Source organism: Dromiciops gliroides, chromosome 3 (genome assembly GCF_019393635.1).
Source record: "Dromiciops gliroides isolate mDroGli1 chromosome 3, mDroGli1.pri, whole genome shotgun sequence".
Classification (NCBI taxonomy): domain Eukaryota; kingdom Metazoa; phylum Chordata; class Mammalia; order Microbiotheria; family Microbiotheriidae; genus Dromiciops; species Dromiciops gliroides.
This window is the reverse complement of record NC_057863.1, coordinates 512,142,150-512,214,238: the sequence shown is the minus strand read 5'-3', so window position 1 is coordinate 512,214,238 and position 72,089 is coordinate 512,142,150. Positions and strand designations below refer to the sequence as shown.

Below are 72,089 nucleotides of genomic sequence, written 5' to 3'. Positions count from 1 at the left end.
ATTTGGAATTCAAAACTTTAAATAAAAATGTTCATTATTATTTTTCAATAGTGCCATTGGCTCAGAGCCCTGCCTTGGTTTTTCTTGCAGATTGGATGATTATAATCTCCACACCTAAAAGGAATTTACCCACTCAGGACTCATCATTGCATTGTTGCACCTGTGAAATAGCCAAAATAAAGAAAATTTCTAAGAGTCTCTTTTAGGTTTCTTATAAAATGATCAATGATTGAGTGACATGGATTATTTTGTTGGAACCCAGTAACAGCAGCTGAACAGGAGGGAAAATGCCATCCTCAAGGTGTTTTTCAGATACCATCTTAACCTTAGCCCTTATAGGTATTTATCCACCATCATCAATCTCCAGCCATAAGGGCAGAGTTGAGATCTGGGTGTCCCTTACTGCCTTTCATCTGTTGATTCCCTTAACTTGTAGCTTGCCTGACTCAGTATTGTCTTTGCAATGTCCACATTAGCTAGAAGCTTGAGTTGTACAGGACATTTTGCCTGCCTATCATGTACCCAGATGAATTATAGTAACGAGAAAAATGTTCACTGAAGTAGCTTGATTGATTTTTCCTGTGAAAAAGAGATGGGACAGTTAAATTTTAGGTCAGTATAATGCCCAAGTCTCCCTCATCCTTGAGTTTACACTTGACCCTGCCATCCCCTCAATCTATTAATAGTTATATCCTATTATAATTATATAATAGCTACGCCACTCTTCCCTTTCAGAGGAAAAATCTTTTTAGAAGCTAATACTGTACTCACTTCTCAGCCCCTTAAAGTATAGCTTTTGATCCTGGCACTCAAGTAAAATTACTCTCTCCAAGATTACTAATGATCTCATTAGTTGTTAAATCCAATAACTTTTTTTTTTGAGGCAATTGGGGTTAAGTGAGTTGCCCAGGGTCACACAGCTAGTACAGGTCAAGTGTCTGAGACCAGATTTGAACTCAGGTCTTCCTGATTCCAGGGCTAGTGCCTTATCCACTGTGCCACCTAGCTGCTCCAATCCAATAACCTTTTTCCTCAATCTTAATCTCTCTTTTACCTTCTGTGCAGTATTTGCCACTACTAATTACTACTCTTTTCTTGGATCCTTTCTCCAGTTTTTGTGACACCATCCTTTTTCTGTTCATCTATCAGACACTTCTGTATCTGGTAGATCATATATGTCCAATTCCCTAACCATAATGTTATCTAATACTTTATTCTTAGTTTTCTTCCCTAGTCCAGCTTCCCTTGTTTTCCTGTTTGGTGATCTCATCAGCTCCCAATGGTTTTATTATCTCCATGCAAAAACCTCTCTATCTGTATACAGAAGTATATACATGTTAGTTTGAGGAGGGAAGGAGTACCAACAAATAGAGGGATTAAATAAGAATTCCCACAGTAGATAACTCATAAGATGATCCTTGAATCTATTAGGTGAGGAGGGAACACATACCAGGCCTAGTTTATAGCCTGTGCAAGGGTAGGAGATGGAATATCAAGAGAAAAGCAAAGAGGCTCTTTTTACTGGAACAGAGTGCATGAATGGGGAATTACATGAAATAAAATGAGCTACATTGTGAAGGGCTTTAAATGCTTGTTTGTTTCAAGAAAGGTATATCAAAAGATTTAATAACACATTGGTTAATAACACAATTTAATAATAATTTACATAGATTGCTAAAATGACTTCAACAAACCACAGGTCAGGTGTACCACAAAGTATAGAGGAGGTGAGGCTGGGTGGATGCCACATATTTCACATGCACACACCCTTGAGCAGGCCTTTATTTCCTTTGTAATCACAGGTCTCCCTTTAAACAAATAAAATGGGAGGCAATGTGATATAGTGGCTGATAGCTGGATGGAAAGCCTAAAAGTTTTGGAGTTAAAGAACGTGCTTTTGAATTCTAGCTCTGTCACTTACTATATGACCCTGTCTTCTTCATCTCTCTGGCCCTTAAGTTTTCTCCATTGTAAAATGAAGGAGGGTTATGCCCGTGTATGTGTGTGCATGTCATTGTGTGTGTGTGTGTGTGTTGGGTAACAGGAAAGCTGGATTAAATTACTTTACATGATTTCTGATTTGCCTTCTAGTTCTGGAACTATGAGCTATGTATAGTTGCCAAACCACGAGAATATAAATACTAGGGTATTCCGTGCAAGGAAAACCAATTTTACTTTAAAAAATTTGTTATATATTCAGTCATATTGTATATATTCAGGAAAAGACCAGCTTGTGGAAACCTGCTAGCATTAATAGGAATTTGGCATTCTTGACAGTTGAATCTGGGCATAATAATGTCCCTATAAGGTATGCTGTGGAGCAGGGCAGTAGACAACCTGAACACTCACATGGTGACCCTATCACCTATGCCCTGTAGTTTTTGTTTGTTTGTTTTTGTTTTTGTTTTTGTGGGGCAATGAGGGTTAAGTGACTTGCCCAGGGTCCCACAGCTAGTAACTGTCAAGTGTTTGAGGCTGAATTTGAACTCCTGAACTAGGGCTGATGCTTTATCCACTGCACCTTTGTAGTTTTCATTTTAAGAATTTTTATTTAAGGACATGTTCAGTGATTCATTTTCATCTATTTCTTAAAAAGAAACCTAGTGCCTTTATCTGTATTTCAGTGAACAATTTGGAATTCAGATTAATAACAGTCCTTTGGAAAATCTTATGGAGATTTAAAAGACTAGTCTAGAGTACAGATGATATTCACTCTTAGTTTTTGTCACAAGGTGGTGCTGCCTACCATTGAATATAGTGGAATATGTCAACTTTCGTTTCAGATTGTGCCATTTATTTCCTAATACATTTGAAATCTCCCCATTCTGTAGTAGTGCATATTACTGTAAGGGGGAACAGCTAGGTGGCACAGTGGATAGAGCACTGGCCCTGAAGTTGGGAGGGCCTGAGTTCAAATCTCACCTCAGACACTAGTTCTGTGACCCTGGGCAAATCGCTTAACCCCAATTGCCTTAAACATGGGGGGGGCTATCTCCAGTAGTTTATGTGTGTGTGTGTGTGTGTGTGTGTGTGTGTGTGTGTGTGTATACACATATATACATATATATATATATATATATATATATATATATATATATATATATATATATATATATATATTTGTTTGCGGGGCAATGAGGGTTAAGTGGGTTAAGTGACTTGCCCAGCCAGGGTCACACAACTAGTAAGTTTCAAGGGTCTGAGGTCAAATTTGAACTCAGGTCCTCCTGAATCCAGGGTGGGTGCTTTATCCATTGCGACACCTAGCTGAGCACCCCCCCCCCCGCCCCCGCCATGTATATCATGCCACTGGACCCAGATTACTAGCTATGTGACCATGGGCAAGTCACTTAACCCCAATTGCCTCACTAAAAATTTTAAAAAACCATATAATTTATCATATGGAATGGTTCTCTGCGAGGAGGAGGAAGAAGGATACATGGGATACTATAGGGATATAAGAAAAAAAGATATGAATAAAATCTTGTTAAGATAAAATAAATTTTCACTGCTATCTTGTTTAAACCTCACCCACATTTCCCAATGTAAATTTCCTTCCCTTTCAGAGAGCCCTCCTTTATAATACAAATTAAAAAGAATAAGCAAACAATTTGTTAAAAACTAACATATTAAACAAGTTTGATATTACATGCAGAATCCTCTGGGATGTGCTGGAGCCATGCCAATTGTTAAATTTTCATTTGCTGTAACTGATGGTTCCATGTATGAATGGTGTAGTGCTAGCTTGTGGAGCACCTGCGTTTTCTTGGTGTTAATTGTTAGACCAAAGTTAGCACAAGCAGCAGAGAACTGATCCATGTTTTGTTGTATCTCAGCTTCAGAGGCTGCATTGAGTGCACGACCTGTGAACAAAAAATCATGCACCAACATTCTACTTCCTCCACTTGAGTCTTGGCTTCAGCTGATCTTGATGCTATATTTGTTCTCATTGAAGGCATCTGACAACATTACTGAAAACATCATGCTAAAGAGCATAGAAGGGGGAGACAGAGAGGCAAGAAAGTGGATGGCAGGGGCAGCTAGGTGGCTCAGTAGATAAAGCATCGGTCCTGGATTCAGGAGGACCTGAGTTCAAATCTGGCCTCAGACACTTGACACTTACTACCTGTGCGACCCTGGGCAAGTCATTTAACACTCATTGCCCCATAAAACAAACAAATGAGTGAACAAATAAACAAACAAATGAATGAATGAATGAATAAAAAGCATGGAAGCAAGCACACAGCCCTGCCTCACTTCATTGGTGACTGGAAAAGTATGACAGCATTGTCCATTATTCAGAACCATGGCAAGCATGCCATCAGGAAATTGATATACAATACTGATGAACTTCTCTGGGCAACCAAATTTTGACATACTTTTCCATAAGTCCTCATGACTGACAGTATCAAAGGCCTTGGCCAGATTGACAATGTGTATAGACCTCTGTTTTGCTCCTGGCATTTCTCCGTGTTCCATGTTGGAATCATGGGGAGGGGATTGGCATAGTGGAGAGAACAGTTGTTTTAGAAGCTGGTGACTGAGAACCAGATTCAGACTTCCATAAATTTAGATATAGGAGTCATGGGATCTTCTCTAGGGATAGAGGAAACAAACAAGGACTAATAAAAAATATGTTTGTCTAGAGACTTGTGATTTGGAATAGGAGGCCATTAGACTGAAAATGGAGGGGCAGCTAGGTGGCACATTGGTTAGAGCACCGGCCCTGGAGTCAGGAGTACCTGAGTTCAAATCCGGCCTCAGACACTTAACACTTACTAGCTGTGTGACCCTGGGCAAGTCACTTAACCCCAATTGCCTCACTTACAAAAAAAAAAAAAAGAAAATGGAAAAGGAAGGAAAAACAATACACACCTATACACCAATCCATATGCCACTGGGAATAGCTAGCACTATACAAAAAGAAGAATCTCAAAGGAGAAAGGCTTATTGACAGGAGATAAAATCTAAGAAGAATATAATGAAAATGGTGGTCTTAGGGCTATACATATACACATATACACCTGTATATACATTTGTATATACACACATACAAATATGTATATACTGACACACATATGTGTATATATATGCGTATAGCCCTAAGACCATGGTTTTCATTGCCATATATATATATATATACATATACATATATATATATAATATATGTGTGTGTGTGTGTGTGTGTGTGTGTATAAACATACAGACACAAGCACAAAGTATGGATAATAAAGTGAACTTGAGATTTTAAAATGAGGAGGCACATTTAGCTTCATCAAGGTTACTAAGGCTTGGTGAGAAATGCCTCAGAGCTGAAACTGTGGCTGGGAAGATGACTAAGTCCTAAAAAAGATAGAGAAAATGATGAAGGAAACTTTGTTCTGGGCCTGATTCTGACCAACAAGAAGGAAATACTTGATAAATTTCTGTTTAAATCATGGGAACTATCTCAGACTTAAATTTCAGACAAGGCTTCATGGAAAAACTGGGCCAGTAAGGCATAAAAATGATAGGCATCTTTTTATGGAGAATTTTGTTTTGTTTTTGTTTTTGGTTGGGCAATGAGGGCTAAGTGACTTGCCCAAGGTCACACAGTCAGCAAGTGTCAAGTGTCCAAGGCTGGACCCGAACTCAGGTCCTCTCGACTCCAGGGCTGGTGCTTCATCCACTGCAACACCTAGCTGCCTCTTTATGGAGCATTTTAATCCACACAAGGGTTGGCTCAAGACCCAAAATGAAATACCCAGAAGTCAAGAGAGTAGGAAAAGGGACCGTGAAGGCACCCTATAAACAGCTAAAGTGCAAAGCCCTCAGTTGTCCTGGATTTCAGGCCACAGAAGGCAGAGGAAGGACTCAGAGATAATCCTTAGCAGAAACCACCCTCTGAGACTTGACAAACTGCTGAACTCTCTGACAATTAAAAAAAAAAAGACTAGATTTCCCTCCATTATCCAGTTTGGAAGTGTGCAAAACTATTCATTCCCCCTAACCTACTCTGATTGGCATGGGAGATTTGACTTGCTTCACTTCTGATTTGGGGTTTCCTCTCCTGTTGGCTTTTCATTCCTGGGAGCTCACCATATTAATGGCTGACTGGTACTCAACTGGCTTAGGCCCTTGCAACGAGGAACTTCTAAGCTCAAAAGAGCCACCAGACTCAGCCTCCATACCTGGATCAGTTAATTCTTCCTAATCAATAATAATAATAGCTTTTATGTAATGCTTTATGGTTTGCAAAGCACTTTACATATATCAACTCATTTGGTCAACATTTAAAACGTTTAGGGTTATAATCCCATTTATAACCAGGTAGTTCAACAGGCTGTCAAAGGTCAGAAGATTTTTTAGGGAGAGGATGGCGATTACTTAGGCTTATTCGATTGGTCTGATGTGACAAGCAGAGAAACGCTAGGTGGTGTTATGGGAAGCCTGATGGAACTGAATAGAGGGTAACATTATGGGTCATTAAATGGCTGAGTGGGAATTTTAGAGAGAAAAGTTGCCATGTTTAGTGTTCAGAACAGACCAACTCACAAATGAGCCTTAAGGGTTCCAGAGAGAAATGTAGATTACAGGGTTTTGGGACTATCACAGGAACCTTTGGCAGAAGTGAGGATTCTTTTCTTTTCTTTTCTTTTTTTTTGGTGAGGCAATGGGGGTTAAGTGACTTGCCCAGGGTCACACAGCTAGTAAGTGTCAAGTGTCTGAGGCCGGATTGGAACTCAGGTATTCCTGAATCCAGGGCCAGTGCTCTATCCACTGTACCACCTAGCTGCCCCTAAAACAGGAATTCTTAATCATTGGTGTCATGGATTCCTTTGGCCAGCAGGTGAAGTCTATGAACCCCTTACTCAGAATGTTTTTAAACGCTTAAAATAAAATACAGAATATTACAATGGAATCTAATTTTATTGAATTACAAATATCAAAATATTTAAAAAAAATTCATGAACCCCCAGGTGAAGGACCCTGGGAAGAGACTGATGTGGATACATGGAACTTATTGGATCATCTTAGATTTGAAAAAGGCATGCTTGGAACATGGAACAAAACCCCCAAGAAGGACCTGGTCCTGTAAGAATATTTAAAGTTTAGAACAAAAGATCTGCGATTGACAAGGACAACAACAAAATGGCCTCTTGTAGATATTGGATCATAAATTTAGAGATGAACCTTAATGTCATCTAGTCCAACTTCCTTATTATACAGAGGAGGAAACCGAGGGCCTGCCCTGACAAAGCTGGGGTTGAATCCAGTTGCCCCTAATCCAACAAGTATTCTCTGAGGAGTCTAAGCCTCAGAATTAAGGGCTCTCTCTAGTATGTCACAGCTAACAAGTGTTAAAGGCAGGATTCAGACTCAGGTTTTCCTGACTCTATGTCTAGGGTTCATTCCAGGACACTGCTGGTGGGTTAGACTAGGTGGCCTCCGAATTCTCTTCCGACATGAGAATTTGACTCTTCTAAGTCAATTTGCCTCCATGGACCTTGGTTTCATCATCTGGAAAATGATGGGATTGGACTGGGTGATATCTAGGGTCCTCTCCAGGTTTAAATCTTATTAAGATATAATCCTGTGATTTTCACCAACAGGGGACGAATTCTAATTACATTTCACTGTCAGAAATTTCCCACTGATAGAAATAATGTAGGAAGCAGAGAGATGTGTTTCTGGACCTGAGTTTTCTTTCCTCAGTCATGTAGATGCTCTCCTTGTGTAGCGACTACAATTCTTCTTTTCAGCCGATCCCTCTGAAATCTAGCTTGTATAAATTTTAAATGTTTCTCAGTCTTTGTCTTTATGTTGCTGTCATTGCCTCGGTCTCCTTATTTCTCTCCCACCTTCTTCCTCTCCCTCTCCTTCCTCTTCCCTTTGTGCCTCCTCCCATTCTCACTCCCTCCTTCCCTTCTCCCTTCCCCTCTCTTCTTCTCCTTCTCCCACTTCCCCTTCCCTTATTATTCTCCCTCTTTTTCTTTCTTCTTCCCTTCTCCCCTCCTCCTCGCCCTCTTTTCTTCTTCTTCTCCTCCCCCTTTTTCTTTCCCCTCTTTCTCTTCTCCCCCTCTTACTCCCCATCTCTTTCTCCTTCTCTTCTCCCCTCCCTTCTGTCCCTCTCTCCTTCTTCCTTTACTCCCCTTTTCTTCCTCTCCCTCTTCTTCACTCCTTTCCCTCTCCCCTCCCTTTTCTCCTTCTCCCTCTTCTTTTTCCTCTTCCTCTGCCCATTTTACTCCTCTTCTTTATCCCTTCTCTCCTCCTCTCCTGGCTCTTCATTCTTCCTCTCTTTTCCAGCTTTCAACTTTATAAAGCTTTATAAGTTTAAAAGACTTTATAGAAAAGAGCTTTGGTACCAGGTGATACATTAATTGACATAGATCTTATCTCTGTAGCTAAATTATGAAGAATGAAACACATTTGCATTGTCAAACATTTATTAGGTATTTACTCTGTGCTCAAACATATACATATCCTGAAACTAGTCTCAAAGAACATTTAAAAATTCAATATGTGTTAATTTTATATTTCTTTCATTATGTTTCCTTTCACATTATGATTAATTCTTTACTGCTAATTTGCTCATTTACTTAGAATGTAAGCTACCTGAGGGTAAGGGACTTCTTCATTTTTGTTTCTGCTCCTGTTTCTAGTACAGTTCCTAGGACATAAATGCTGATTGATAACTGATATTTATATTGCTTCGAAGTTTGCAAAGTACTTTAACATGCATTATCTCCCATGACCTTTCCCATGACCTTCACAACAACCATCTGAATTAAGTATGCAGGTATTCCCCCCTCCCCCATTTTATAAACAAGGAAAATGAGACTGACTCATTGAAATGTAATGAACTTGTTGAGGAAGGGGAAGGACCTCAAGTCTGTAGACAACAGCTGCCAGGATTTTATTAGGTGGTAGATAGCATATTCTTTCTGCTCTGTGCTGCAATCGTTCTCTGTATCTTCTTGAGTGCTTTTGGGGTTTTATTTTACTTCCAAGTTGAAGAGCTCATTTATTCTGATGTAATCTATTGTCTACCCTAATCTGTGCAAGTTCTCTGATTTTTGTTACTACTTATTTTGGTAAAGGGTTGTATTAGCTGTTCATGTAGTTTTTGTTTTGTTTTGGTAGAAGGGAGCTAACCTGTCAAGTGTAAGTTACCTTCCCCTTGAGAACAATCAAGGAAAGTAGCATTGATTCTGATCTCCCCCAAAATATTATATACTACCAACATTTGAGGTGTGACAGATAAATAAAATGTAGCTCAATACTCCTCTTTGAGATAGAAAAGAGAAGGAAATATGGTAATGTTTTACATAATTGCACATGTACAATTCACATCTGATTGCTTATCACCTCAGGGAGGCGGGGAGGGGAAGGAAGGATAGAATTTGGACCTCAAAACTTTAAATAAAAATGTTTATTATTATTAAAAAATAAATATAGGTCAAGCTCAAAAAAAAAAAAAGGAAAAGGAAAGGAAAGGAAAGAAAAGAGAAAGAGCAAAATCTCAGCCACAGCCCTCTTCCTGCTTTCCACAAGGGCAGAAATCAGTCTTTTTTAGAGAGGGATGAGCCAGGGATGCACAGTGGATAAAGCACCGACCTTGGATTTAGGAGGACCTGAGTTCAAATTCGGCCTCAGACACTTGACACTAGTTGTGTGACCTTGGGCAAGTTACTTAACCCTCATTGCTAGGCCAAAAGAGAGAGAGAGAGAGAGAGAGAGAGAGAGAAAGGGGGATGAGCCAGATGCCACACTAGAGGTGAGCTGTTTTTATATTTCTGTATCCCAACCACATCTGTTGCTTACAAAACTTTATTTTCTGGATCTCTACTTTTTTGTAAGGATACTGACTGTTTGAAAGAGATGGTTTTTTTCTCTTTCCATTTTAAGCACCCTTAATGTTGTAGAAATCTAAAAAGTAGTTGGCCTTCTAGGACTGGCATCAGATTTTCATACCACAGTTTCAGATAAAATATTTTCTGTTTGGCTTTGTGTTCTGCTATTCTCTTCTACCTTGTTTGCTACTCTAGTTTACCATCTTACAAATGACCTTTCTCTCTTGCTAGGTCTTTGTCTCACTCAACTGATATTCATGGAGAACTAATTCTTATCTTTTCCTGGCTCTAATTTCTTTTTTTTTTAAAATCATAAAAGTATTTTATTATTTTCCAGTTACACGTAAAGATAGTTTTCAACATTTGTTTTCATAAGATTTTTAGTTCCAATTTTTTCTCCCTCTCTCCCTTCCCTCCCCTTTCCCCAAGACAGAAAGCAATCTGATATAGATTATATATGCACAATCACATTAAACATATTTCTGCATTAGTCATGTGAAAGAAGAATCAGAACAAAAGGGAAAAATCTCAAAAAAGAAAAAACAAAAGTAGAAACAGTATGGTTCAATCTTCATTCAGAATCCACAGTTCTTTTTTTCTGGATGTGGAGAACATTTTCCATTATGAATTCTTTGGAATTGTCTTGTATCATTGCACTGCTTAGATGAACCAAGTTTATCACAGTTGATCATCACACAATGTTGCTGTTACTGTGTTCAGTGTTCTCCTGGTTCTGCTCACCTCACTCAATATCAGTCAACTTAAGTCTTTCCAGGTTTTTCTGAAATCTGCTTGCTCATCACTTCTTACAGCACAATAGTATTCCATCACATTCATATACCACAACTTGTTTAGGCATTCCCCAATTGATGGGCGTTCCCTCAATTTCCAATTTTTTCTTTTCCAGGAACATTTCTTTTCTTTTCTTTCTTTTTTTTTTTTTTGCTGAGGCAATTGGGGTTAAGTGACTTGCCCAGGATCACACAGCTAGTAAGTGTCAAGGGTCTGAGGCCAGATTTGAACTCAGGTCTTCCTGAATTCAGGGCTGGTACTCTATCCACTGCGCCACCTAGTTGCCCCCAGGAACATTTCTTTACTTCTCTGAGTCTCAGTTTCTCCATCTACAAAATGGGGATGATACATATTTTCCCTACCTACCTTGGATCATAGAATTATAAATTTAGAGTTGGAAGGAACCTCAAAGGGCATTTAATCCAACCCAAACCTCTTCCTACAGATTGAAAACTTTGGCTCAGGGAGGTTTAATATCTTACCTAAACTCTCATGGCTATTGTTAAGGGCTAAAATTCTAGCTAGTCTGTCTAAAATATCTAATGAGTGGTCGCCAATAAATTATAAGCTTTAGCAAGAGTTAGACTTTTAAGCATTTATTAAGGAGAATAAGAATTTGGTAAAGAGAGAGAGAGAAAAGCCTAGATTCCTATCTATTAAAGGGAGAGCACATTTCTAGCTGCCTTCTCCACCAGCGTCCAAAGGAAAGAGAGCGAGTCAGAGTGCCTGGCTCTTCCTTCTTCCTCCCACTAGCAAATGTCACTTCCTGACACCAAAGAAAAGATGCATGTTCTTGCCCTCAAAGACCTTTCTTTCATGGCAGAACTTTTCAACAGTAAGTCTCCAGCAGGTGGCGTCATTCCAATCATTACACCATTAAGTGCTATAGAGTAAGATTTGAACCAAGAGCCTCTGTTTTCAGAACAAATTGCCTTTCCATCATACTATGATACCTCACAGGGCTGTTATGAAGAAAGTACTTTGCATGTTTTTAGGGCTTATGGAAATGTGATTTCTTATAATTTTTTGGGGGTGGGAGAGATAGGAATCTATGATTTCATTAGTAAAAGGATGCATCAGTGTAGAAACTCCCTCCACCAATACAGACTGGCCACTTATCTGAAACTTACAGGCTTAAAGAGCGTTCTAGGACACTAAGAAGTCGTGAGGAAGGACTTGAAATCAGGTCTTCCTAACCGTCTATCCATTATGTCACACTGGCTCTCTTGATTATTATCATTATGCATTTTATCCCCTAAATAAATATTTCTATTAAGTTAAATTATAACCTGATTCAAGGTAGTTACCAATTTCACTTAGCTCCATACTCGACGTGTTTCTTCTTCTGTCTAGGAATTTCTCTAGAGTATCAGTAACAATCTTCCTTGAACCTGTCGTCTCAGAGCCGAACTTTCAGTTGTAATTGCCAGAATCCATTTCCTACAGCTTGACCTTTTCAAAAGAAGAAGTAGTGGAGAAAACAGTCTTTGTTCTGTAGGGAGTAACTGAATCAGACTAAAAAATTAATGGCCTCAAGTGGTTTTTTGAAAACAGATCATGTATGAATTTGAAAAAAAAATAATACCAGATGGTAAGTGGATGAAGATTGTGGCCAGAATTGCTGGGATGCTTTGTAGAAATGATTTTTAATGCAATATTAGCCTCATTTTAAAGAATCTTTTCATCACTAAACAGTTACCAACACTCCACCCCCTAAATGAATGATAAACCGCTTTCCCTTCAGTTTTCCTCCTCTACAGGAATCTGATTTTAGATGAAACACTCAAAAGAATAAAAAGGAAATAAAGAAAAAATTAGCCTGGTAGCAATTAAGGGTATAGATTTAGAACAAGTGCCTGAGAAATATGACTCAATACATGGAATTTACAAGAAATAACTCTCTGGTAATGTTCATTTTAGGACAGTGAACATTAGAATGACTGATTGCAATGTCTTGCATGTAGTAGGTCCTTAATATATTTTGTGGGAATAATTACTTATTGATACTAACAAAAATAACTCATATTTGTATAACGTGTTGAAGTTTACGAAGTATCTTACTCACAACAACCTTGTAAGGTAGGTGGAGATAATAGCTCACATTTATGTAGCACTTTGGGCTTTAATGATAATAGCTGTCATTGCTTTTGTATCACAGTACCTAGCACAGTGCCTGACCCTGTTGTTTGTTGTTGTTCAGTCATTTCAGTCATGTACGAATCTTTGTGCCCCCATTTTTGAGGTTTTCTTGGCAAAAATATGGGAGTAGTTTGCCATTTCCTTCTCCAGTTCATTTTGCAGACGAGGAAACTGAGGCAAACAGGGTCAAGTGACTTGCCCAGAGTGAGACAGTTAGTAAGTCTCTGAGGCCAGATTTGAACTCAGAAAGAGGAGTCTTCTTCTTTTTTTAATCATAAAAGTATTTTATTATTTCCAGGTACATGTAGAGATAGTTTTCAACATTTGTTTTTATAAGATTTCTAGTTCCAAAATTTTCTCTCTCCCTCCCCTCCCTCCCTCCCCCTCCCCAAGACAGCCAGCAATCTGATATAGGTTATATATGTACAATCACATTAAACATATTTCTGCATTAGTCATGCTGTGAAAGAAGAATCAGAACAAAAGGGAAAAATCTCAAAAAAGAAAAACAAAAAAGTAGAAATATTGTGGTTCAATCTGCATCTAGATTCCACAGTTCTTTTTCTGGATTTGGAGAGCATTTTCCATCATGAGTTCTTTGGAACTATCTTGGACCATTGCATTGCTAAGAAGAGTCAAGTCTATCAGCAGTTGATCAACACACAATGTTGTTGATACTGTGTACAATGTTCTCCTGGTTCTGCTCATTTCACTCAGCATCAGTTCATGTAAGTGAGAGGCGTCTTCTTGACCCCAAACCCAGCACTCTATCCACTGGGCCACCTAGCTGCCTTTATATAGGTATACAAAACACACAAAGAAGTGCAAGGTAACCTAGGAGAAGAAGACACTGGCCTCTCCAGGATCAGGAAGGGCTGTATGCAGAGAATGGTATTTGAGCTAAATTATGAAGGAAATAAGGAATTCCAAAAGGTGAGGGTCAGTAGGGAGAGCATTTCGAGTATTTAAGTTAGGTAATGCCTAAGTGTGTCAATGGAACATGGAATTTTGTGTATGAGGAACAGCAAGAAAGTCATTTTGGTTGGATTGTAGAATATGCAGAGAGAACTAACAAGGATAGAAAGGTAAGATGAGGCCAGATTGTAAAAATCTTTGTTACGAACAGAGAAATATGTATGATTGCTGTCATCAGGGGAACCCCTTTGATCTGTTGGACTGAGGTAATTCTAGTGCAGCCTGGAGCTGAGACTATGACCTGGACCCTTCAGTGAGCTCTATGTTTGGACCCCTTGCTAAGGAATATGAACCACTAGAAGCTGTGCATTAAGGGAGACCAACCAGGCATCTCTGGTTCTGTAAGAGCAAGGGGCCAAAACAATGGTGCCAAGTGGGAGACTCAGTTCTAGGGGAGCTCTTCAGACTATATTAATTCCATTTATATTTGATCCTGAAGTTAATAGGCAGCCACTGGATTTCTATTGATTAGGTATTAGGTGGTGTGTGTGTGTGTGTGTGTGTGTGTGATAGAGAGAGAGAGAGAGTTGATCAGATCTTCATTTAAAAAATAACTTTGAAGGTGAGGTAGATGGATGCATTAATGTGAGGGTCAACTTGAAGCAAGAATTACAATAGTCTAAATGACAGGTGATGAAGGCTTGAACAAGAATGTGGCTGTGGGAGTAGAGGGAAGGGGATGGATGCGAGAGATCCTGTGGATAAAGAGATGACAAGATTTGTCAACTGAATATATGGGGGAAGAGAGAGTGAGATGACATCAAAATTGCAAACCTGGGTGTTTGGAAAAATAGTGATATCTCCATAAGAATAAGATGTGGAGGGTAGCTAGGTGGTGTAGTGGATAAAACACTGGCCCTGGATTCAGGAGGACCTGAGTTCAAATCCCACTTCAGATACTTGACAGTAGCTGTGTGACCCTGGGTGAGTCACTTAACTCTCATTGCCCTGCAAAAAAAAAAAAAGTCCCACCAGAATAAGGAGATGTGAAAGAGGGATGGGTTGTGGTGGAGGTAGTGGGGAGGGAAATAATAAGTTCTCTTTTGGATATGTACAGACCCTTGTCCATAACACGACACCGTGCTACTTTCCTTCACAAAACTCTTTTCTTACAACAACCCTGTAAGTTGGGTAGTACAATATTATTATGTTATCCATATTATATCATTGAGGAAACTGGGTTTCAAGTAGTAAGATTACTTTAATAGAATAGCTAGTTTACTTCTGGAGTCAAGCCCCAAGCCCAAATCTTTTCATTCTGAGTCTGAAGCACTTTTCGCCATAACATGAACAGGGAACAAATAGACTCTCCTTTCCAACTGGGAGCCAATAATCAGGTATAAAAATGTTTTCTATATTCTCCCACAAAAGTCTTACTCCTGGATTCCTAAAGACTATTTGTTGTTGTTCAGTCGTTTTCAGTCATCTCTGACTCTCCATGACCCCATTTGGGTTTGTTGTTGTTTTTGGCTAAGATACTGGAATGGTTTGCCATTTTCTTCTTCAGCCCATTTCATAGATGAGGAAACTGAGTCAAACAGGATGAAATGCCTTGCTCAGGGTCCCACAGCTACTAAGTATCTGAGGCCAGATTTGAACTCAGGAAGATGAGTCTTCCTGACTCCAGGCCCAGTATTCTGTCCACCGCACCACCTAGCTTCCTTCAGTAGAATATAAACTCTGGCAAGGTCCTACCAACCTGAAACCTTTTTCATAGAGAGAGACTGCTTATTGCCAGGAAGTAGATGACTAGGTAATGAATGTAGGCACAATACGGTTATGATCAAGGAGTGAATGGTGGCAAATGTTTAAAAACTGACTGTATAAAAAATGCATGCATGGCACATTTTTAGGTTTAACCTGCATTATTAACATTTTCTCCATCTTTTTCCTTAAGTCTATACCAGTGGTGTCAAACTCAAATAGAAACAGGACCAGTAAACAACAAATAAGGATGACTGTAGGTTACACATTGACTTAGAAAACGATGTCAGTATTACTTATATTTCATTGTATTTTTATTATTTTAAAAAATATTTCCTAATTATATTATAATCTGGTTTCTCTGTACTAGGGAGTGTTGTGGGCAGTGGCCCTATAGCATGTTTGAAACCTTTAGTCAAGTTAACAAACAAAATAATAAATCAAGCTTTGATTTGTTGCATTTGCTGATTTCTGAGGTGTGTTTATACTCCCAGCACACAGTGCTTAGCATGTAGTAGGTGTTTAATAAATGTTTATTGACTGACACTGAAAATTTAACAATAGGCTCTCACAAGCTGGTATAGACTGGCTTCAGTTCACTACTGTTAAGTGGAGAAAGAACCCATTCCAAGGATCTTTGGAGTATCATCCTCTTTCCTGATTATACAAGATAAGGTTTTAAGAACAAGGTAGGCTATTAAGTTAGTAATTATAATGATGAGAATCCTTGTCATGCTTTATGATTTGCAAATGTTTGCACAGTCAGTATCTCATTGGATTACCATAAAAAGCAAGGGAAGCCCCAGGATCTTAATAATGCTAATGGGCAGGTAAAGAACTACTGGGAAATTTAATTAAAAAAGAAATATAGTGAAATCTGGGCAAGAAACTGAGAAATTGAGGGAATTATTGGAATACTGCTGAAGAGACATGCATCCTGTGCATCTCAGGGCCTTGGTTTTCTTATTAGTAAAAGGAATTGGCTAAAGGAAATGATTTCTTTAGCTCCCTTTCAGCTCTAACATTTTGTGGCTAGTTAAGAAGCCTTAGGAACTCTTCTAAGGCAAGGGACTACAATGCCTATGTTTTTTTTTAGCCACAATGCCCACACAGCTCTGGTCTGGGGAACATTATTTCAGCAGTTCTCAAAGTATGGTCTGGGACCCCAAGGGGCCTGGGGACCCTTTCAGGCAGTCCAAGCATCAAAACTATCTTGATAATAATATTAAGACAATTTATTTCCTAATATGGAAAATATTGATAGATATCAAAAGCTCATTGCACGGGTCCTCCATAATTTTTAAGTGTTAAAGGGATCCTGCTATCAATAGCTTTCAGAACTGCTGCATGATTTGAAGAATATAGATTTCAGTTATTTCATAGAACCACAAAAATCTCAGAGTTGGAAGAGATCTGGGGTTGGCAAACTCAGGACCAAATCTGCCCACCACCTGTTAATGTGCAGCCCCTGAGCTAAGAATGTTTTTATATTTTTAAACAAAGTATTAACTTTAGTTAGTTTAGTTTAGTTTAGTTTTGATCTAGGTTGTTGACCCTTGATCTAGTACCACCCATGACCTGCACAGGAATCCTCTCTACAATATACCTGAAAAGTATATTGTAGCCTCTTTTTTTCTTTTTTCTTTTTTTTTCTTTTCTTCCTTTCTTTCTTCTTTCCTTCCTTCTTTTCTTTCTTTTTTTGAGGGGCAATGAGGGTTAAGTGACTTGCCCAGGGTCACCCCGCTAGTAAGTGTCAAGTGTTTGAGGCCAGATTTGAACTCAGGTCCTCCTGAATCCAGGGCCAGTGCTTTATCCATTGTGCCACCTAGCTGTCCCCCACCCCATTCAGCCTCTTCTTGAAGACCTCCTAGGGGAGCCCCCTACCTACTGAAGCAGCTCGTTCCATTTTTGAGTGTTGTTGTTCAGTTGTTTCAGTGATGTCTGACTCTTTGTGACCCTATTTGGGGTTTTCTTGGCAGAGATGTTGGAGTGGTTTGCCATTTCCTTTTGCAGCTCATTTTACAGATGAGGAAACTGAGGCAAACAGGGTGAAGTGACTTGCTCAGGATCACCCAGCTAGTAAGTGTCTGAGGACAGATTTGAACACTCAGGAATGGGAGTCTTCCTGACTCCAGGCTCTGCACTCAATCCACTGTGCCACTTATCTGCCCTTCATTTTTGAGTATCTTGAATTATTTGGAAGTTTTCCCTTAACTAACAATTAGTTTAAAACAGCAATTTCCACTCATTTTTCCTAATTTTTGTTTTGCTCTCTGGGGACAAAAAAATAAGTCTAATTGCTCTTCTAGGTAAAGGCCTTTTAAATGCTGGAAGATAGTGACCACATCTCATCTAAGTAATTTCTTCTCAAGGCTCTATGTCTCTGTTTCTTTGACTTGTCCTCATAGTGCATGATATGGAGACTTTTCACTGTTCTGTTTGCTATCTTTGGATGCTCTTCAGCCTACTGGTATCCTTCTATAATTGTGATGCCCAGTATTGAAAAGATGCGGCTTAGGGGCCCTAGTGAGAGGACAGAAAAACTCATTTCTTTAGCCCCAGACATTACTGTTCTTTTTATTAATCCTACAATTTCATCAATACTTTTTTGGTGTCTATATCATACTGTTGACTCATGTTGAGCTTTCAATTCGCTGAAGCCCCAAATCTCTTCCAGGTGAAATTGTTTAGCTCTGTCTGTACCTCTTGTGTTTTGTGAAGTTGATTTATTAAACCCAAATATGACCTTTATACTTATTACATTTTATCTTATGAGATTTGACCTAATATCCCAGCATGTAATGATCTTTTTCTGAGCTTTGTCATCCTGATTCTTATCCAGTGTGTTAGCTATCCTTTAGTTTTATCTGCAAATTGGATAAAAATGCTACATAGGCCTTTTATTTTGGTTTTGGTTTTTGTTTTTGGCGGGGCAATGAGGGTTAAGTGACTTGCGTAGGGTCACCCAGCTAGTAAGTGTCAAGTGTTTGAGGCCGGATTTGAACTCAGGTCCTCCTGAATCCAGGGCCAGTGATTTATCCACTGTGACACCTAGCTGCCCCCTACATATGCCTTTATAGAAGTTGCTGATCAAAACTTTAAACAGCACACGGACCGGTATGGTCCTCCATTACCTACTCAGTATATATCTTTTGGGTTTTTTGTCGCTTAGTTGTTTTCAGTTGTGTCCAACAATCCGTGACCCCATTTGGGGTTTTCTTGGCAAAGATACTGGAGTGGTTGGCCATTTCCTTCTCCATCCCATTTTACAGATGAGGAAACTGAAGCAAACAGAATTAAGTGACTTGTGCGAGGTCACACAGCTAGGAAGTGTCTGAAGCCAGTTGTGAACTCGTGAAGATGAGCCTTCCTGACTCCAGGCCTAGCACTCTATCCATTAAGCCACCTAACTGCCCATTTTTTGTTTGCAGAACATTTTACTGATGCTTTTTTTGGGAGGGGAGGCAGGGCAATGAGGGTTAAGTGACTTACCCAAGGTCACACAGCTAGTAAGTGTCAAGTGTCTGAGGTCGGATTTGAATTCAGGTCCCCCTGAATCCAGGGCCAGTGCTTTATCCACTGTGTCACCTAGTTGCCCCTGTTTTTTTTTTTTAAAGTCACAGTTATTTCCAGCTAAACACATTTTCCTTCCTACCTTCATGATCCTGTCTTTTTAACCTTTTTCTTGCCATTGGGCTACGATGACTCTGGAGGAGTTCTGTCTCACTCAAATCTAATTCATGGACAAATCAAGACATCACACTAGTGATGTCATTGGTCTTCTCTGAGAATGAAGGAGAAGCAACAGTAACAATAACACTATGATGAACAACTTTAACAATATCCACTTTTAATCTGGTCTCAGTGATCCTCATTTCAGGTATGGGGCACTATGGAAAATAATCACGATATGATTGGACTTCCACAACCAACTTGTCAGAGGGACCCCACATTTTTCTATTTCCTCATAGGTCTGACCATGATGTCCCCATCAACCCTCCTGGGAACATGTGAAGGTGACTTTTGGCAGAAGCACATGACAGTGGTGGACAGGTGTTTGCTTATGGGCTGAGAGGGGAGTTAGTGGGAGTGGTGTTTCCCACCTTAACAAGCAATAGCAACCAGGGCATTGAAAGGTTTCCTGCCAATGCACACGGCAGAAGTAAACATGTGAGTATCCAGTCAGTCTGAAAGGAGAGTCTCAGGTTTGACAGTTGCCTTATGGATAACCCCAAGTTCAATAATTCCAGAGTTTCAGAGCATGGACTCTGGTCCTTTTAGACTGAGATTTTGTGAATGCAGCATATTCTGTGTGGCAAGTTTTCTTTTCCCCATTTAAAAAATACTGAACTTAGGGGCAGCTAGATGGTGCAGTGGGTAGAGTACTGGCCCTGAAGTCAGGAGAACCTGAGTTCAAATCCGGCCTCAGACACTTAACACTTACTAGCTGTGTGACCCTGGGCAAGTCACTTAACCCCCATTGCCCAGCAAAAAAAAAAAAATACTGAACTTAACCAACATCGACAAAAAATTAGTCATTTCATGTACATAGTAGGACAGAGAAGGTTAATAATAATAATAATGGTAATAGCTAATATTTCTAAATGTGCCAGGCACTGTGCTAAGTGCTTTACAAGTATTATCTCATGTGATCCTCCCAATAACCCTGGGAAGGAGGTGCTATTATCATCCTCATTTAATAGATGAGAAAACTGAGGCAAACAGGGGTTAAGTAACTTGCCCAGAGGTACACAGCTCAAAAGTGTCTGCGGTAGAATTTGAATTCAGTTCTTCTTGACTCTAGACCAGGGGCTCCATATACTATATCATCTAGCTGCCTCTATAACTGCAAATCTTTATTATGTATAACTTGTTTTTCTTTTAAAGTATGTAATAAATTTAACATTACTTTCAAGGCTGTTCTGTTTATTTGATTTCTTCTGTTATTTCTTCAGTTCTGTGCTTTTCAAAAATATGTTTAAGTGACTTTCTTTTCTTTCTTTTTGGCAATTATCCCTCTCTTCTACTTCCCTATTTCCCTCTCCTCCTCAATTAAGGAAAAAAAGAAAAGCAAAAATTTTGTAATAATGTAATGTATCGAGCAAAACAAACGCCCACATTGGGTATGTCCAAAAATATATGTCTCATTCTGGGGCTCAAATCCATCACCTCTCTGTCACGAGGTAAGTGGATAACATGCTTCATCACTGATACCCTGGATTTGTCATTGAGTAGAATTCTTAAATCTGTCAAAATTGCGTATCTTTTATAATATTATTGTTATTGTATACATTAGTTCTTTTGGTTCTTTTCACTCCTTTCTGTTGTGTGGGAAATATAGTGAAATACTCAGAAAGCACACGTTTGATAGTAAGAGGATTGCTTACTCAGTTTTCCCTAAATTATATTTAGCTTTTGAGGGAAACTGAAACCATGGTGTGGCATTATGAATCTGGAAGGGATTGTCTATAACTCTAGAGGAAAGGTATTACACTGGGATATATTATCCCAATACCAATGCCAACTGAATTTTTCTTTCAAGAGGTAAAGAGTTGGTGAGGGCATTTTCTGTGGATTGAAAAAAGGAGCTGTCCCATACCTGATGTGCAGTTAGTACCTTAAATTCCTGTATGGGAGCTGAGGACCTTCTTGGAGTTAGTTCCAAGAACTGGACCCATCAATATCATCCCAGAGTTTTGAGGGGGACTCTGGCCTATAGATTACATGTAGAAGTATGTTGCTATTCATTTAGGGGTTTGTGGACTAGCCAGAAAAGGATCTAGAAAACAAGCCTGATGGTATTTGTAGGTGCTGAATTTTGTGGCTAAAGGCAGTATTTTGTCCAAACCTGCCCTCCAACTTTTTTGTGTGTGAGGCAATTGGGGTTAAGTGACTTGCCTAGGGTCACACAGCTAGTAAGTGTTTAGTGTCTGAGGCTGGATTTGAACTCAGGTTGTCCTGAATCCAAGGCTAGTGCTTTATCCACTGCACCACCTAGCTGCCCCTGCCCTGCAACTTTTAAACCCTATCGTTGCTTTTTCCTCTTTGTCTTGTAGCTATATTCCAAGTCTATCTTGGGCTATTTCCATTTATTTATTTATTTATCCATTTATCCATTTATTTATTTATTTATCCATTCATTCATTCATTCATTCATTCATTTATTTATTTATCCATTTATTCATTCATTTATCTATCTATTTATTTATGTATTTATTTATTTGTCCATTTATTTATTCATCCATCCATCCATTTATTTATTTACCTATCTATCTATTTATTTATTTTTGCAGGGCAATGAGGGTTAAGTGACTTGCCCAGGGTCACACAGCTAGTAAGTGTCAAATGTTTGAGGCTGGATTTGAACTCAGGTCCTCCTGAATCCAGGGCCAGTGCTTTATCCACTGTACCACCTACCTGCCCCATTCTTGGGTTTTCTCCCTTATGCTCTTTACCTGATTGTCAGCTCCTTGAGTCTAGAGATTTTTTTCATTGTCTCACATATAATTGACTTTGGATAAGTGTCTGTTGGATTGGATTGGATTGTGTAGGCTGTCTCTCACTCTAGGAACATATTTCCTCTTCATTTTTGCCTTTGAAACTTTTCTCTTCAAGGCCCAGGTCAAGGGTAGCTCCCTCAATGAAGCCTTTCCCAGAATCTTCTGGCTGAAAGTGATTCACCCTATCTCAGATTTTGTACTGTGCTTGGTCTAGGTCTCCCTCTCCCTCTCTCCACCCTCTCTCTTTTGCCTCTTCATAGTCTTCTTATTTCCTGTGATTTATATCAGGTATTGCAGCTTTCCTATTCAACTGCAGAAGTCCTTGAGGGCAAAGATTATGTCATCTTTCAGAACTGTATTGCCAGCTTCTGGTACAGACAGAGTGGTCCTCATATATTGAATCTGTAAGTTGGATACAGCATCTTTCCTTTTCTTTGGACAGATAGCATAGTATATGATAAGATCTTCATTATGAATCATAAGAGCTGAGCTCTAGGCCCAGATCCACCATTTTCAACAAATATTTATTACACATTTACTATTTGTAGCATTCCTTACATCCATTTCCCATGCCCAATCACATGCCCAAGCAACGGGTCCAGTCAATCAATAACCTCCCTGTTTCAGAACCTGATCACATCTCACCTATACTATTTCAATTACCTCTTCCTTGGTCTTCAGATTTCACCTTTTCTACTCTTCCTCTCTTACACATAGCTACCAAATTAATATTCTGGCCATGTCACTCCCCTGTTCAAACACTTTCACTGACTTCTATTAACTCTAGGATAAATATAAACTTTGTAGTCTGGCATTTAGTCGCCTCCATCTCAAATCCCATTTTCTGTGAAAAGCCTTGCCTGAGGCCCCTCAGTGCTGGGGCCTTCCCATTGTTTATTATTTCCAATTTCTCCTGTGCAGAGCTTGTTTGTCCATAGTTGTTTGCATGTTGTCTCTCCTATTAGACTCCAAACTCCTTGAGAGCTGAGACAGTCTTTTGCCTTTCTTTGTATTCCCAGGGCTTGGCACAGGGCTTGGCATAGAAGAGACACTAAATAAATGGATATTGATTCACTGACTCTAATTTCCCCCCACTTATTTTTCCACATATTTTGTAGATTATTTCCCTTCATATAATCTACAATCCAACCAAACTGGTTTATTAGCCTTGTAAGGGGTTGAAATTCTAGCTATACTATCTAAAATCTAATGAGTGGTCGCCAATAAATTATAAGCTTTAGCAAGAATATTTAACTGCTTGAGTATTTATTAAAGAGCATTAGGATCAGAGAGAAAGGTAAAAATCTAACTATTTCTAAGAGACCCTATCATCCAACCCACCATGGTGAGGTCAGGAACCAAAAAGAGACAGAACCACTCCGCCAGCGTCCGCTTCCTACTTTGTGTCCTCCTCCCAGAAATGGGAGGCTCCTCAAGTTGATTGGCTGGTAGCCTTGATAGACAGTACCCACGAGCAAGCATCACTTCCTGACGCCAAGGACCTTGACCGCATGGCTTGCCCTCAGAGGCCTTCTCCTCATGGCGGAGCTTTTCTACAGTGAGTCTCCAGCAGGTGGCGCCATTCCAATTGTTACAGCCTCTCCTTGAACTTGCTATTCTGTCTCTCAACTCCATGTCCTGGCATGGGCTATATCCCCCATGCCTAGAATGCACTCCCTCTTTAACTCTTGCCTTTTAGAAACACTGGCTTCCTTCCGGGCTCATTTCCGGTGCCACCTCCAAGCGGAAGCCCTTCTGGATTCCTCCAGTTGTTAATACTCTGTACTCCTGGAATTCTCTTGCTTTCACTTATTTATTTGCAAATGATAAATTAAGACTTTACAAATAATTCTACCATTAGGATTTAAACTCCTAGAGGTCAGAGATTATTGCATTTTCTTGTGTATATTCTTGCCACCCACTGCCTTTCACATAAAAAATGCTTAATATGTTTATTGAATTGAGTTTGATTAAAGGACAAGTCTCTTCATCTCTCCAGGCCTCGTCAATCTGTCATCAGTGAAACAGAGATAATAATCTTTATGTAGCAGAAAAGAGGCAGGGAGGTTGTGTAGTGAGTGGTTAGAGAACTAGCCTTGGAATCAGGAAGATTCCTTCCTCTTCATAAGTTCAAATCTGGCCTCAGACCTTTACTAGCTGTATGATCCTGGGCGAGTCACTTAACCCTGTTTGTGTCAGTTGGTCATTTGTAGAAAACCTCAAAATGGGTTCACAAAGAGTCAAATGTGACTGAACAACAACAAAATGTAGCAGACAGACAAAGTGGGCCTCAAAACGAACAGAAAGAGGTGAGCAGGCAGGGTCATCTTCAGGAAATTGCAAAGCTCTTTTAATGATCTGAGAAAAAAGCCCATCTTTTTAAGGCCAGTATTCTATCAATGTTGTTAGGCTTTGAGCTAAGGAACACTAAAGTCTTGGAAGAAATGAGGGAGAGAAGGAGCCAGAAGACAACAAACAGAAAGGGATATGACAGACAGAGCAGGCTGTACCATGTTATAACCAAGAACAGAGGTGTGGAGTGAAGGAGATTTCATTTAGGAAATCATTTCAGAAATGTTTGAACAGAAAAAAAGATGAGCTGATCATGTTGAGAACATGATGAATAGCCGGGGCACCAGAGTGTGTGTGTGTTCTGTTGGCAGTTGTGCTTTGTCAAAGGAAGGCAAGGACAGCCCCAGCATGTTGGAGAGACCCCTGTAGTGTACTTATGGGAAGACTCAGATGATAATCCCACAGAACAGGCAGGTGAGGAAGGATTTAAATTCGAACAACTGGAGACAACACCCACATCCAGGAGACCATCAATCCACTGGAATGTCTCTCTCTATAATACCAACATTACCCATCCCACAGGGTTATTTTGAGGATCAAATAAGGTAACGTTGAAAGAAAAATTGTGTGGGCTTTCGTTAATACAAACTTAGGACAAAGAGAATTAAAAGGAGTTTATTGTAAGTATGTTAAGGTAGCAACTTGTTGATGGGTTGATCACTGGAGATCAGCAAATTGGCTTCAAGATAGGCTTGTATTTATTGATAAATTTCATGATGAGGTAAAGACAATCTGCATAGGTTCATGTCAGTAAAAAGGGTGAGCTCTTGCATTTTATGTCCTCCCCAAGGGAGCTGGCACCTGACAAATTACAGGTAGGGGTACAAATATCACAGGTAGGGGGTATGTGACAAAAAGCAGGTAATGCAAAAAGCTTCAGTGTTGGTGTCACCTTTCTCAATAGAGCTTCTCCCAACATTGCTTCATAAACAGGCTTGGGAACAATGGGTCACTGAGTCAACAACTTTTAATAGCAATATACATCAAAGTCCTTTGAAAGTATGAATACAGTACTTACTGAACACTGTTAATTGCTGAGGGCATAGACACAAAAAGAGAAAGTCTCTACTCTCAAGGAGTTTTCATTCTAATGAAGGGAGGCAACACATATAGGAGAATGGGGGCTAGGGAGGGATATTTTGATTTGGAAAATTACAGGCGCAGGGGAGTACATTGAGACACCCTTTCAAGGATCAATGACAGTACTGATTTGGTTATGGTTCAAGAACTGGGAAGAATAAGCATGTGGGAGTGAGGTAAAGCATGACTGGGGCTGGGCCTTGATGTAGTGGGTGACTGAGGCAACCCCAAATCAGTACAGCAGGGCCTTAGAGTGGGAGTTTCCAGCAGTGAAAGAGTCAAGCCCTCTAGAACATGATTTCTGTTCCAGACAGAAAGTGAGAGGTAAAATATGGCTAGAGATGGGCCTATAAAACAATAAAGCACTAGACAAATAGCAAATACAATAATCAGCTCTAAATAGACATTTCCTCACCTTCAAGGGATGCCCCTTTAGTTTTACTTTATGTGCACTTGGTGAACAAGGACAGACTACCTCCACGCATGACTTTTATGGTGTTTTTTTTTGTCCTTTGAACATTTTACTTTCAATCTTGATTTTCCCAGGCCTAACTGATTGATGTATTTTTCATTTATAGTGCAATTCATCTTGTTCCCTTTGATCTCTGTTTTTTTCTAGGTTTCTATACTTTCAGTAAGTTGTGGTTTCCTGAATTTAAAGAAAACAAAGTACAATGAGTAGAAATAATAACAGCTGGCATTTATGTAGCACTTGAGGGCAGCTAGGGATCACAGTGGATAGTGTGCTTGGCCTGGAGTCAGGAAGACCTGGGTTCAAATGTGGCCTCAGACACTTACTAGCTGTGTGACCCTGAGCAAGTCACTTCACCCTCTTTGCCTCAGTTTCTTCACCTGTAAAATGAGCTGAAGAAGGAAGTGACAAACCACTCCAGTATCTCTGCCAAGGAAACCCCAAATGGCTCAGAAAGAGTTGGACATGGCTGAAGAAACACTGAAGGAAAATAATGACATACAACACTTCAAGGCTTGCAAAGCACATTTAGCACAACAACCCTGGGAAGTAGATGCTATTGTTATCCTCATTTAACAGATAAGGAAAATGAGGTAAATTGAGGTCAAGTGACTTGCCCAGGGTCATACAATTTTTAAGTATCTGGAAGTTGGATTGGAACTCAAATCTTCCTGACTATAGGACCTATATTTTATCCACTTTGCCATCTAGCGTTCTATTATTATTATTTTTTTATAAACATGGCTTAGAAAAGAACTGGGTTTGGAATAAGAAGACAAGCCACTTAATGTTTCCTAACCATTTGATTCCTCATGTACAGAATGGGGATAATAATAATAAACCATGAGTTCTTTGAAAGCAGGTTTGGTGGGTTTTTTCCTTCTCTTTCTTTGTATCCCTAAAACTTAGCACAGGGCTTGGTATACAGGTGGCAAATAATAAATGCTTGTTGACCGAAATTTGTATGGTGCTTCCAGGTTTTCCTAGAACCTTCTTCATAGCAACTCATTTTTTTTTTTTTTTAGTGAGGCAATTGGGGTTAAGTGACTTGCCCAGGGTCACACAGCCAGTAAGTGTTAAGTATCTGAGGCCAGATTTGAACTCAGGTACTCCTGACTCCAGGGCCAGTGCTCTATCCACTGTGCCATCTAGCTGCCACATAGCAACTCATTTTTACCAATGATGGAAGTGAGTTTTTTATGATTGTGGACGTCTGAGGCAGGATTCAAATCCAGCTCTCCTGACTCCAAGTACAGCACTCTGTCCACTCTGCTCCAATTCTTTGTGCATGATGTTCATCACAGTTACTGTGAAGGTGAAATCAGATTTGCTCATTATTCAACCACTATTAAGTAACTACTGCATGTAGCACATGTTGACCAAGAAATAAGGAAACCCAAGTTTTCATCTCAGGTCTATTACTTCCTGGATATATGACTTTGGAGCAAATCTATCCTAATGTGTAAATTAAGAGGACTGGACAAGGTGATTTCTAAGGCTTCTTGCCCTTCAGATAGTCTAAGAAGTTAACTGATGATGAAAGTTCTATGCTAAAGTTCTAATCAGTGGATTCAGGACAAAGGATCTCCTCTGCACACTGTTTGTGTGACCTTGAGAAAGTCATTTCCCCCCTCTCAGGGTCTCTGTTTTCTCATTTCTGGAATAAAGGGGTTGTGCTAAATGGCTTCTCTAAGACCTTTAAAGCAATAGTTTTTGAGGTCACAAATAATAATAGGGTTTAGACTTGTGATTTCAGTGGTCTAGGGAACAACTAGGGAACCTCTGGACCAATGTAGGTCTGCACTTTCTCTGCAATTTATAATTTGAGAAAGTCATTTTGAGCTCTAAGTCAAGTGATGTGCAGAGGCTCACATGGGCAGTACGTGTCTTCCTGACTCTGAGTCTGACTCTGCCTGCCAAGCCAGGCTGCTTCTCAAATGTAAAGGAAAATATTTGTATGTCAAAAGTATAAGATTGGAGTTGTATCAAAAATATGGATGAAATGAAATTGAAAACTACAGTGAAATAAAATTCCTGATTATGAGGGAGGAGGGGAAGAAGAGTACAAAAGGGAAGGGAAGGGAAGGGAAAGGGAAGGGAATTAAAATTACAGCAAAGAGAAGTGCAATATCCTGCCCAGAGTCACATAGGTAGAAAAGTGTCAGGCCAAATTTGAACTCAAGTCTTTCTGATTTAAAGGCCCAGTACTCTAGCTACTTCATCACCTAGCTGACATTGTTCAGTCATTTCAGTAGAGTTCAGCTCTTTATAATCCCATTTGACATTTTCTTGGCAAAGGTACTGGAGTGGTTTGCCATTTCCTTCTCCACCTCATTCTACATATGTGGAACTGAGGCAAACAGGGTTAAATGATTTGCTAAGGGTCACACATGTAGTAAGTGTCTGAGACCAGATTTGAACTCAAGAAAATGTCTTCCTGACTCTAGGCCGGGCACTCCATCCACTGCACCACTTACAGTTCCTCATTTCGTTATTATTTGGTAATTTTACAGCTAAGTTTTTGTCATCAAATGATTTAGAGTTCTTCATTTTTTTTATCAGGCTTCTTATAAGTAATGAAACACTCATATTTGATTCCCAGATAATGTTTCTCACATCTGTCACTATCATTCTTATTTAGAAATTATTGAATAGCCACAGGATCCTTGGCAACACTGAAGGCACAAAAATAAATTGTTTATTCACATTTTAGAAAGGATATAGACAAGCTAGAATGTGTATAAACAATAGCAACCAGGAGAGTGAGCGCTTGGGAAACCATGTCATTGTTGGGTTGGTTGATGGAGATGGGGATATTCAGCCCAGAGAAGGTGGGGAGATGTGAAAACTCTCTTTAAATATTTGAAGAGATTTCATGTGGAAAAGTGATTTTAATATTTTTCCTGTTTGGTCCAGAAGGACACAACTAGGAACATTGGGTAGAGGTTACAAGTAGGAAGGTTTCAACTCCTACATAAGCAGAAATTTCCCAACAATTAAAATTGCCAAGACTGTGGATTCCCTCTCACTGGAGGTCTTTGAGAACAGGTTGGATGACGGCTTGTTAGCGATGGATGTGGAAGTGGAGGTAATGCAGGCTTCAAGGGAGCCTAGACTAGTACTATTAGTCTATAAGCTCCATTAGGGCAGAGACCACATTTTTTTTTTTTACCAAACTTTTCTCCCATTAGGTGCTTAATAAATATTTGCTGAATTGAAGTTCTTTCATTCTTCTTCCATCCCTCACTCATTCCTCCCCACCAAATATTGAAAGGCACAAGCAAGCTGGAACAATCTACTGTCCCTTGTTTTGTGAGAGGAATAATGTGTTCTCCTCAGTAGGCAGGATACATTATTCAAGTCCCAGGGGCTTCTTCTCCCCCATCTCCACCATTCCTTCCTTTTCCTTTTGAGTTAACAGTTAACCAGTAGAGGATGCTCCTCTCAGATAAGAGCAGACTACATTATTCAAACCCTAGGGGCTTATCTCCCCTTCTCCAAAATTTTCCTTCCTTTCCCTGCTGAGTTAGCAGAGGTTTTCTGAAGTTAGATAACTAAGAATAGTAAAAATCTCAGGGTTTGGTTGTTCCATGGGGTGGGGGCGGCAGTGGCGCCACATTTGGAAGAAGGGCTGGTCTACATGTTTAGAGGGTAGGAGAGGGAGGGAAGTGGCAATAATGTTGTACCCTATCCCTTTCCTACCCCCCCAAAGAAAAAAAATCTAAAAGAAAGAAGATGGTTATTGAAAAATTTTTAAAGGCACAGAAAGGAACAAATGGAAGGTTAGAAAGAAATACAGACAAGCAGGAAAACTTGGGAGTTACACCTGGAATTTACAGTATACTTAAAAAGAGAATTATGCTGTACAAGATAGGGATTTGCAATTTTATGCACTAGTTCCTTTCCCCCGATCTATTTATGTAGAAATGTTCATCTTATTTTGTGTTCTTTACTAAGTTCCAAATATAAACATTATTTTATTTTAAAAAATTTATTTATTTATTTATTTATTTATTTATTTATTTGCAGGGCAATGGGGGTTAAGTGACTTGCTCAGGGTCACACAGCTAGTAAGTGACAAATGTCTGAGGCTGAATTTGAACTCAGGTCTTCCTGAATCCAGGGCCGGTGCTTTATCCACTGCGCCACCTAACTGTCCCTATAAACATTATTTTAAAAGAAGAAATGCTTGTTGAATAAATGAGGGATTAAATAGTTGTAATTGTTAGACACTAGAAATCATTTGAAGGAAAAAAACAGGGAAGTGCAGGTGGATTTAGACCAAGGACAGACAATTCCTTTCGAAGATAACATAATCTTGAAAGCACCACAGGATTATTTTGCAAGATATCTTAGGAAAGGGAAGATACTGAAAGATTGGTGAAAACAATCACAGACGATATTATTACCCTGAAAAAAGGCAATCAAAAGGACACAAATGACTACCTACCCATAGGCCTACTTTTTTTTTTTTTTTAGTGAGGCAATTGGGGTTAAGTGACTTGTCCAGGGTCACACAGCTAGTAAGTGTTAAGTGTCTGAGGCCAGATTTCAACTCAGGTACTCCTGACTCCAGGGCCGGTGCTCTATCCACTGCGCCACCTAGCTGCTCCATAAGCCTGCTTTTTAATAAAATGTTTATGCAGATGGTCTAGATACACATTGAGGGGATTTCTGGTGAAAGCATAAGATGACAACCCACAGGTTTTCACAAGTGACTTTCTACAGCAGACCACATCGTTATAGTCACACAATTGACTGAACTGTACAGAGTGAAGCATCCTTCTGTGCTTATTGTTTTTTGATTAGAAAAAAAGTTTATGACAGAGTAGAACAAAACACAGTCCTAAGTGCTTTCCTCAATAAGGAGTCTCTCATGAATATGTTAGGCTCATGCAATATTCCTTGATAAATGAAGCTACAGAGATAATTTAGTTCAGTGACCCCCCCTCATATTGTTAAGCAAGGCATAAACCAGGGAGGATGTGTGCTTGCTAAAAATGTTTACCATTATTTTGGAGGGAATCCTATTCAGGGTTCAAGTGGAAGAGGGATTCCTTACAGGGGATGAATTTGCAGATGATATTGGGTTGACTGCATCAAACCCCAGAGTGTTGCAAGTCATCCTCAATGAAATCCAGGATTCCTCAAAAGAGTCTGGCTTACTAAGCAATGCAGAAAAAGCCAAATGAATGAGGAATGCCCCTTTTTCAGACTGTGACATGTAACTGGATTGCCAGTCCCTTGAGCTGGTATATCAGCACACAGATCTAGGACAGGCTTTATTGTTTTGTTGTTTAATCATTTCAGTTGTGTCTGACTCTTCGGGACCCTATTTGGGGTTTTCTTGGCCAAGATACTAGAGTGGTTTGCCATTTTCTTCTCCAGCTCATTTTACAGATGAAGAAACTGAGACAAACAGGGTTAAGTGACCTACTCAGCATCAAACAGCTTGTAAGTGTCTGAGGCAAGATTTGAACTCAGATCTTCCTGAGTCTAGGCCTAGTGTTCTATCCACTTTGCCACCTAGCTGCCCCAGGACAGCTTTTTTTCTAGGGCCACATCTAGTACTGGAAGGGTCATCAGAAATCACCTATTCCAAGTCACATCAAATCAACAAGTGTTTATTAAGTGCCTTCTATGTGCTAAGCACTGGCTAAGTCCAGGCCCCTTATTTTAGAGGATGAAGCAGAGGCCCAGGGAGGTTAGGATCTGACTAATGTCACATAGATAATAAACATCAGAGGCAAAACTTGAACCTAGGACTCTGAGGACTCCAGATCCAGGAAACATTTGAGTGTGCTCCAGTAACTCTCGGTGGCCTGTCCTTGGAAACAAGTATTCTGTTATGTACTGGACACATTATCCATATCCAGTTAGTAGTAACAAAGGTGGAATTAGAATATAGCTGGCTTTCATTTATCCTTATTGGAATGGCAGCCTTGTGCTGGACTTGGTCTGGATTTGAACTTTACCCCTGAGACTTACTTCTTGGGTCACTTTATTTCCCTGGGCCTCAGGTGTTTTCATCTGTAAAATGGGAACAAGCACTGTCATCCCTGTTATGAGGGGCAAATGATCTTTTCAAACCTTAAAGCACTATACCAGTATCAGTTCTTGTTTTTATTATTACTGGAAGTGAGTAGACTCATGGAAAAGCCAGAACCACTAGTGATCCCTTGACTAATGTTGAACTGAATTGAAGAGTTCCTCTTTTTTTTTTTTTTTTTTAGTGAGGCAATTGGGGTTAAGTGACTTGCCCAGGGTCACTCAGCTAGTAAGTGTTAAGTGTCTGAGGCCAGATTTGAACTCAGGTACTCCTGACTCCAGGGCTGGTGCTCTATCCACTGTGCCACCTAGCTGCCCTAGAGTTCCTCTTTGACTTAAAGTTTCATTCAACCAAAAACTTACTAAACCACTGCTGTGGATGGTCCTTTCCTCCTTCCCCTCCCCACTTTTTAGACTTACTTTTTCTCTCTTTTTTTTCTTTTTCTTTTTTCTTTTTTGCAGGGCAATGAGGGTTAAGTGACTTGCCCAGGGTCACACAGCTAGTAAGTGTCAAGTGTCTGAAGCTGGACTTGAGCTCAGGTCCTCCTGAATCCAGGGCAGGTGCTTTACTGTGCTACCTAGCTGCCCCCTCCTTAACCTTTCTAACCCTCAGTTTCTTCATCTATAAAATGGGGATAATTATACTAAGACCACTTGGAGTCTTAGTGTGGACAGTACTTTAAAGTGATAAACAGATGTAATATAGGATCACAGATTTAGAAAGGAAAAGGACCCTGAAGGGTTAGCTAATCCAACCTCAGGTGAGAAAACTGAAGCCCTAGAGGTGAGGTCACATAGGTATTAAATGGCAGATCTAGGCTTTGAACCTTGGCCCTGAAGCTTCAAATTCAGCATTTTCTTTTTTTTTTTTCTTTCTTTTTTTTTTTAGGCAATGGGGTTTAAGTGACTTGCCCACAGTCACACAGCTAGTAAGTGTCAAGTGTCTGAGGCAGGATTTGAACTCAGGTATTCCTGACTCCAGGGCCGGTGCTTTAACCACTGCGCCATCTAGCTGCCCCAAAATTCAGCATTTTCTATTGCATCGGGACACTTTCTAAGGGTGGACAGTATCTCTCCTCAGGATGATACAAAGCAGTCATCTCCCATCCTGCCCCTTTTCAATTTTGGTATCTTTCCAATCTGCACTTTCTTTTAGTGGGGTTGAATGCAGAAGATCTTCTCATCCAGCTTCTGCTTTGTGAGACATAGAAGGGAGTAAGAAAAATGAGAGATGATACTATAAATCGAAAGACAACCAGAGAGGGGGATGATGTCAATAAGCAGCTGAAAGCAAGACCTACCAGGATGAGCTGTTTACAAATACCGTCGTTCCTCATTGGAAATCTGGGCCAGCTTCTCTTCTGTATGCATTTCTTCCACAGCACTCCTACCCTATGGCCACTCTGAGTCTGACTGAATATTTACAGTGGCAGGGAGCTCACTCCACCTTAAGACTAGCTTGATACTCAGTCAAGTCTCTTTGGTCCTGAAGGTAGACACATTTTGGAGAATGTTTCATTAGCAACATATGAATTATTGTGAAAAGTTGCCTGGATTAGACAGAGAGCTGACTTTTAGTCCTGGACAGATGGCCAACAGCTGTATATAGCATTGTACAGATCTTTTAAACTCCCTGGCCTTCAGTTTCCTTTTCTGTAAAATGAGGGCTTAAGATAAGGCTGATCTCTGAGGACCTTTCCTACTAGGAATCCCATGACCTAAAAACTACAAGTGGATTCTCTCTCTATCTCATGGGCTGTTAAGAGCTTCTACTTGGTATGGGTAGCATAAAAGTTGAATTAACCTACAAAGTCCCTATTTACCTATCTAGCTTGTGGATAAACTTATCTTTACGACCAAAGTTCTAGATATTACAGCTGGCTCTGGGTTAATACTGGGAAGGAAACTTGAGTCTCACAAATTAAATTTCTGATTTGGAAACTTGACTACAGCTGAGCCAGCAGACGCAGTCTTCCTTAAAGATCCATGCTGTGTTAAACCCAATGAGCAGCTGCTTCTCTTGCTTACCTGCCCACCTGCTTTGTAAAGACCAGGGGCTCAGATACAAACTGACAGTATACCACTGCGTGCATGTGTGTGTGTGTGTGTGTGTGTGTGTATGTGTTACAAAATCGGCTTGTAGGATACAGTTTTGATTTTGTTGGGGTGGTAGAAGAGGTGGAAGGCGTGGGGGAAAGTGGAGAAAGGAAGAAATCCAAATCTGGTGGGAGTAATCTTTGACAGCGTGAAGGAGCGCGTCACAAAGAGAGCTGTTCTACAATCCAATAGGCAGAGGCCCTCGTTAACAGCCTGTGTGGGAGCAGATATAAAAGTGCTGAAACAAAAATCCGTGTGTGCTGATTGAACAGCGAACAAACGGGCTGTGTGGCTCCGGGAAGGCAGGCATCCTGCTTTTCTGCTTGTTGGGAAGATTTCTGCTTTTGGGACAAGTCAAATCACTTACTCCTCCCAACTGCCTTGGACTGATAGCACAAAAATCCCCTCTTTTAGGGGCAGGGAATTCTGGGGTCTAAAGTGGGGCACAGCTCATCCAGAATGATAACTTCCTTGCTGTGGTTCTCCCTCCCGTGCCTGGTGCAAGCCTTTGAGAGGCCTGAGAGATGGACCAACAATGGAAGTTTGGACGGAGACTTTGGGATCCCCAATGTGTCCAGCTTTTTCCCCTGGGGCAACTACTCATTTTCAGATTGGCAGAACTTTCTGGGCAGAAAGAGATACGGGGCAGAATCTCAGAAGCCTATGGTGAAAGCTCTGCTCATTGTGGCATACTCCTTCATCATTGTCTTTTCTCTCTTTGGAAATGTCCTGGTCTGTCATGTTGTCATCAAGAACCAGCGAATGCAATCAGCCACCAGCTTGTTCATTGTCAACCTGGCAGTAGCTGACATAATGATAACCTTGCTTAATACTCCCTTCACTTTGGTAAGAGCCTGGAAACTGAGGTATTTCTCTCTCCCTGTCTCTCTCTCTGTCTTTCTGTCTCTCTCTCTCTCTGTCTCTGTCTCTCTCTTTTTCTCTCCTTCCCGTCTGTCTCTATCTTTGTCTCTCTGTCTCCTCTTCCTCCCACCTCTCTCTCCACCTCTCCTCTTCTTTTTCCTTATTTTCCTTTCCCCTTTCTCTTTCTTCATCTTTACCCTTCTCTCTGTACCTCTTCTCTTTCTTTCCTTCTCTCCCTCTTCTTTCTCCACTTCCTTTCCCTTTTCCATTCTCCTTCATTTCTCCACTTTTTTCTTTCTTCCTCTCTTCTACCTTCCTTCTCTCCCCTTCCACTTTTTTCTATTTTTCTCCTTTCCTCTCCCCTCTTTCCCCTTAGTTCCTTTTTTCTCTCCATCTCCTCTCTATCCTTTCCTCTCCTCTTTCCTTTTCCCATTTTGATCCCCTCTTTTAGCTAAAGCTTCTGTATCAGGGGCCATTGAGTGAATTAGATCTAAACATCTGCAGCCAGATGTGGGTGAAAGGCTTGCTTTCATATATAATCTTGTTAGGGACTGAACTGTTGGATAATTGAGCAATAATTTGAAGCCTTTGAAATGACAGTTGATTGAACATATGATGGGGTACAATTTGAATTATTATACCTAATGTACAGGCATTTGAAAGCTTTCCCTTGAGCCTGTCGCTGCTTTGGCTATAAAGGAAATAGAAAACAGCTGGTGATACTTGGTCATGGAAAAGATTAATGAAAAGTGTTTTATATATATATACATATATATATATGTATGTATGTATATGTAAAATCATTCATCCTCTCTGTTTGCCCATAGGTTTCAGGATAGGGATTGTGCTTGGTGGAGAAAAGGCAAAAAATGGACAAGACAGATGTGATTCTGTCCTTAAATACTTGGAATGGGTGCCCAGGACCGGGCTCTTGGACCAGCTGTTTGGGAACAACTGAGGGTGTGAAAGGAGGGTCTTTCTGTCATTCCATTTCGTATGACTCACAAGCAGAGTGGTTTGGATCTATTGGGAGAATAATTTACACCCACCTGAATGTCTTATAAATCACTGCTGAATAATAATACTTAACATTTGCATAGTTCTTTAGCAAGAGCTAATATTTATATAGAGCTTTAAGATCTGCAAAGGGCTTTACGACTATTATCATAGCATAGTGAAGAAAGAGACAGCCTTAAAAGACATGGGTTTAAGTTCTGTCTCTGACATATAATAGCTGTGCAACCCTGGCCACATGCCTCCGGAGACTCTCCACGCAGCTATCAGTTGTAGAGAAGGTGCCAAACTGCATAGGCAGAGGGAGTTATCTCACCAAGATGTTACTTGATGCCAGTGAAATCATGGCTCCAGTCCCTAGCCTTTTTTTCTAATAATGCTAATTATAAAACTGTTTTCATTGTGATTTATAGTTTACTAAGTATATTCCTCATGACAGTCCAAGGAGGTAGGTATTACTGGTATTATTATCCCATTTTACAGATGGGAAACCCAAAACTCGGAAACATTAAAGGACTTGCCTATAGTCACAGAGCTGGTAAGAAAAAAAGTGGAAATTCTACTCTAAGCTTAATAATACTCTTTTTACCATGCTACCCAGCCCTCATTTCAAAGGTCCACTAATTTAGACTTTAAAGCGCTGTCATATACATTCTGTTATTTGATGTTTGCAACAATCTATTGACAGATGGATAGTACAAGGATTATCTTTATTTTATAAACAAGGAAATAAAAACTCAGGGAATTGAATGGGAGTTTTCATCTTGAGTCCCTAAGTCAATCTGAAGCTTTGCTCCCTTTGTGGTGTTGTGTAGAGAGGTACTGCATTGATTCAAGGAACCAACATGAGGCTTAGGCTGGTTCCCAGTCTGTGGTGGGTAGATTAGTCAAACCCTTATTAATGCAGTTGTCTCCAGGACTTTGCTACCTCCTAGGATTTGGGAACATGACTTGGGGCATCTAGCTGACTGGATAGAGTGCCCAGCCTGGAGTTAGGAAGCCTCTTTCTGAGTTCAAATCTGGCCTCAGATACTTATTAGCTGTGTGACCCTGGGCAAGTCACTTAACCCTTATTTTTCTCAGTTTCCTCATCTGTAAAATGGGAATAGCACAATAGCACCTACCTCACAGGCTTGTTGTGAGGACCAAATGAGATAATAATTGTAAAGTGCTTTGCACGATACCTGAAACACAGAAAACCTAGATAAATGTTAGCTATAATTACTTAACTTCTATTTGCTTTAGGTTTCTCAACTGGAAAATGGGGATAATAATAGAATTTGCCTCCTAGGAATTGTATTGAGGATCAAAAGAAATAGCATTTGTAGAGTGCTCAGCGTAGTGCCTGAAACATTGTAGGTGCTTTGTAAATACTAGTTTTATTATTCTCAGCATGGCTAATGGGTGCCTTTTTTTTTTTTTTTTGCCTCAGCCTGGTAGGCACAGATGCAGGGTAACTTTTCTATCCTTGGATTCTTTTTATATAAACTCCTTATCCTGGGATTTAAACTCTTCAACATTTGGCACAAACACCCCTATTTATCCTTATGTCATACCACTCCCCTTGCTGTATTTTCTGCTCCGACCAAACTGGATGACTGCCCAGCCCTGTTCTTATTTTTCCTATTCCTTCCTCCCTCTCTATCCCTTTACTACTCTACTCCATGCCAGGAATGGACTCCTTTCTCTGTTTCCTGATGTCCTTCCCTTTGCTCAAGGACCAATTAAGATGCTGCCTCCTCCATGAATCCTTCACTAACTTCCCCATCTCCTTCCACAGATTTCTGGTAGGAATTACTTTGTACCTCTTCTTTGCCTGTATTTTACTCTTCCTCAGATCACTGTTCCTGATATACTTTTCTTTCCTCCTTCCCCCAATTATATTGTAAATTCCTTCTCTTTCTATGTGTATAGCACCTGACAGATTCGTGGTATACATGTAATGAATGTTAGTTGAATTAAATTATATTGAACTGCTCAGCTATATTATGATAAGTGACAGGATTCCTTAGAGGACTGCAGATTATTGACTAGCCATTTCATGTGGCACTTTTTTCAATATGTTGAAGAAATTTCCCTTATCCTTATACCCTTTTGTCAGTGAATTCCTTCACCTTCCTATTATCTCCAAGGCCACTGAGCTCCTCTCTCTCTTTCTTATTGAGAATCTTTGTTTCATTCTCTGTGGCATATTCCCAGTGGTGCTCACATGTTCATAGTCCTCCATCCCACTTGACATCTCCCTTCTGGACCTCTCAACCTTGCTAGGAGCTGTAGAAAACTCTTCAAAGCCCCATTTTAACACTTTGGGAAGCAATGATCAATTAGGAATCAGACTAAGGAGGCCAGAAGTTAATGAATTTACTCTCAGCTCAAGCTCAAATTTTTTATGCTACTTAAGGCAAGTCTTTTAGGTTCCCTGAACCATCAAAATGGTACTTTTGGAGAAAGTACATCCTGCTTCATAAAGGAGGAATCATAAAGTCATAAAAAAATGTGATTAGATCACAGGACAGTCCACTTGTTTAGCAAAGATGTGATAACTGTCTAGTATATATAATATTCTGGGTTAGGTCTTCCAAAATAAATACCTAATTTATCTCATTCAGTCATCACCTGAACCTTGTGAAGTAGGTAGAGTTATGATTATTCCCATGTTTCTGATGAGAAAACTGAGGCTCAGAGAGATTAAATGACTTTTCTAAGGTCACAAAATTAGTAAGGAAAAGTGCTCAAACTATAGGTTTTATAAAAAACTACAAAACTATAGGTTGTTTTTTTTTAAAATAATAGTATGTTTTCCCCCATTATACCAAAAGGCTTCCAGTAAGCAAGACATATAGGAACTATATGATTAAAACTACAAAACATTCTTTATAGAAGTAAACACAGACCTAAATAATTATAAAAATATTAATTGTTCATGGATAGGTCAAACCAATAATAATGTCTCAATTTATTAATTCAGTGCCATACTGATTAAACTACCAGAGGATTACTTTATGATATTAGAAAAAAATAATTATAAAATTCATCTGGACAAACAAAAGGTTAGTGAGAAGGAAAGGAACCTAGCTACACCATATTCTAAACTATATTGCAAAATAATTTGGTACTGGTTAAATATTAGAGTGATTGATCAGTACTACAGAGTAGTGTCACAACAAATCAAGTAACCTAGTGTTCTAGCTACTTGGGTAAGGACTCATTTGATAAAAGTATCTGGGAACACTGGAAAGCAGTCTTATAAAAACTATATATAGACTATGCTGTCATACTATACATCAAGATAAACTCAAAATGGATTCATGATTTAGACATAAAAGGTCATATCATAAGTAAATTAGAGATACATGGAGAGAAGAATTCATGACCAAACAAGGCACAGAAAGAGTCACAGAAGACAAAATAAGCAATTCTGATAGCATAAAATTAAAAGGAAGAAATCAAAGCTATCAATAGCCATATGAAAAAATACTCCAAATAACTTAATAATTAGAGAAATGTAAATTAAAACAACTCTCATGTTCCATCTTACATTGCTTATATTGGCAAAGACAACATAAAAAGAAAATGATAAATGTTGGAAGGGCTACAAAAAAACAGGCACCTTAATGCACCATTGGTGGAGCTGTGAAGTGGTCCAGCCTTCTAGAAAACGATTTCTAACTATGCCTCAAAAGTCATTTAATTGTGCTTACTCTTTGACCCAGATATACTACTACTTAGCCAAAGAGATCAAAGAAGGAGGAAAAGGATCTATATATAAAAAATATTTATGACAGCTCTTTTTCTAGTGACAAAGAACTGGAAACTAACAAGGGGCCTATTGCTTAGAAAATGGCTTATCATATTTAGCATAGGAATATAATGTAATGCTATTATGCTGTAAGAAAAAATGGATGGGAGGGTTTCAGAAAATCTTTGAAAAACCTTTGTGAGCTTGTATAGTGTGAAGTGAGCCAGACCAGGAGAAAAATTTATTCAATGACAAAACATTGTAAATTCAAATAATGTTGAAACACCTAAGAGAACTCTGATCATGTTTTCAGAGGACCAATGATGAAACATGTTACCTGCTTCCTGACAGAGAGGTGATAGACTCAAGATAGAGAATGAGATCTACATTGAGAATGGAAATGGACAATGCAGCAATTTATTTTGCTTGACTATGCATATTTGTTACAAGGGTGTTTTTTTTCTTTCCTTTTCAATTGATGTGAAGAGATGGGAAGGGGGGGGGGAACCTAGTTAATTTAAAAGAGAAAAGGAAACTTGCCAAAACCTAAGGTGAGGAGAGTTCCTGAGAGATAAAACTTGTAGTTGTATTTGTAGGCTCATGGAATTTAGAACTGGAAAGGCCCTTAGTGGACATTCCTTATTTTTTTTCTATAAATAAGAAAACAAAGATTTAGAGAGATTTAGTTGCCCAAAGTTATAGAGTTAATAAATGTCAAAGCTAGGAAATGAAGTCAGATCTTCTGACCAAATTTAGCAAACTTTTCATCACACCGTCTGTCTGCCTGTCTTTGTTTCTTTCTAGGTCCGCTTTGTGAACAGCACATGGATATTTGGGAAGGGCATGTGCCACATCAGTCGATTTGCCCAGTATTGCTCCCTCCACGTCTCAGCCCTGACCCTGACAGCAATTGCTGTGGACAGACACCAGGTGAGACTCCATTGATGTTCAAAGCCATTTTCCTTCCTACCTCTGCTGCTAAAGGACTTTGAAGATTTTGAGAGGGGGCTTTCAATCGCACAAACTTGCTAGTATGCTTGTACTGAAGAATTGATATGAAATTTTTGAGTTGTTGGAAAATTAATGCAGAAGAAGAGCTTGGAAGGGCAGGAGAACAATGGTTGCCCTTCAGTAATCCCCTGCTGATTCAGAACTGTATTGTTTGACACTCAGAACCTCATAGCCCAGGCACTCACCCTGGCTGAGTCAGAGAAGGCTTATTCACAAAAGGCACAAGATCCAGAGGTCTTGTTTATAACTTTATTCTGCATAATTTTGCCTATCATCAGCAGGTAGGTGAGACAGGGTTGGAAGAGACAAAAAACATGCCCACGATATCCACACCCTCCTGACCAGATAAGAGATTTAGAGCATAGTTCTGGATTTCTGTAAGGTTCTAAAGAGCTGTGAGGCTCTAGAAAGTGGTAGAATTCTAAATGGAAGTATATTTAAGATGTGTGAGGTTCTGGATCATATGTAGATTCTAGATTTTAGCTAGACTGGGATTATATGAGTTAGAATTTTTCCCTTTGGAGCTTTTATTTCATTGGTTTCAGAAACACCTATGAGGAAACTCCCTTCACTTCCTTAATTGGCATCTTTGAGAGTTCCTTAGACACTGAACGGTTCATTTACTTGTCCATGGTCATATAACTAGTATGTATCAGAAACAAAATTTGAACTTGGGTCTTTTTGGCTCCAAGGTCTGACCTATATCAATTATATCACACATCTTCTAAGACTAAATTAGTAGAAAAGTAGAAATTATAGGGAGGTTCTAGATTGGCTCAAAGGTAGGAGCTATGGGAGCAGCTTGCTCTAGATTGGAGCAAGGAACATCATTGTGTCAGCTAAATTAGTGGTAGAATTAATGTTGTGCTAGAGTTCTAGATCAGGGAACTACCTGAGGCAGTGCAAGGTTCTAGATAAGTGCACAATTCTAGATTGAGGTGATATTCTTAACTGAAATAAATCCTTATCTTGGATAGGTACTAGACTGGCTGTGAATTTCCTTTGTCTATAAAAATGCTAGTTCTTTCTGGAATACATGAGTTTTCCATTTTGGAGCCATTCCTATTTTGGGGGAAGGATGTTTGACCTAGTTCATATAGAATACCTGGGCTTGAATGAAAGCTCTGCCACTTACTAGCTATATAACTTTGGACAAATCATTTAACCACATCCTCATTTGTAAAATTAGGACTGGGACAACAAGGTTTAAAATGGAAAACAAAAACAAAAAACCAAGATAGTTGTATCGGCCTATAAGTCATCAATCAACAAGAATTTATTTTTATTTTTTGTGGGGCAATGAGGGTTAAGTGACTTGCCCAGGGTCATACAGCTAATGTCAAGTGTCTGAGGCTAGATTTGAACTCAGGTCCTCCTGAATCCAGGGCCAGTGCTTTATCCACTGCGCCACCTAGCTGCCCCCCTCAACAAATGTTTATTAAATACCTACTATGTGTCAGCCACTGTGCTACATGCTAGAGACACAAATACAAAACCAAAATGGTGAAGCAGTCCCTGTTCTCAAGGAATTTATGTCCTATTGGGGAAAAGAAGTACATGTATAAGTACAAAGGAAATGAAAGAGAATTCTTTTTTGAGGGGTGGGCTGGGGAGACACTAGATGCTGAGTTGATCAGGGAAAGCTTTGTATGTAAGATGATAGATACTTGAGTTGAGCTTTGAAGGAAACTAGGGGTTCTAGGAGGCAGATGTGTCATCAGGGAGTTCATTTCAGGTAAGGAGGATTAACCCGGACAAAGGCACAAAGATTGGAGGTCAAATGTCATGATTTTAAGATTCTCATAGTCTCGGCATATCAAGAGTGTTAAACTGTGATGTGGTGGTCTCATTTGGAGACAGAAGTGGTTCCAGGAGACTAATTAACTATTTTTCTGAGAGAAGCAGGCAGAATGAAATGTGAGCTAGTGGGCAGGTAGAGAGGGGAACATCTTAGTGGGTTCATAAGATGCCTCTTAGCATTAAAACAAAGTCTATATGGGAATCATCAAGAAAGCAACATATCCTCAGAATTTTTGTCCAAACCAAAAAAGTACTTTTAGTTGAGCTTGTAAGAAAAGATTGGTTCAATTTCTGACTGTCCTCAGCAAACCTCTCCTCCCTTACACCCATCATGCCTTCACATAAAACTCTTCCTTCAAGAGTGAGGGAACCTTGGGGCGGCTAGGTGGCGCAGTGGATAGAGCACCGGCCCTGGAGTCAGGAGTACCTGAGTTCAGATCCAGCCTCAGACACTTAACACTTACTAGCTATGTGACCCTGGGCAAGTCACTTAACCCCAATTGCCTCACTAAAAAAAAAAAAAAAAAAAGAGTGAGGGAACCTGAGTCACAAGGGGAAGATATTTTAACATTCCCACTTCTGGATCCTTCTTCTCCAGACTAACCAACATAAATGAATGATAATGGCCACAATTCCAGTCTGCATCTCAGCCAGTTGTCCCAAATGCCCCTGTGTATGTGGGGTGTGGAGAGGGGAATGGGAGAAAGGAGAAAAGGAGGAAATGGAGGATACCATTTAAGGCTCTTATGCATTGTAATCATCTTTTTATTGTTCTATGTGAATTTCCAAGCAACTGGAACTAATGATTAATGCTTTCTAGAATCCTTTAAAACAGTAAGAGTCATTAGATTCCATAGTAGGGATTATGAAAAACTTGGGTTCTAGTTTAGGTGCTGATAGAGTCCTAGGGTCATAAGGTTAGAGGTCATCTAGTGCAATCCCTTCTATTTCATAGATGAGGAAATTGAGGTCCAGAGACATGAAATAATTTATCCAAAGTCACTCAGGTAATAAATGTCAGAACTGGAATTAGGACTGAGGTCCTCTGAAATTAAATCTAGTCCTCTTTCCATTTATTGTCCCTTTAGCATCATTGGGAAAAAAATCTCTTCAGTAATATTAGTGCTTATGACTGACTGTCCAATGCGGGGTGGAGGGTGGGAGCTGATGAATTTTTTATTTTTAAAAATCATCTGCTTCCTAAGAAACTAGGGATTCATCAGTGTCCAGCTGGCCTTCTAATGGTGATTTGAGATTATTCCATGAAAATCAAGGCTCCTTCAGTGTTATTGTTGGTGTTTGTTGTTGCTGCTATTTCCTCCAAATTTCTGTCCTTAGCAGGAATATTCCAAGGAAAGTGAAATCTTTTCTGGTAGAAATAGTCTTTGCTTCCCGGAGTGTTCTGATTTTTAGTGTTTCAGAGGAGCCTGTGAGGATTTAGGGCTTTGCTGGCTTCTGGATCTTCGCCTCCTTTTAACTTCATTAGTAGCATCTGAAGTCTTTGCATTTCCCTCTGTCTTCCTCTCCCTGACTTTGGTATGCAGGGAAGCACTTACTGAAGATGAACGGGATCTTTGCAGCAGTGGAAAGAGCCCTGGACTTGGTGACAATTGATCAAGTTTGAATTCTATTACCCTGGATGATTTCTGCCAAATTCTGTAACCTCTGCAGACTTTCATTTCCTTATCTGTAACATGAAGGAAGTGGACGAGATAATCTCTAAGAATCTTTTCAGCTCTAACTCCTGTACTCCTATGATTTACAAAAGGAACTTCCCTCGCAATCCATTAGGCTCACGACCAACTAATAAGCATTGACAAGTTGTGTACTATACACCAGGTAATGTGCTAGGTGCTGAGGCTATAGACAAAGGATGAGACAGCCTCTTCTCTTAAGAAGTTTATATACTAATGAGGAGAGACAAGAAATCCATATCTAAGTAAATACTGAGTAAATATGAAGAGAATACAAGGTGATTAAATGTAAGGTAGTTAGGGGGTCACTAGTCTCTGGGTAGGATGGAGGTGGTGATCAAGAAAGAGCTAAGGACAGAAGATGATGCCCGAACTACATTTTTTTGGGGGGGGCAGGGCAATGAGGGTTAAGTGACTTGCCCAGGGTCACACAGCTAGTAAGTGTCAAGTGTCTGAGGCTGGATTTGAACTCAGGTACTCCTGATTCCAGGGCCGGTGCTCTATCCACTGCGCGCCAGAAAGGATGTATTTTGAATTAACTAAGTAGTAGCACCTGCAGAGTGGGATGAGGGAGGATAAGAGAATGTGCTTGGCCTGAATTCCTCATTCTCACTAATTCTTCACTGAGAGACCCCTTGGGCCTTAAGGGCTGCTATATGAGGATTGGTTGAAAGGGCTATGGATGTTTAGGGGGGAATGGATCATAGGCTTCAAGTACTTAAGGAAAGGCTCTCAGAGGACAGGACTGGGAACCACTGGTGAAAGTAGCAGAGAACAGATTTGGCTTCCAAGGAAAGAGACTTAGCAGTTGGAGCTATTCCAAGGTGAAATAGGCTCCCCCTCACTGAAGGTTTTCCAGGAAGGCTGGATAATCAGTTATTGGGAATCACATGGAGGAGATTGATTTTTAGGAATGGCCTGGATTTTGTGTCCTTTCAGGACCCTCCCAGTCTGAGATTCTGTTCCCGTCATTCTGTGGACACGTGATTCTGATTTACTTCCTTTGTAGGTTATCATGCATCCTCTGAAGCCCCGAATCTCCCCTACAAAAGGGCTCATCTCTATTGCCATCATCTGGATCATGGCCACCTGCTTTTCCCTCCCACATGCCATCTACCAAAAACTGTTTACCTTCAAATACAGGTAAGCTCCTAGTGTCAACTGGGGGTAGGGGTGGGGGACTCCCGATTGAGCGTGTAGAGATACAAAGTATGTGACTCTCAAGCACAGAGCCTCCACACCGGTTAACTTGTCTACAGAAAACTTGCTTCTTGGTCAAGGCTATAGAATACTGGGGTTATGGAAATACAGAGTGGAGAAATCAACAACTGGAGGAGACCTTGGAGATCCCCTATAGACGGACTAACCCCCTCTTTTTTATATATGGAGAAATGAGTCCCAGAGAAAGGAAGCAACTTATTCAGGGTCATGAAGGAAGGTAGTGGTGCAGCTGGGATTGGGACCCAAGACTCAACTCCTTAGTTCAGTGCTCTTTCTACCACACCACAGGATAATTAACTCATTAGTCTACAAGCATTTCTTTATTAATTCCCTACCATGTGCTGAGGTCTGTGCTAAAGTCTGGGCATACAAAGATAAAAGTGAAATGATCTCTGCTCTCAAGGAGTTTACAATTTTTTTTATCATAAAAGTATTTTATTATTTTCTAGTTACTTGTAGAGATAGTTTTCAACATTTGGTTTTATAAGTTTTATAGTTCCAAATTTTTCTCCCTCCCTCCCCACTCCCCAAGACAGCAAGCAATCTGATATAGCTTATATTTGTACAGTCACATTAAACATATTTCTGCATTAGTCTTGCCGTGAAAGAAGAATCAGAACAAAAGGGAAAAACCTCAAAAAAGAAAAAAAACAAAAACAAAAGTAGAAACAGTATGGTTCAATCTGCATCTAGATTCCACAGTTCTTTTTCTGAATGTGGAGAGCATTTTCCATCATGAGTCCTTTGGAATTATCTTGGACCATTGTATTGCTGAGAAGAGTCAAGTCTATCACAGTTGATCATCACATAATGTTGTTGATACTGTGTACAATGTTCTCCTGGTTCTAAAGAACTTACATTTTAATTGGAAAGGTATGATATATAGGTTGCTCAGTTGTTTCAGTCGTGTCTGATTCTTAGTGACCCCATTTGGATTTTTCTTGGCAAAGATACTGGAGTAATTTTCCATTTCTTTCTCCAGTCCATTTTACAGATGAGGAAACTGAGGCAAAGATTAAGTGACTTGCCCAGGGTCATATAGTTAGTAAGTGTCTGGGGCTAGATTTGAACTCAGGAAGATGAGTCTTCCTGATTCCAGGCCAGGTACTTTATCCATTGTGCCACTTCGCTGCCACATCCACATATATGGACATATATGCATGCATATAAAAACATATGCCTTTCCAATATCTATGTACACACATGTATATATACATGTACATACACACATGTGTGTATTAGACAAGAATTACAGCATCACATATTTTACAAAGGACATTGTTTTATTTTATAACAATTCACAAAATTATCATTTAAACTTTTAATTTTTCTTTCTTTTTTTTTGTTTGCGGGGCAGTGGGGGTTAAGTGACTTGCCCAAGGTCACACAGCTAGTAAGTGTCAAGTGTCTGAGGCCGGATTTGAACTCAGGAACTCCTGAATCCAGGGATGGTGCTTTATCCACTGCGCCACCTAGCTGCCTTTCATTTAAACTTTTAAAAAGTTGTACTGATGCCTTTTGTTTTTACTCTAACATCATTTCCCCTAATACTCTGCCCTTCCCTCCTTCCCCCCTCCAAAACAACAACAACAACCACCCTTCCTTTGTACCAAAAATGGCTAAGCCAACTCAAACAAAACTCAGAGTTTGAAGAGACCTCAGGGACCATTTAGTGCAGTTGAAAAGGTGGGGTGCAGTGGAAAAAGTGATTTCTTTGGAGTTAGAGGACCTGAATTCAAATTCAAATTCTGCTACTTCTACCTGTGTGACCTTTGACAAGACATTTCATTTCTTTATGCCTCATTTTCCTCATTTGTACATTTCTAAAATGAGGACCCTTCCACCTCTAAATCTATGATTCTATGTCTTAAGGATCAAATGGGGTGACATATGTAAAGCACTTTGCCAGCCTTAAAGCACTATAGCTTTTATATTTATTTCCCCCCCTAAGGCATCCTCAGCAAGTGGTTCAGCTTTTGCTTATCCATCTTGTTTATCATCTTCCTGGTATGTCCTTTCCATTTTCCCATTCCATTTTTCTTTATGTCTACTCCCTGTCTCCTTTTTCTTTCTTACCTTCCTTATTCCTTACCTCCTGCTCAGTTTTCCTTGTACGGGTTATCAGTTTTCATTTAGCACATGGAAAACTAGTAGTGGTAGTAGTAGTGATAGGCTTCTGTCACCAGGGGGCACATGGTCACATATCCTGGAGTATTAGAACCAGGACAACCAGGCTTAGCAAGGTCGTGAAAAGGCAGGTCTTAAAATTGCACAGATACCCACATATCTTTATGTCACATTCTCACCATCCTGCCCCACCTGTACAGGCCATCCCATTGGAAAGAGCAAGCTTGCAGTTGTGGAATCATAGAAATCAAAACTGAAAAAGACCTTAAAAGATTTCTTTTTTTTTTTTTTAGCCCCAATCCCTTTGTTTGACAGATGAGCAAACTGAGGCCCCAATTTAAATTCATTATCAAATATAATTATTTCCATAAATACCAGAACTAATTGGAAATATTACCCAAAGATAAACACAGACTTTTTAATTTTGCAGTTCCCAAGGGGGAAAGGGACCTTTTCTTAGGTTTACACCAATGAAGGGTATAATGATATTTGATAACAGATCTGGAGGAACATATTGGCATAGAGGAAAGGACAATAGTGTGATGTTCTACAAAGAATACTGAATTTAGTTTCAGAGGGTCTGTGTTCAAATTCCACCTCTATTACTTTATTTCTTGTGGGATTTCAAGCGACTTCTCTTTGGGTCTCAGTTTACTCACCTATCAAATGAGGAGGTTGGACTAGAACTAGATGATCAATAAATTTCTTTCTAGTTCTAAATCCTTCAAGACCCCAGATAAAGAGCAGGGTTACTGATAATACCAGGAAACCTAGGAGGTCCAGCCCCAACATTTTCATTGACTCAGTGGGGCCATCATTTCTTTTCCCCTTGCCTCATCTTCCTGGCAGAAGAGTGAAATTCAACAGGGTGGATGATTCCTCTGGTTTCGTTAGTGGTTTGCTCCTCAGGCTGAGACTTTTTTCTTTCTGATGATCTTTTCTCCTCACTTCCTTCCCCTCCCCCCTCCCTCATAGTGAAGATGTCATCCGCAGCCTGTGCCTGCCAGACTTCCCAGACCCAGCAGACCTCTTCTGGAAGTACCTGGACCTGGCAACCTTCGTTTTGCTTTACATCTCACCTCTTCTCATCATCTCCGTGGCCTATACCCGCGTGGCCAAGAAGCTTTGGCTGCGCAATGCCATCGGCGACGTGACCACGGAGCAGTACTATGCCCTCCGGCGCAAAAAGAAGAAGACCATCAAGATGCTGATGCTGGTGGTGGTGCTCTTTGCCGTCTGCTGGTTCCCCTTGAACTGCTACGTGCTCCTCCTTTCCAGCAAGACCATCCGGAGCAATAATGCCCTTTACTTTGCCTTCCATTGGTTCGCTATGAGCAGCACCTGTTATAATCCCTTCATCTACTGCTGGCTCAATGAGAACTTCAGGTCTGAGCTGAAGGCTTTGCTGAGCATATGCAAAAAGGCACCCAGACCTCGAGAACATATACTTCCTCCCACTGTTCCCTCTTACCGGGTGGCTTGGCCAGAAAGTGGCAACTGCAAGAGGCTGCAGGGCCCTCACAACCTCCCAACTGCCTCCAATGTCCAGTCAGCTAAGACAGATATCTCCTCTGTAGAGCCTATTGTGGCAGTGAGTTAAAGGAGAACGAGGCAATGATGAAATAGAAGGAGCTCCAAGGGGTGTGTGAGAAGACTGAGAAGAAATCCAGAAAGCTATGCTGCCCCTTTGCCTCAGACACCCAAATCTGGATGTGAATAAGGGTCAATTTAGGCAGGTACTTCCTGGAGAGCATTAGCTAAGTATCAAGTCCCAACTCATGTAAATATCTATTTGTACGTACCATCTCCTGCACACATTTCCAGTGGCTCTCCAACCAAACCAGATCTGGTGTTCAAACTTTGAGGCCATCTGGAAAGGACATGAACTGCATGTATGAGATGGATGCCTATGTGGGAGGACTGACTACTTGTAGTCTTGGAGGAAATCCTGGATTGACTGAGCAGGACAGATGTCTGCATGGAGCCATCTCAATGAGTCTAAGCAGAAAACAGGATTAATGGTTTTTATTCAACCATTAGCAACTTTGGTGGAGTAAGTGGAGCCTATTTGCATCTGATGCCAGGGGAGGGGAAAGAAGATAAGGGATCTCCTTACTTAATTCCTACCTAAATTGTGGAGGAAGAAGGTAGGGGAGAACAAATCAACAAGCGATTGCTCTGTTCCCTTCTCCCAGGAGCCTTTTCTATCAGGACAGATGAAAAGAGGAGGAGCAGAAGAGACCCAGGCAAAGAAATTTGCAACTGTGTGGTGGTTCCCTGAAGCATCTCATAGCAACCGAGATGGAGAAGTCTCTAAGTAGCTCAAGTGTCTTTCTCTTAAGTTTGTAGAAAAGAGTAATGAGTGTGAGTAATGAGGCTCAAATGGGAGGAAAAAGAATTTGTCTTTATCAGCCATATAGGAAGGAAAGGGGGTTGAGAAATGCTCCACTTTCAAAGGAGAAAAGGGATACAGTTTCTGAGAAACCACAGAGAGAAAAATTCCATTATCTCCCTAGCTGTTTAGCCAGATTATAGCTCCTTGGTCTTTATCTAGCATTTTTATCCAGTGCTATGGGAAAATTATTACTTCTAGCAGATTTTTGAATGAGCTCACACAGCAGTGCCAATCAAGGCTAGCAATGTCTCATATGCCACTTAAAATATGTGTGTGCTCTTACCAGCCTCCTCAAGGATCATCTTTGGGGGCATCTTGGTTAAACACGTTCAGGACGTACCATTTAGCCTAGAGAGACTCACAGTGCCATCAAGAAAAGTGAAGTGTTGATTGGGGTTATGTTGTGTGCAATCAGTTTGTTGTGGGGGATTAATGCACATAAACTGTGGCTACTATTCGACTGATTTCTTACCCTATGGTGGAGTTTTAAAGTATAACTTGGATGGGGCTGGAAAAGCAGTCTGATTGAATAGACTTTGTTATTAATGAAACTGAACCAGTTCAAAGGATAGATTTTCAAAGAGCAGGAAGAGGAAGTGATTTCTATAGCACTTGTCAGAAGGCAGAGCATTCTGATTCAAGGAAGCTGAACAACCTGAGCTGTTTCAGCCTTGAGACTGACATTGCTCGGGTCACTGCACCTGAAGTTTGATGTGACAGCTTCCTTTGTGTTGCAGTGGAGAATTCTCCAAAATGAGGGTCCCAAAGAGCAGAGGAGAGACTGAAGATCTAGCTTCTCAGATGCCATGTCCTTCTACAAGACATGTTTCCTGAACTCTCTTCCACTCTTAACTACTCTCTCCTTCCCCCAAGATTATTTTGTATTTACTTTGTATATTCTTTGTGTTCACTTAACTCTGTATATGGCTCACCCTCTGCCACTCATAGGACTCTTGAGCAAGGTAGCTCCAGTCAAATGATACTATATTCCTTATGGATAGCAAAATCTCACCTTTCACCCTTGAAATCCCAATGACACAGAATCCCCAGCTGCCTAATTGAAAACCACCCCTTCCCTTGCTGCCACTTCCTGTTCACTTATTACCATCTACTTCTATTCTACCCCTTACCTATACCAATTCAGTTCTAGCTTGTCCTTCCATTTTGCCTTTTGGATTCCCAATTCTGTCATTAACAAACTTCCTGTTATCTTCAATCTCGTCCCTTAGTGATTCCTCCAAGCCCTGAAATTCACAAAAGTCTGGTCCCCTACAAAAGCATCCCTGGCCATCTTTTCCAAGACTGATGACATCATCTCTTGTCCCTCCAGGCACCCTGGTCCTGAAGGGCAAGTTGGTATGCTTCTTGTTCTACCACCAATCCTCTTCTGATCCTCTACTCCTAGATGCTGATGTGTCTCTCCTGAAATTACCATGTACTTATTTTGTGAATATTTTGCATATACTTATCTGTAAACATGCTATCTCCTCTGGTAAAATGAAATCCTCTGTCCCGGAGGGCAAGGATTGTTTCATTTTGTCTTTGTATCCCTACTACCTAGTACAGTGTCTGACATACGGTAAATATTTGTAGATCAATTGATGTTACCCCCCTCCTCTAAGAAGAACATAAGTTTCTTGAGGGCAGGAACTATTTCAATTTTGTCAATTTTGTCATTTGTGCCTGGGACAAAGAAGGTACCTAATAAATTCTTGTTCCCTTGGGTTGAATTTGTCCTATTGTGGATCCCGAGACTTGCCCTTTTCTTTTCTTTTCTTTTAAGTGTAAGGGTACAGTCTACCTGAGGTGCCAAATGGACTTTCTCTATGTTGGTGATGTTAGTAGCATATCCAGTATAGATACATCTTCTCAGAGAGACATTCTGGCCAAGGAAAAACCGTCCATTTTATGTCTGTAAATGTGATTTCACCAGAATGGGAGTTCCCCACAGAAGTACTATGTGGCCATTGTAAAATATAATTTAAACTCAGACGCTTGAATCACAATAAAATTTGATGCACTGGCCATGGTGTCATTGTGTGTTCAATGATGGGATATTGACAGATAATCCTCACGGGGAATATTAGGATGGCTTAAAATGTCAGAGTTGGAAGGAACCATCAACTCCTGGCCTTGAATTTTATGGAGAGAAACAAAAAGAAATTAGACTGCAAGAATAGGATAGGGAGGCATGAATAGATAGCATTTTGTCTGGAAAATAAGCTTATTTATTCTCAAAGGAAGACAGTGGTGGGACATGGCCACCAAAAAAAGCTAATGTCATCTTGGGCTGCATTGGGAGGAACAGAGAACTTCTAGGAATAAGGACATGATAGACTCTTCATACTTTGCAGTCCATAGACTGCATATGGAGTCATGTTTTTAGTTCAGGGTCTTTTGAGAAGGTATGATAAACTGGAGATTATCCAGAAGAAGGCAACCAGGATGGTGAAGGAAGAGCCTTGGACTCCATGTTCTATGGGGATTGTTTGAAGGAACTAGTGGTGTTTTTACCTGGAGAAGAGAAGACTTGTATGTGTGTTGGGGGTGGGTTGGGAAGTAGTAGCTATCTTCAAATCTTTAAAAGGTTGTTCTGTTTGGCCCCAAGCAGAACCTGAAGTAAGCCCTCACACCAAAGATGCTATCCCTCCCTGAACATTCCATACACACCAGCCTAGACCAAAATGGATTGAGATATTTTGAAGGATGATGGGATCTCTCTCCCCAGAAATCTTTAAGCAGAGACTGGACAATCACATGTTGGATATGTTGTAGTGGGAAGTCCTTTTGGGTGTGGATAGGCTGCTGAGGAAACTTTCAACTTTCACTTTCTTTAATTCTGTTATTCTGATTTTTAAAAACTTAATTTGATTCATTGCTTTGGTTATATTTTAATTTCCAAACTGTATCCCTCCCTCCCCATCCCACATTAGAGGCCACCATTTAACATAGATTTATAAATATAGGTAAAATTATGCTATGTGTACTTCTATTTGTCAGTTCTTCCTCTAGAGGTGGATAGCATCTTCCTTCATAGGTCCTTTGTAGTTGATTTGAATATTTATAATATTCAGAATAAATTGGTTATTCATAGTTGTTCTTTGGATAATATTGCCGTTACTGTGTACAATGTTCTCTGGGATTTCACTTTTCATTATGTCATGCAAGTCTTACCATGTTTTACTAAAATCAGCCAGCTCATTATTTCTTTTAACAATAGTATTCCATCACAATCATATACCACAACTTGTTTAGTCATTCCCCAATTGATGAGTGTTTCCTCAATTTCCAGTTCTTTGCCACTGTTATTCTGATTTTTAAAACAACACCAACATCCTCCATCCTCCATCCTTCCTCCATCCATCCTTCATTATCATCAACAAATCCTGAGGCCCAGAAAGGAGCTAGAACTCATATGGAGTTAGAGGACTAGGGATAAAGTCCCGACTTTGCCACTTACTAGCCATGAAATCTTGGGTGAGTCTCTAGCACTCAGTTTCCTTTTCTATAAAAATAGAAGGGATTAGATTAGATGAGCTCTGAAGTCCCTTCCAACTTTAAATCTAGGATCCCATGATCACATGTTTCTCTTCCACTTTAGACTTCTGCATATGAAGTATGTACTTTTGGTTTCTAACCAAATTCCTTGTTTCTCAGATTTAGGAAGAAGTAGGACCTGTCCTTCAGCAATAATTGCTACCTTGTATAAACAGCAATGTATTGTGGGTATTTGAATATTATTCTGTTTTCCCTTTTATTTCTGCCCTAGTTGGTCCTTGCATTTCTTAACTTCCATTGAAGACTTAATTAACATAAATAATTTAAAGTTCAGCAAATTGGTTCTGAGTAATTTCACAGAAGGATTGATGGATGTGGTAGGCCAAAGCCCAGCCCACAGGGAATTTTGGAATGAAACATAGAAAGAAATGTGAAAAGTACAATCATTGGTTATTTCACTTACAAATTTTCCCCATCTCTTTGCAGCAGGGCTGGCCTTACTCCTGGACAAAGAAGGTGACTGCTGGTCCTGCAGTGTGATTTGCAGAGTCCTGAGAAGCCTTTTCTGTTTTGCTTCCCTCTATCCCACTATCCTTACCTCCAAATCCTGCTTTTACATTTATCCCATAATGGCCCTTCCATGAATACCTGAATATCTACTATTAGAGGTCAATTTCTTTGACTTAAAGTGCCAAGTCTGTAGGAGGCCTGGAAATGAAATAGAAATGTTCTTCTGGAGGACTAGCAAAGTAAGGCATTATTATGTTGAGCTTTTTGGAATTGCTTATTAAAAGGTATATCCAGATAAGAGCAGGGCTAGTAAGAATGGCACACTGGAGGGGTAAGTTTTGCTAAGGGTTATGAAAGGAGTAAGGAATTAATTCCAGAAAATGGGGCATAGTTCTAGGAAAATGGGTTGGGATGGAGTGTTGAATGATGGGTAGTGGTGACCAACTGGGCACCTTTGTGAATTTGAGCTGCTACTTATTACCTGGGGCAGCCCATACAGGGAGAGTCACTAAAAAGAGAGGTGAGAAGATGCTGAAGACTACCGCCTGAGCACAGAATCCCCGTTTGAGGGATTGTCTTTCAGATTTTTCACTTCTGCAGAATCCATTCCCTGGAAGGGACCTCAGAGGTCATCTAGTTCAATTCATTCTTTTTTTTGGGGGGGTGGTGGTGGTGGTTGTTTTTTTGTGAGGAAATCAGGGTTAAATCACTTGCCCAGGGTCATACAGCTAGTAAGTATCAAGTGTCTGAGGCCAGATTTGAACTCAAGTCCTCCTGACTCTAGGGCCAGTACTCTATCCACTGAGCTACCTAGCTGCCCCTAGTTCAGTCCATTCTTGTGAAATGAGCTCCTGTACAACATACCAAACAGGGGAATCTGCTACTTCCCAAAGCAATCCATTTCACTTTGGGAGAACACTAATTGTTAGAAAAGTCTTCTGTGCATTAAGTACAAATTCGCCTTTTTTCAACTTCCAACCATTGCTCCTGGTTCTGTGCTTTGGGGTTAAACAGAACAAATTCAATCTCTTTCCCATATGTCAACTCTCCAAATACTTGAACAGTTATAGTGAATTACACCATATTGTCTCTTCTCAAGCAGACATCTATAGTTCCTTCGATCAGTTGGTAAACAAGCATTTACAAGTGTTTACCATGTGTCAGGCACTGTGCAAAGGAGAGAAGATACAAAGAAAGGCAAAAACAACACTGCACCACACCATACCAAACCAAAAAACAGATTTTTTTCCCTCAAGAAAGGTGCACTTTAACGGGAGGAGACCACATCCAGTTAACTAGTAGGTACATGTAAGATATATATGGAGCAGATCATAGGCAACTAGAAAGGGAAGGCATTAGAGGCTAGTGAAACCAGGAGAGAAGATGGGCCTCAAGCTAAATCTTGAAGGAAGCCAAGTGGTGAAGGCAAAGTGTCAGTTTTAGAGTAATGGGGTGATGCATGGAGGCATGGAGATGGGAGATAGAGTTTGAGGAAGCAGAGATAGACCAGTGTAGCTGGGCTGCAGAGTGTGTGGAAAAGAGTAACCTATAAGAATGGAAAGGTTGGAGTGGGCCAGGTTAGGAAGATCTTTAAATGTGAAACAGAGGACTTTAAATCTGATCTTGGAGGAAATAGGGATTCATCTGAGTTCGTTGAACAGGGGTTGGGGTAACACAGTCAGAACGATGCTTTAGAAAAATAATTTTGGCAGATGAGTGGAGAATGGGTTGAAGTGTTGAGAGAAGAAGCTTTATAGAAGCTACCACCCTAATAATTGCCCACAGCTTAACCTCCTCCATATTATTCTGTCTAGCAAATACTAACTATGAACGTATTCATAGCCGAACCATAATCCTAACTCGAGGCCTTTAAATGATCCTCCCCCTTATATGCGTCTGATGGTTATTAGCCAGCTTGGCTAACCTAATTTAGAAAGTTTTGGAAGGTGATGAGGCCCTGAACTAGGCTGTGTGAGCAAAGAGAAGGGGATGCATAAGAAAGATGGTGTGAAAGTCAAAGCAACAAGATCTGGCAATGGATGGGATATTCAGGGTGAGTGAGAATGAGGAGTGGAGGATGAAATTGAAGTTGTGGCCCTGGGTGAGTAGGAGGGTATTGATGACAACAATAAGAGGTCAGTTTAGAAGCCTGGGTGTGGGGGAGCAGCTAGGTGGCACCATTCAAATCTGGCCTCAGATACTTACTAGTTGTGTGACCATGGGCAAATCACTTAATATGTTTGCCTCAGTTTCCTCATCTGTAAAACCACTCTAGTATCTTTGCCAAGAAAACTCCAAATGGGGTCATGAAGAATTGGACATGACTGAATAACAAAATGTTATTGGGGCAACTTTAGCAAAGTCACAGGATATAAAATAAACCCACAAAAATTATCAGCATTTTTATATATTACCAACAAAGTCCAGCAGCAAGACATAGAAAGAGAAATTCCATTTAGAATAATTGTAGAAAATGTAAAATATTTGGGAGTCCACATGCCAAGACAAACACAGGAACTATATGAACAAAATTATAAAATACTTTTTATACAAATAAAGTCAGAGCTAAAAAATTGGGAAAATATTTATTGCTCATGAGTAGGTTGAACTAATATAATATGACAATTCTATCTAACTCAATTTACTGATTCAGTGCCATATTGTTCAAACTACCAAAAATTATTTTATAGAGCTAGAAAAAAATAACACAATTCACCTGGAAAAATAAAAGGTCAAGAATGTCAAGGGAATTAATGGGGAAAATGCAAAGGAAGGTGGCGCAGGCATACCAGATCTAAAACTATACTATAAAGAAGCAATAATTAAAAACTATCTGATACTGGCTAAGAAATAGAATGGTGGATCAGTAGACTATGTTAAGTACAGAATACACAGTAGTAAATGACTGTAGTAATCTGCCATTTGATAAACCCAGACTCTAGCTTCTGGGATAAAAACTCACTATTTGACAAAAACTACTGGGAAAACGAGAAAATAGTATGGCAGAAACTAGGCATAGACCAACATCTTACACTGTGTACCATGATTAGGTCAAAACTGGTACATGATTTAGACATAAAGGGTGATAACATAAACAAATTAGGGGAGCAAGGAATAGTTTACCTGTTAGATTTATGGAGAAGAATTTATGACCAAGCCAGAGATTAAGAACATTATCAAATTCAAAATGGGGAATTTTGATTGCATGAAATTAAAAAGATTTTGCACAAACAAAACCAATGCAATCAAGATTAGAAGCAAAGCAGAAAGCTGGGAAACTTTTTATATCAAGTGTTTCTGGTATAAGTCTCATTTCTTAAATATGTAGAGAACTGAGTCAAATTTATGAGAATACAAGTCATTCCCCAATTGATAAATGGTCAAAGGATATGAACAGGCAGTTTTTAGTTGCAGAAACTAAAGCTATCTATAGTCATATGAAAAAATTCTTTAAGTCACTATTGCTTAGAGAAATGAAAATCAATATAACTCAGAGGTATCTATCATCTCACACATATAAGATTGGCTAATATGACAGAAAAGAAAAATGATAAACATTGGAGGTGTGGGAAAGTTGGAACACTAATGCATTGTTGGTGGAGTTGTGAACTGATCCAACCATTCTGGAGAGCAATTTGGAACTACGCCCAAAGGGCAATCAAACTGTGCATAGCCTTTTATCTAGCAATAACATTACTAGGTCTGTATCCCAAAGAAATCATAAAAAAGAGGAAAGGACACACATGTACAAAAATATTTATAACAGCTCTTTTTGTGGTGGCAAAGAATTGAAAATTGAGGGAATGCCCATAATTTGGGGAATGGTTGAACAAGTTGGGGTATATGAATATGATGGAATACTATTGTTCTATAAGAAATAATGAGCAGGCAGATTTCAGAAAACCCTGGAAAAACTTACCTGAACTGATGCTAAGTGAAGTGAGCAGAATCAGGAGAACATTGTATATAGTAACAGCAACATTGTGTGATGATCAACTGTGATAGATTTAGCTCTTCTCAGCAGTACAATGATCCAAGACAATTCCAAAGGACTAATGATGGAAAATGTTCCCCACATCTAGAAAAAGAACTATGGAGTCTGAATGCAGATTGAAGTATACTATTTTCATTTTTTTTGTTTTTTCTTTTCATGATTTTTCCATTTTGTTCTGTTTCTCCTTTCCCAACATGACTAATGCAGAAATGTGTTTGACATAATTGCACACGTATAACCTCTATCAGATTGCTTACCATCTTGGTAAGGGAGGAGGGGAAGGAAGGAGGGAGAAAGATTTGGAACTAAAAATCTTATTAAAAAATGAATGTTGAAAACTCTTTACATGAAATTGGAAAAAATAAAATACTGTTTACCAAAAAAATACAATAATTGAAATTCTGACCCCCCCCCATAACTGGAAGCAGGGAGGCTTTTGGGAGGAAAGATAATGACCTTTGATTTGGATATGTTGTCTTCAAACAGGCCTTCATATTGCATGAACTTGAGACCCTTCACCATCCTGGTGGTCCTCTCAGGACACTCTCCAGCTTGTCAATGTTCTTCCTAAAATATGGTGCCCAGATATAGACAAAGACTAGACCTGAGATTTCATTTCTATAGGAACTCCTGGGTGAGGAAATTCCCTCTATCATTTCATATTGGTACCTTTGGTTTACTCAGGCCTTACATGGTCAGCTCTTTACCTACTATGTCAAGCTGCTTAGCGTGGTGCCCAGAACAGAGCTCATCTGGAAAATATCAACACCTACCAACAAGAAATCCTTTGCCAGAAGCCTGTATAGTCTCAGCAACTTCCAAATAAGCACGAGGTAGGGCTCCCAGCAGGCACTGCTTTGGATAGGCCTTCAGCTGTGGATCTCCATGGCTCCTTAAAGACAGCATCCCTCTTAAACAACTTCTGTAACCTTCTGGTGTTCCCCTCACCCAAGTCATATTCTGCCACAATCAGCTTCTCAAATTGTTTCTGCCTCCAGTTTTTGGCAGCTCCTATAAAGTGGCTTTACTAGTCCTCTGTAACAGTTACAATTAAGGTAGACTGAGACACAAAGTTCCAAGCATGATCAATTTGTTAGTAAATATAGATTTATCAATAAGTAGGATCTCAGCTTCCCCAGCAAAGTTAAGACCCTGAATGAGGGGGACAGCTCTATTTTATAGCTTCTAGGAGTACAGAAGATAGGAAGGCTAGCATCATAGATGAAAGAAAATATAATCGGATGGAAATTAGGAATGAAAGCTCGTAACAACCTTCTCCTTCCCTCTTGTGACTAAGAAATGTTCATTATCTGAGTCCAGCTGCATCTGCAAGGACAGAGAAAGCAAAGTGGACTTCTTTGGATAACAAATCAGGCATCCTTGAAGGATAGCTTGGTGGTGCAAAGATACTAGACCAGACTCCCTGGTGCTCACCTGCCTCCTTCAAGGGTAAAAGATTTCCTTGACATAAGCATAGAAGTGATTAACAGGAAAACTAGATTTCTAAACTTAACTCTTTATAAGCCAGTTGAATTTTTGAACTGGGTTCAGAGACAAAGAACCCTGACTTAGGCAGTTACATGACAAAATCAATGAACTGTAAATAAGATCAATAAAAAAGACACAGAATAAATCTGATTATTTTACATCTCTCCACAGGAAAATCCTCTTTACCAGGACCTAGTTCAGCAGAGGGGAGAGTTTCACAGCTCAACTGCCAGGTCAGACCCAGGGCACTTTGATTTCCAAGACTCTACTTAGTGCTAAGGGCCCTACTCATCTATGGCTCACAAAAAAGTTTACCCAGCAATCTAGGAGACAACAACCATGCTTATTTCTGAGCAGGCCTCCTTTATTGCCACTCTGCTGATACTAACTTTTCTCCTTCAAAAATGTTTTATCAATGCATTTTAAAAATAATTTCCCTGCCCCCTAGAATCTTTCTTTGTAAAAAATAAATACAGATAAACAATATAAATCAACATATTGCGATACCCTATTTTCCCCAATTCCCAGGTGTTTCCCATTTATATCAGAGCTTGTTAGAGATCTAGAAGCTAGACAAAACACCCTAATTTTCCCCTAAATTGTCTATTGTGAGCCCTGTAAGTCATATTGCCTCATTTGAGCCTCACAACAACCCTTGGAGATGGATGCTATTATTATCTTCATTTTATAGTTCAGAAAACTGAGGCAGAAGACAGAGGTTAAGTGACTTTCCCAGAGTCACCCAGCTAATAAGTGTCTGGGTTAGATTTGAACTCAGATCTTCTTGTCTCCAGACTGAGTGGTCTATGTACTGAGCCACTTAGGAACATGAGATCACAGATCGAATCCTGGAATGGACCTTGGAGGTCATCAAATCCAACCTCCTAATTTTATAAATGGGGAAACTGAATCCTAAATAAGTTAAGTCTCCTGCTCAAGGTCACTTATCTAATAAGTATCTAATTTGAGATTCAAACCCAGGATTTTCCAATCACCAATACAACACTCTTCATTATACTAGGTAGCCTCTATCAGTATCCAACTGGGTTCAGTTGAATGTTTTTATTGAAATTCCCCTATCATCTCTTAATGGGATCATAGGCTTATAAACAGAGAGCTGGAAGGGACCTTAGATATTGAGTCCCATCTCCTTATTTTACAGATGCAATAATCGAGGTCCAGAAAGCTGAAGTGTGATTTACCAAGGTCACACGGGTAGAGTAAGGATTTGAACCCAGGACCTCTGACTCCCAATCCTGAGACATTTCCAATGTGCCATGATGCCCCTTGGTTAAAATGAGGGAGATAAGTAACCTCAGAATTATTATGTATTGAAATGGTAGTCCAAGGGAAACAAATTTGAATAGTCCCGGTAATGTGGGATTGGAATTCATGTGAGAGATGAGGGCTGGATGTTAGACTTGGCAGTCTTCTGTGTAGAGATGATTACATTCACTGGAGCTGATGAGCACAGCTGCAACTAGGGTGGGGCAATCTGAGGTTAGCCCTACAGTGCTGGAGTTAGAGAATGTGGGACTTCAACGTTGGTGTCAGCATTTACAGTTTTTTAGCAAGGGAAAAACAACAGACAGTGGCATCTACTTAAAAATAATCACTTAAAATATAAAACTATTAGATTGTAATTATTAAAATCACTGGATTGTAAGCTTCTTGAGGGTAGAAATGGTTTTTTGTTTCTTTTTGTTTCCCCAGCACTTAGAACAGTGACAGGCACATAGTAGGTGCTTAATAAATGTTTACCTAACTGAATTGAAAGATGTCAGTCTGGAGTGCTCTCTCCTTCCATGCCCTGCTCTGCTTCACACTCTTCATCATGTTTCTCATCCTCCCCACCCCAACAAACCCAGCCCCAAGTATAGTTTATGGTATTTGCCCCTGGTGTAAAAATTCCTAGTTATGACTGAGACAGCATAGAGAGAGAGGAGCAACCAGGTCAGAGGTCCTAGTGCACCCACACTTAGGGCAGAGGAGATGCCAGGATGCCCCTAGAATGTGCAGACTGTGGGCAAATATTTTTTGTGGGTCTCTGTCTACATAAACAATTTGATTAAAAATGTATTATAAACATGAATGGGCACATGTGAGATATATTGATTTAATGATGATTTAGAATAACTAGTTTCCACCATTCACCTTTTCACAAATATTGTGACATCAAAGAATGAACTGTACAGAGCTAAAATGCAACAGATTTGAATTGTTATTATAGTACATTTTACCATTCACATTACAATTCTGTGTAGAGTGTGGGACCACTCACGATTAAGAGTGAATCTCCCCCACCAGGCTATTTGCAACACTAGTTTTTGGATATTCCAGGAAAACATTTTCTATCACGAGGGTTCACCTCCCTTCTATACCACCCACAAATATCCATAGCTTCATTTTCAGAAAGTGTTTTCAGTGTCATTCAGTAGCTGATACTCTGAAGTTAAAATACATTTAATTACTCACTGTCACTCCCCAATAAAACACATTCCAAGAGAAATGGAAAATGTTGCCTCTTCTGCAACAGCTTGTCAAAGAATGAAACAGAGAAACTTAATTGTCAATTGGAATTCCATTTCAGTGCATCCATCAGAAGGCTCTGATGGGAGTTTTAGTCCAAAAAGGCATAGAGATAGTGAGTGAAGACATGGGGGAAGTAAAGGACATACTCTTTCTATAGTAATGGCAATATTGATTTTATCACTTCTCGGATTAAGAGGTGGGAAGAAAGCGAAATGGAACATGCATGGTGGCTGGATGGATGGCAAGGAGCTGGATGACATGGAAAGGAATGACTAGGGCTGCCTAGACATAGAAAAGTTAGAATCTTGTGTTCGAGTGCCTACTGATCAGCATTGTGCAGGCACCAGGGTTCAAAGCTTAGTGGATTAAGCCCTTTAGGACACGGGCTGTGGAGGTTCAGGAGTCCATATGGGTTAATGGCAGCAGAGATACCAAGAACATGACTGGCCTGGGTAAGCATGACTGGGGCCAGTTAGATATAGTAGACCAAGGGGTATAAAGACTGAGAAAAAAGGTCACTGGTTTTAGCAGTTAAGATGATGATCAGTAACCTTGGAGAGAGTAGTTTGTCCAGTGGAAGACATCACAAGGAACTGAGAAGTGAGTGTGAAGTAAGTAGAGGCAATCTGTGGAGACAACTTTTTACAGGAGTTTATCAGCAAAAGAGAAGAGAGATTAGAGGACAATAGCTTGATGGGTCAAGTGAAGATTTTTAAGGATAGGGGAAGCCTATGGTATTATGAAGCCAGGAAAGATCCAGGAAATGAGTAGATATTGAAAATGAGTAGGAACAAATGATGGAGCAACTTCCTAGATGAGACAGAAGGAGGCATATGTGATTGAGGGCACCAGCAGAAAGGTTGGCTTTGGTAAGGAGAATGACCACTTCTTTCTTAAGAGACTGGAGCAAAGGATTGGGTATGTGAGATTTAAAATTGGATACTAGAGCATTAACCTCCCCTTTTAACCTTTCCCTTATTTATCTCCCAGACTAGTAAGTGGAAGAAGCCTCTGGTCTCTAGTTAGAGCTTTTATTGTTTAGAAATTACAAGGTGATGTTGATTAGAGAGATAGGAAAGTAGAAATACAAACAAATAGTCTTAAATCTAAGCTTAGTCTATATTCTGTATAAAACTCACCAAAAACCATATAGGAATCACCAAAAAACCCAAGACCACCTCTGAGGCTGAGAGCCGAGTCAAGCACATGCTGTTATGGCGAACCAGGCCAAGTAGAACCTCAGTGTGTGCAGCGCAACCAGCAGACAAGGAGAGCGGACCAAAGACCTCACTTCCGTTCTCTCCTTGCCTTTTAAGCTCGCACCCCAGAAGTGGAGTGCCTAACAGACGGAGGTGGAGTGCATGGCTGGCCGTTCGTCATGGTCTCCTCCCCGAAAGGGTGGTCCTTCAAAAACTGGCGTACTTTTTACCACAGGTAGGTGAAAATATATGGGGATTTTTTTTTTTTTTTAGTGAGGCAATTGGGGTTAAGTGATTTGCCCAGGGTCACACAGCTAGTAAGTGTAAAGTGTCTGAGGTCGGATTTGAACTCAGGTCCTCCTGACTCCAGGGCTGGTGTTCTCTCTATCCACTGCGCCACCTAGCTGCCCCTAGATGAGGATTTTTAAGGTGTAGAGCAGAGAAGAAGAAGGAATTGTGGAAATTTATTTTGATTTGGGGACCCTACCTTTAGGCTGAGGTTAGAAAGCCTTAGGCCCTTAGGGTCTCTCCCCCTCCTCCTCAGCTTCAGCTGACCGAAAAAGCCCCGTGGGTTATACAAGACACCAGGTCAGATAGCTGGGGGAAAAAAGCCCCCAGATTCCTCCGACCTGAGCGGAGCTATCTGAAAGATCCCGGATAGCCTGTGCTGAGGCATGAGGCTCGAGAGCACACCCCTTCCCCCACCAGCTGCAGCTCTGGCTGGCGGATTAGCTTGGTCTGTGGGGGCGAAGGAAGCCCCAAGATTTGAGTGGAGAGAAGAAAAAGGTATATATAGACCTGGGAGCTAGAAAAAAAAAGGAGCAAGGACAGACTAGACAGACAAGAAAGAGGGTGTGACTAGAGGGGAGCGTGGACAAGGACGGAGGAGAGTTCAGTTCGGAAAAGGAGAGACGGGGCTGACGAGGTTACAGGCCTTAATACAAAACAGGGAAAGTATAACATGCCCTGAGGCCGGAGGCGGCTAAGGCCCTTATCGTATTCAAGAAGTTCGAAGCGCAGCAGGTGGGAAAGACACGCAGTGGAAAGAGACCGCAGGAAAGCAGTCAGGTTGCACATTTTATTTCCCTGTATTCTTAATTTGAAATAGTATCTTATAAATAAACTCTGCTTGGATTATTTAGTTAAGAGGCTTCTTAATATTTTGCTTATCAATTTGGGAGTGGAGCAGTGTGGTGGAACTTTATAAACGGCCCACATTAAATTAACGAAGTCAGATAGCCAAATAGTCAAAAGTCCCCAGTTTAGTCATCCATAGATTAGGCTAGTCAATTTAAAAATATTCTAACAGAATTTACAAAAGATGGCTTCAATTTTCTTAGGGCAACTGTTTTGTTGGAAGTGTTCCTAGTTGCTGGGACACCTCTGGGAATGACAGGTAGAAAGCTCAAGTGGTATGTTTATGTTTTCCCGGCTATTTTTGTATGGTCCATGGTTGGGGCCTGTGATGCTCCGGGGCCAGGACAAAAGAGAGAAGCAGAATAGTGCAATGGAAAGATCCTTCAGTTTGATATCAGAAGACCTGGGTTCAAATCCTGGTCCTAGCGTTTCTACTTTTGCTACCTCGGGTAGATTCTTTGAGCCTCAATTTCTTCATCTGTAAAATGAAGGGGTTGGACTAGTTGACCTCTCAGGTCAATTCCAGCTCTAACTCTATGATTTTATGATAGGAAATGTAGCTGAGAGAAGATCTGAGCTCTTTGCATGTTTGGCAGGTTCAGCCTCAGAGCCTTGTATATGATTCTTCTCCCTAGAACTCAGTTCCTTGACGCTCAGGAAGATTGCTTTGTGGAAGGCATCATCATATCTTCATAACAGTGATAGATACTGTGTAACTCTAATGTAACTAACTCAACTGAGGTGGCACAGTGGATAGAATTCTGGGCCTGGAGTCTGGAGAACTCATAGTTCAAATTCAGCCTCAAACACTGACTAGCTATGTGACCCTGGGCAAGACACTTAACTCTGTAGCCTTACTTCCTCATCTGTAAAATGAGTTGAAGAAGGAAATGACAAACTACTTCAGTATCTTTGCCAAGATCCTAAATGGGGTCTTGAGGAGTTGGATATAACCGAAAAGTGACTCAATAAAACCAATGAGGAAGAAAGCCAGCCTGAAGAGGGAAAAATTTTTTATCACCTTCACCCCATACCCTCCCCACTCCCCCCCAAAATAGCTGGTTTAGCCACCTACTTTGATTAAATTATTTAGACAGGTACTATATACACATTTCACCATGTGTGGATATAGCTTGAATATTGTATCATTGAGATACATTGAGAGTCTGGAAAAACAACAGCTAAGGTATTAGGGAATGTCCCAGTCGATGATAGGGGATGGTATGATTGGATGTAAAGGATAAGAGAGAGGGGGAGTCAAAAGCAAAAACAGATTTTTCAGCCTGAGTGACTAAGAAAATGGTTGAGATGTCATCACCTCCATTTGCCTCAATTATCTGGAAATTTCAGGTAAAAAGCATGCATTGAGCTAGAATTACCTAAAATAGCTCACTCATCTCTCTACTTCCCTCTAATGGAGGGTACAGCATTAGCTCAGGACCCACCACAAGCTTTTCCTTCCCATTAGTAGAACAGTAAATCCTAGATTAGAGCAATTAAATTCACCGAAATAACTTCTAAATGTCCGAGATTTCCTGGAAACCCAAATTTACTCCTGGAACAGGAATAATGAGTTGTGAGAATCAACCTGAAGCCAGATGTTTTTGGACAAACATGTATGTAGAAATGAAGGCAAGAGGTTTCTTTAGTGTTTCTTACTGGATCCAAGTCAGCCAGTTGCTGGGTTGGTTTTGTTTCCTCTTACAGGCCTGGTTTCCCATAGCAAACTATTCTACTGGACCCAATTAACAAATGGGAGGGAAAGGACAGAGACGGAGCCATGGTCCTCCCAAAAGCATTAGTTACCACCTACTTCTACTTCAACACCTGCCCATTTCTTAAATACTCAAACTCAGGTGGATCTGTGAGCACATACATGTGGATATTCCTTGCTTCTTAAAAAAAATTAAATTTTATTTTATTTTCAAATAAAGATCAATCTTCTCTCCCTCCCACTACCCTCTTCCATCCCCATTTCCTATTGAGAAAGTAAGACAAACAAAATCCCTGTTACAAGCAAAATAGAATTTCTCATGGGTCGATGAGAAAAAAATAAGCATGTCTTAATTTGAACTTTGAGTCCATCACCTCTCTGTCACAAGGTAGGCATCATGTTTCATTATGAGGTCTCAGAAATTGTGGTTGGCCATTGTGGTTGTGTTGATCAAAGTTCCCAAGTTTTAATCAGCCAAGATCTGACTTCTCATCTGCTCAGTACCTCCACTCACTGAGAACACAAGAAAAATAAAACTCATTACAAACATGGATAGTCAATCAAAGCAAATTTCTGTATTGGCTATGGTGGATATTCCTTCCAATCACACAGATAGAAATCTATCCATGCCCCTGGCCATGCTTTGTAAATCTAGTCCATGTCCTACCAAAAGTTTCCTATATGGGGTCTACTTATTCTTCTGGAAATGAATTTTCTTGATTTCCTCTTATATTGTGAGGATATGAAAAGGTTGTCCACCTATTACCAATAGCCCTTGTCACATGACTAGTCCATCTTATTTTTTAATTATGTCATCCTTTCCTCCTGTTCTTCAATGTTGCTTATTCATTATACATTTGTTTATATCCAATGTGCATCTCTCCATCTTCCTTAGGGTTGAAATTAACTTTCATTTCTTTAGTGGTTGCTATACTCTAAGGCAAACAGCCATATAACAACACTGGTGAAAAATTGGGATTAAAAAGATGAACCTCTGTTTCCAGAAGAAGTTTGGGATGATTTTTTTTTCTGTTTAGAATTTTATTTTCCAAATTACATGTAAAAAAAAATTTAACATAAAAAAAAAAAACACTGTGTTCCAACTTCTTTTCCTCCCTCTCTTCCCTCCTCCACCCTCAACAACTCAAGCAATTCAATATTAGTTATAAATGAGTAGTCATGGAAAACATCTCCACATTAGCTTGATTGTGAGAGAAAACAGATAAGAAGAAAACTTCAGATTAAAGAATTGTCAAAAAAATGTGTTTCATTTTGTTTTCAGATACCATCAGTTCTTTCTCTGTAGATAGATTGAAATTTTCTTAAGTCCTTCAGAGTTATATTGGATCATTGCCTTGCTGAAAATAACCACGTGCTTCCCATCAGATCATCTTACACTATTGCTGTTATTTTGTATACAGTACATTTTACTCTGCTTCAGTTCATGTAGGTCTTTCCAGGTTTTCCTGATAGCATCCTATTCATCATAACTTTTATATAGTACCTTTAAATTGACAAATAATTTTCTTCACAATAGCCCAGCAAAGTAGGTACCATACGTTTTGCCATTATAGTCAATCATTATAACCGTTTCCCTCCATCCTATTCCCTTCCCATGATATTTATTCTATTTTCTATCTTCTTTTACCCTATTCCTCCTCAAAAGTGTTTTGCTTCTGACTGCCCCCTCCCCCATTCTCCCCTCTCTTCTTTCACCCTTCCCTATTTATCCTCTTCCCCTCCTACTTTCCTGTAGGGTTAAATAGATTACTCCTCCCAATTGGGTGTGTATGTTATTCCCTCCTTGAGCCCACTCTGATGAGATTAAAATCTTTGAGCTAATTCTGTGTTCTAAATTTGTCTTCCTCCCTCCCTCCTCAACCCTCCCTAGGAAATCAAGCAATTCAATATAAGTTATACATGTGCAGTTATGCAGAACATCTTCACCTTCCTTGAAAGTGTTTTGTTTTTTACTGCTCCTTCCCCCAATCTGCCCTTCCCTTCTTCCCCTCTTCTCCCCTCCTTTATCTCCTTCCCCTCCCACTTTCCCTCAGGGAAAAATATATATTACTATACCCACTTGAGTATATATGTTATTCCTTCTTTGAGCCACTTCTGATAATAGTAAGGTTCATTCACTCCCCCACTCCTTCTCCCTCTTCCCCTCCACTCCATAAGCCTTTTTCTTGTTTCCTTCATGTGAGCTACCTCTCCCCAGTCCATCTCTCCCCTTCCCCCTCCCCCAGTCTATTCCTCCTACTCCTCAATCCTGTTTTAAAGATGTCATCATGGGTTATATAGGTGGCACAGTGGACAGAGCACCAGCCTTGGACCCAGGAGGCCCTGAGCCCAAATCTGGCCCCAGACATAAGACACCCTATCCTGTTTGCCACACAAAGAACAAGGATAAACAAAAAATAAATGCTTTACAGATATCATCCCTTCATATTCAGTTCAGACCTGTGTCCTCTGTGAATTCCTTACTGAGAAAGTTTTTATGAGTTTGAAGTATTATCTTCCCATGTAGGAATGTAAACAGTTTAATCTTTTAATATCCCTCATGAATTCTTTTTCCTGTTTACCTTTTTGTGCTTCTCCAGGGTCTTGTACTTGAAAGTCAAATTTTCTATTCAGTTCAGGTCTTTTCATCACAAATGCCTGAAAGTCCTCTTTTTCATTGAAGTCCTCTTTTTCCCTCTGAAAGATTATACTCAGTTTTGCTGGGTACATGATTCTTGGCTGTAGTCCCAGTTCCTTTGCCCTCTGGAATATCATATTCCATGCCTTCCAGTCCTTTAATGTAGATGCTGCTGGATCTTGTTTTATCCTTATTGTAGCTCCACAGTATTTGAATTTCATTTTTTCTAGCTGCTTGCAATATTTTCTCCTTGACCTGGGAGCTCTGGAATTTGGCTATAACATTCCTGGTGGTATTCCTTTGGGGATCTCTTTCAGGAGGTGATTGGTAGATTCTTTCAATTTCTATTTTAGCTTCTGCTTCTAGAATATCAGGGCAATTTTCCCTGACAATCTTTTGGAAGATGCTACCTAACTCTTATTTTGGTCATGGTTTTCAGGTAGTACAATGATTTTCATATTATCTCTCCTGGATCTATTTTCCAGGTCAGTTGTATTTCCAAGGAGAGATTTCATATTGCCCTCTATTTTTTTTATTCATTTGGATTTGCTTTACTGTGTCTTGGTTTCTCATAAAGTCACTAGCTTCCATTTGTTCAGTCCTAGTTCTTAGGCAATAATTCTCTTCAGAGAGCTTTTGTATCTTCTTTACAATTTGGCTTTTCAAGCTGTTGACTTTTTTTCTCATGACTCTCCTGCATTGCTCTCATTTCTCTTTCCATTCTTTCCTTCAATTCTCTAAATCATCCTTCTACCTCTCCCACTTTTTCTTCAAAGTCCCTTTGGAGTGCTTCCATGTCCTCAGACCAATTCATATTTTTCTTGGAAGCTTTGGATATAGGGGCCCTGAGGTTGTTATCCTCTTCTGAGGGTGCACCTCGATCTTCCTTGTTGATAAAGAAACTTTCTATAGTTCTCAACTTTCTTTGCTTGCTCATCTTGCTGTCTTTTACTTGGCTTTTAACTTCCTCTTACATTGGGGCCCTACTTCCAAGCTACACTGTGTGAATCTTTAGAGGGTCCCAGGTGTTTTGGTTTAAAGGAGGGCAGGCTTTTCTCTTGCCTGGCTTGTTCTCTGGTCTGAAGGTCACCTCAAGCCAACTTGCTAGTTAACCAGCCAGCAGAACTCTGAGGTGGTCCTTAGCTTTGACAAGCTTGTGCCCTTTCTCCACCTGGGCCTCCTGCTGCTCAAGATTTCTTCCTGGTTCTCTGCTGGGGTGGGATAGCCAAATTCCTCCTCAGGTTCTGCAGACAGCCTGGGGCCAGCTATTCAGCCCTCTCACATGACTGTAAGTTTAGTTCCAGAAGATGCTGGTGCTGCAGCTGATTTGGAGGCTTGGGGATAAGTTCCTCTGGTGCAGCATGCCTGGGGTCTGTGTTGGTTCAATCTCAGGATTGAACTCTCCTTACAGCCCAGCAAGGTCCCCCCCTTTAGTTTGTCTTTGTCTGGAAAATAATCTCAACCTGTCTTTTTGTGGGTCTTTCTTCTCCAGGGGTTGTTTTGTTGTTGTTTTGGGGGTCAGAAGTTTGGGATGATTAAAAGAGTTTTGCATTTTCCTAAAGGCTATTCAGACCACTCTCCTGTGCAATGTGTATTGTCCATTTGTACCGTATTTCCCTAATACATTCAATATATCTCTCTGTTACTTTACCTGATGTTCATGATGTGCAGATCATTAGAATAGGTTATTTCTGTTGTTCTATCTTTCATGGAATCTTAGGTGATTTTGATCTGCAGATGAGATATGCCTTATTAGAAGAGAAACTTTAAGTTGGTGTTTTGCTGTACCAAAGTAATTCCTTTTTTTATATAACCAAACAGAAATAACCACAGTGGTATCTCGTCTTCTCTTCATCCTTCAGTCAATTTTACAAAGGTAAAGACATGGTCTCTTATGGAATAATGTTTGCAAAAGGCTGCCTGTTTCCTACCAATGCCCTTATCAGGCAGTTAATAAACTTTTATTAAGGGCCTACCTGTGTGACCCTGGACAAATCTCTTAACTTCTGTCTGCTCAGTTTCCTCTTCTTAAAAAAAGGCAATGATAATAGCACCTCCCTCCCAGGATTATTGTGAGGATCAAGTGAGATAATATTTGTAAAGTGCTTTGTAAATCTTAAAAGCACAATACAAATTCTAGGTAGTAGTAGTAGTGGATATATTAATAGTAGTGGTGATGGTGGTGGCGGTGGCGGTAGTAGTATCTTTTCTTTTTCTTACAAGGTTTTTGTTTAAAAATATTTAGATTATTGGTCAATTTGGAATTTATTATGATATGAGGTATAAATGCAGTTCTAATTCTATTTTTTTTTTACCAAATTGCTATCCAATTTTGCCAACAGTGTCAGTTTTTTCCTGAGTCAATTAATTAATCAATAAGCTTCGTTAAGCATCTATTATGCAAGGGTATGTTGCAGCCAGCTCTGACCAGCTTGGGGAGCTCATTGTTAAATTTTCAGAGTGAGCATTTTACACTTCAGAAATTGAGCTTGATTTATTGTTTTCTTCATTCTCTAGATTTAAAAAAGTTACTGGGAAAATGTTAATAATTCAGGTTAAACTTAAAAGTGTGTATGCATATATTTCTCTCCTCCCCCCCACCACCAGCCAGGTTGTTAAACACTTACTAGCACACCCTTATATTGCCTATAAACTTTCCTTGAGCTCAGCGGCAGGGTGGTAGAAGACTCAGGGAATGAAGTCATCATCAGATTGGAGGCCTGGTAACTGTAGGCTAATAATAATATATAATATATATTATATACGTAATATATAATATATAATATAATAATAATAATAGGAATTTAGAAAGCACTTTAAGTTTTGTAAAGTGTTTTATATTCATTTCATTTGAGCTTCACAAGCACTATGAAAGACAATAGAGTCATGAATTCCTTTCTCGGAGATACGTGATCTTGGGTTTATGAAACCCTATTCTTTTGCATGCCTTTGGCTCTAACACTGGATGTTCAATCTGTTCCATTGATCTTTCTTTAAAAAAAAATCTAGTACCACATAATTCAGTTAATTATAACTGTAAAGCATTGACACCTGACACAAGTTCTCTTTCCTTCTTTTTTTCACAATTTCTCTTGATATTTTATACATTAGTTTCTCTCTTGTGCATTTTATAATCACTCTGTCTAATCTTGTGTGTCTTATTGTTTCAGTTATTATTGTGCTAACTATATAAACGAATTTGCCTAGCGCCAACTTTTCTCTGGAATTCTCTATCTTTGTTTTTGTCTGCCACGGCATAATCCTGGTTGCTATGGAAGATAATGAGGGCTTGTGATGGTGGTGGAAGATCACCAGCTGAAGGAGATTCCAGGGAAACCAGAGGGCAGGGAGAGGCCACATGTAGTGGGGCTTTGAATGCACTCATTGAATTTCAATTACAACAAATTGTACTTCTCCAGGTCTAGCTGAACACCCTGGCACTCTTCTTTCCTAAATTTTCAATCGTTCTTCCTATTTGTTCCTGTGGGCTGTGATTCTATTCTCCTGCTTTTAACCTGACCTATT

The 72,089-nt window shown here is 39.9% G+C and overlaps 1 protein-coding gene across 1 annotated transcript; it reads left to right on the top strand.

Annotated features, from left to right (window-relative positions):
• The first annotated feature begins 34,256 nt into the window (after positions 1–34,256).
• Positions 34,257–51,879, top strand: GPR83 (G protein-coupled receptor 83). Its single transcript, XM_043991165.1, has 4 exons — positions 34,257–34,838; positions 40,411–40,536; positions 45,121–45,254; positions 48,435–51,879. The coding sequence occupies exons 1-4, from the start codon at positions 34,452–34,454 to the stop codon at positions 49,057–49,059; spliced, it is 1,272 nt and encodes a 423-aa protein (XP_043847100.1). The 5' UTR covers positions 34,257–34,451; the 3' UTR covers positions 49,060–51,879.
• Positions 51,880–72,089: the final 20,210 nt, after the last annotated feature.

Excerpts from the sequence above, each read along its gene's own strand:
- GPR83 (XM_043991165.1), top strand. The coding sequence starts at position 34,452 with ATGATAACTTCCTTGCTGTGGTTCTCCCTCCCGTGCCTGGTGCAAGCC. Across the intron at positions 34,839-40,410 it reads TTAATACTCCCTTCACTTTG|GTCCGCTTTGTGAACAGCAC; the intron begins GTAAGAGCCTGG and ends GTTTCTTTCTAG. Across the intron at positions 45,255-48,434 it reads CTGTTTACCTTCAAATACAG|TGAAGATGTCATCCGCAGCC; the intron begins GTAAGCTCCTAG and ends CCTCCCTCATAG.